Source organism: Coloeus monedula (assembly GCF_965178545.1).
Source record: "Coloeus monedula genome assembly, chromosome: 7".
Classification (NCBI taxonomy): domain Eukaryota; kingdom Metazoa; phylum Chordata; class Aves; order Passeriformes; family Corvidae; genus Coloeus; species Coloeus monedula.
Window position 1 is genome coordinate 195,500 of NC_138787.1, and position 68,577 is coordinate 264,076.

General features: G+C 51.9%; 2 protein-coding genes and 1 long non-coding RNA gene across 4 annotated transcripts in view; 1 reads left to right on the forward strand and 2 right to left on the reverse strand.

The window, feature by feature from the left end:
* Window positions 1-29,228: 29,228 nt before the first annotated feature.
* Window positions 29,229-32,303, reverse strand: LOC309574883. The gene is made up of 4 exons (XR_014226563.1): window positions 31,889-32,303; window positions 31,302-31,496; window positions 30,924-31,151; window positions 29,229-30,802 (listed from the first exon to the last, which is right to left on the reverse strand). It is a non-coding gene; the product is annotated as an uncharacterized lncRNA (long non-coding RNA).
* Window positions 32,304-40,307: 8,004 nt separating this feature from the next.
* POFUT2 (protein O-fucosyltransferase 2) lies at window positions 40,308-49,166 on the reverse strand. Of its 2 annotated transcripts, XM_082284638.1 has the most exons (11): window positions 48,807-49,166; window positions 48,644-48,719; window positions 48,218-48,536; window positions 47,325-47,575; window positions 46,137-46,281; window positions 45,694-45,804; window positions 43,477-43,543; window positions 41,896-42,021; window positions 41,176-41,356; window positions 40,805-40,928; window positions 40,308-40,523 (listed from the first exon to the last, which is right to left on the reverse strand). In XM_082284638.1, exons 1-11 carry the CDS (start codon window positions 49,143-49,145, stop codon window positions 40,370-40,372), a joined length of 1,893 nt encoding a protein of 630 aa, XP_082140764.1. In that variant the 5' UTR covers window positions 49,146-49,166; the 3' UTR covers window positions 40,308-40,369. The 2 variants fall into 2 exon arrangements, with proteins under 2 accessions (XP_082140764.1, XP_082140765.1); XM_082284639.1 differs by lacking the exon at window positions 48,807-49,166 and having other exon boundaries at window positions 40,322-40,523; window positions 48,651-48,714.
* A 277-nt stretch (window positions 49,167-49,443) lies between these two features.
* MCM3AP (minichromosome maintenance complex component 3 associated protein) overlaps window positions 49,444-68,577 on the forward strand; it is a gene marked incomplete at its 5' end in the record, with an annotated part of 20,741 nt that continues 1,607 nt past the window's right edge. The window contains 27 exons of the mRNA XM_082285070.1: window positions 49,444-50,215; window positions 50,299-50,522; window positions 51,157-51,235; window positions 52,473-52,620; window positions 53,381-53,577; window positions 54,542-54,681; window positions 55,067-55,264; window positions 55,479-55,747; window positions 55,935-56,097; window positions 56,677-56,837; window positions 57,298-57,542; window positions 58,356-58,546; window positions 59,187-59,287; window positions 60,120-60,251; window positions 60,913-61,026; window positions 61,177-61,329; window positions 61,733-61,930; window positions 62,231-62,299; window positions 63,023-63,157; window positions 63,558-63,711; window positions 64,133-64,391; window positions 64,720-64,817; window positions 65,615-66,005; window positions 66,124-66,381; window positions 66,866-66,995; window positions 67,614-67,808; window positions 68,443-68,577. The exon at window positions 68,443-68,577 is cut by the window's right edge and continues 16 nt beyond it. Coding sequence (XP_082141196.1) covers window positions 49,444-50,215; window positions 50,299-50,522; window positions 51,157-51,235; window positions 52,473-52,620; window positions 53,381-53,577; window positions 54,542-54,681; window positions 55,067-55,264; window positions 55,479-55,747; window positions 55,935-56,097; window positions 56,677-56,837; window positions 57,298-57,542; window positions 58,356-58,546; window positions 59,187-59,287; window positions 60,120-60,251; window positions 60,913-61,026; window positions 61,177-61,329; window positions 61,733-61,930; window positions 62,231-62,299; window positions 63,023-63,157; window positions 63,558-63,711; window positions 64,133-64,391; window positions 64,720-64,817; window positions 65,615-66,005; window positions 66,124-66,381; window positions 66,866-66,995; window positions 67,614-67,808; window positions 68,443-68,577 — 5,309 coding nt within the window. The remainder of the gene's footprint in view (window positions 50,216-50,298; window positions 50,523-51,156; window positions 51,236-52,472; window positions 52,621-53,380; window positions 53,578-54,541; window positions 54,682-55,066; window positions 55,265-55,478; window positions 55,748-55,934; window positions 56,098-56,676; window positions 56,838-57,297; window positions 57,543-58,355; window positions 58,547-59,186; window positions 59,288-60,119; window positions 60,252-60,912; window positions 61,027-61,176; window positions 61,330-61,732; window positions 61,931-62,230; window positions 62,300-63,022; window positions 63,158-63,557; window positions 63,712-64,132; window positions 64,392-64,719; window positions 64,818-65,614; window positions 66,006-66,123; window positions 66,382-66,865; window positions 66,996-67,613; window positions 67,809-68,442) is intronic.

The following is a 68,577-nucleotide window of genomic DNA, read 5'->3' on the forward strand; positions in this document are numbered from 1 at the left end:
CCAGTTGCATTTTGTATTGGAATTTTACCTGCTCCCACCTGCGTTCTCCTGCTGGCAGTGCCAGCAGCCCACGTGCTGCCTCTCCTGAGAGCAAGTTCCTGCCTGTTTCCTCTCCCAGCCTCAGCTCTTGCTTCCCTCTGGCAGAGGCAGCTTTAGGTGCAATATCCTGATGTTTCTGCGAGTGGGTTTTGGAATAAACCTACACACGGGATGTTCATGGGTTGCTGCTATGGATTCTGTGAAAGGTGATCAGGAAAAGCAAGTTCAGAGTTACTCAGGGGATTCTCTGATTCCTGCCCATCTCACGGAGCTGCTCAGGGTGAAACTACTACTCCCATGCTTTTTATTTTGCTCCTCTTAGTGCTGGTTTTTCCCCAGGTAAGTCAGTGCTGGAGCAGCCCTTGTGGGTTTATCTGTGATGAGCAGTGGTTGTGTCTGCACACGGAGATAGCAGATTCCAGCTGTAGTGTGCAAACGTCGGTGCTTTGTGCCTTAGTGCACAGCCACATTTGTCAGCTGACAGGGCTGATGCGATGAGAAAACCTCGCACTCTCCAATAACCTGAGCACAGGCACTTCCTGCGTTGTTACATTTAACCAAAGCTCTGATAAAAAATACTACATTAATTTTTCTAATGGAGACCAGATTCCGCATGATCATAATTTACGTTTTTGGATAGTCTTTGATTGACTCTGGTGGGAAGGGAGGTGAATCAGTATCTTGTACTTTAGGGAAAGATCTAGGGGAGAATTGAATTGTACTTCCTTGGAATTCACATCACCCGCCCTTAGTCGGAGATGTTGATCTTGAGAACAACAAGCAGAGAACAGCCCAGGAAGGGCTGAACGTGACAAAACAGTGCAGAGCATACAGAAATCCTCTTTGCTGTGTTCATCATTCTGTCTTCATCTTGGATTGTTTCCACCCTTCTCCTCCACCTGGAAGTCACAAGCATCCTGCAGTGGCAGGTACTCTGGGTTCTTCAGCCAGGAGTAGTCTAAGAACAGCTTTTGCTGGGAGCGGCTCTGACCTTGCTGAAATCACTGCTGAAACCTCCCCTGACTCTTGCAGTGCCAGAATTTCAGGGTGCCAGTGGTGAGGCAGGGACTGAGCCTGGTTCATTGTCCCCAGAGCTCGGGTAGTACAGGACAGTCAGGCCAGTAAAGCCCCTGCTCAGGGCTGGGAACGAGATCCTGGCCGGCTTTCCCTCTCTGCCCCTCTCTGCAGTCCTGCTGGGCTATGTCATGCTACTATGTTACAGCATTGTTCCATGTCTTTTTTTTTTTTTTTTTTTTGGAAGTAATGCCGGATATTGGCAGTCAGGGGCGATGGAGTGAGGTGAGCAGTGACCGGTGGACAGAATGAGTTGTTACGGCCTCGGTCTCAATGTTTGGAGCAGCTCTAAGCATCCGTTGTTGTTTGTGTGTTTTAGGTGGTCCACTTGCAGGATGTCCTGGCCCTGGATGCTGGAGGGTGCAAGCCTAAGGTATAGGTGTGGTGTACTTCAGTCGGAGCAGGGAGGCTGTGGTTTCACAGTCTCTCAGCATGTTTTGTGTGTTTTTGCTTTGCTTCTCTGCAGGTGCTGCTGCCGCCCTGGGCATGCCAAGGGCCAGAGGCGAGCAGGTGAGTTGGCATTTAGGTGGGGTGGCTGATAGGCCAGCGGTCTATGGCAGCGTGCTGAGCGTGTCCCTTTTCATTGTGCAGGTTTGTCCTGGCCACCTCCAGAGTCAGATCAGGATTTGAGGTGAGCCGGGGCAGTGGTGTGGAGTAGCCCGGGGATGCTCTTCTGGAGGGCAACAGTGACGTTTTCTGTTTTGTTGTCTTAGGTACCGTGAGCAGGTGTGGAGCTGAAGTTTGGAGAGAGCAGGTAAGCGCTGAGCCTCGGCAGTTTCGAGGGAGGGGGCCTTGCGGAAGGGGTCTCTTTTGGCGTGTGTTGTCAGAGGCTGAATTTTCTCCTTGTTCTCCATCTTTCACAGCTGCCAAAGCGGACCGTGGGGAACGTGTTGACATCTGAGGTGCTGATGCATTTTTTCTGCCAAGGATGGATTTTGTCCGTTTGTCTTCAGAAAGCTAAGTGTTGGGAGCGGTGGTTGGGAGAAGGGAAAGGCCTTTGGAGTTCCAGGAGGCAATTGGAAGTTAGCTTAGAGGAGAGGGCTGTTGTGGGAGGGTCCCTTGGAAGTAAAGGGAGAGGGTTTCTCCTCAGCATCACCCGAGCCTTTGCTGGGCAGGGCAGTTCCCACCCATCTCTGTCATCGGCCTTTGAGTCTCGACATCATCGTGGATCTTTTTGCCCGAGGAGCTCGCCTTCGGGTCTGGCACGATCGCCACGGTCTCCATTTCACCTACTCGCTGGCGTAGCCGCCCGCGGGCATCTTGGCCACTTGCTGGATGGTCAAAGGTAAGGGATCAAAGCTCGGGTTGTTGAGGAATGGGTCAAGGGGTCAAAGGTCAGGGGGTAAAAGGTCAAGGCTTGGGCTCAGGATTAGAGGTTCCAGCATGATTTTCCGTGGTGGTTCCCAGTGTGGGGACACGGGGTGTGGGGTCAGTGGCGCCGGGGGCGGGCAGGAGCCCTGTGGGCAGTGGCCGGCAGCGGCGGGGACGCCTCCGTACGGTCGCGCCCCTCCAGTGCCAGCAGAAGCCCCCCTGCGCCGTGCGGTGCCCGGCCCCACTCCTTGCCCTCCCCGCCGCTGCCTTCCCGCACTCCCACCGCACCCCCTGCTCCCCTCAAGCCCAGGGAAATGCAGGAAAACACAAAATCATCGAGGTGGAACAGTCACCAGAGCTGCCCGAGCCATCCCCCCGCCTGAAGGCGGCAGCTGCCCAGAGCCAGGGGCACCCAGCAGGATGCAGCTCCTCTTTCCCAGGAGCTGGAGGCAGGGTTTCCCAGGCAGGGGGAGCAGGGAGAATTTCAGCTCCCAGCAGCTCTCTGTGAGTGCTGGATGGACTCTGGGCTGAGCCAGGTGGGAGGTGTGGGTGGTGTTCATGTCCCCAGGAGCTGCTCAAATCCACCTTAAACTCCTGGAATGGTCTGTGCTGGCAAGAACCTTACAGACCATCCTGTTCAGCCCCTTGCCATGGTCAGGGACACCTTCCTGGGGTGTCTGTGCCAGAGTGGTGGAATGGGCAGGACTTTCTCCCTGAGCCCAGTCCCGGGCAAGATTGGGGTTCCCATGGGAAGAAGCCTGTGAGCTGCATTTCCGGAGCTGGGAGCCTCCATGCCCGGGAGTGTTTCCAGTACTGCTCTTTGGCTTTTTCCATAACTGGGCATGATGGTTCTCCCCAGAGCAAGGTGGTTTTCCCTGGATTGTTGGGGTTACACACTGGCTGTTTGACAGCTCTGTTGTCTCTTTGTCCTGAATGGAAGAGTGAGGAATGGGGGATGCTCCCGACTGTCCCAGGGATGTGGGAACAGCCCAGTTCCAGTGAGGAATGTGACGCCCAGCTCGTGGCGTGTGCCCTGAGATGGTCTTTGCTGTTGTTTTGTCCTTAGAGCCTGTTGGAGTGCTGGCCTGGATTTGGGAGGAGCCAAGTAGCCTGGAGCAGTGAGGTTTTTCCTGTCAGAAATCCATGCTGGGGATGTTTTCCCTGGCTGTCCCAAGGGGAAGGAACAGCTCTGGAGTTTTTGCAGCCACAGGCTGGGGATGCATCCCCTGAAAACCAGTTCAGGATCGTTCATCTGACTCTGTCCCTGACCTGTGGCTTCCAGGGAGCCTTCTGGTCTTCTGGATATTCCCAGGAGAGGATATTCCACCACCTGACTTTTAAGCCAGGAATTCCAAACCCAGTAAGTCGGTCACATTCTATGGGAGCTGCCCCAATGGTGGGATGGCAGAGGGCACACCCCACGCTGCTGTTTGGGACATTCCTGACTGGAACGGGAGCCAGCTGGGCATTTTGGAGCACTGAGGCTACCAGGGCAGCCTTGAGTGGCATTCCCAGGCAATGCTGAGGCATCCCATGCCTGTGGCAACACATGCCTGATGTGGAGCAGAGAGAGGAAGGGAGAAATTCTGAGTTGATGGGAGGAATGGAATTGGGCTTTCCAGAATGGAATTGGTATAGGTGCTGATGGTATCATGGAATCATGGGGTGGCTTGGAAGGGACACAAAGACCCTCTGGGCTCTGTTATCCCATCCCGTGGCAAAGAACACGTCCAAAACTGCCTCCTCACCCCCATGGAATGGCAGTGGGTGTTGGGAGCTCTGGCTGGAGCACCTGGAGACCAGGTAAGAATAGCAGTGGCATTGTTTTGGCTGCTGCTGGATGTGGTTTTCTCTTGTCAAGATGTTCCTCTGATTGATATTTTCACAGTAGCTTGCTAGGCCTCATTTGAGGATAATTCCAAGAATTTGGAAGTCGTTGGAAAAGAATGAGGAAAAAAGGTGAACCTGATCCATTTCTAGTAATTCTGAACTTCTCTTGCAGCACCGTTCCAGGGGAAAGCTGGTGAAAGGATAAAGATGCAGAGGAACAAGTGTTGTAAACCCCCTTGCCTCCCTGACAAAGCAAACCTTTCTGCAATCCCAGTAAATCTCTTGGAGAAACTGTGGGATCATAAGGTTTCCTAGGAAAGGAAAACTAAGGACAGAGATGAGGAAAGAGGCTTCCAATTAACAATGATTTGATGGAGGTAGGAATGATTCTTGTATGTTTGATGCACCCCTTTTTATTCCTGGGATAATTTTAAATGATTTCTTTAAAAAATCATTTCGATTTGGGAATTCAGATTAGAGAGGAAACGATGCAAAATAAATGCAGGGAGAGATCACAGAATCATCCTGGAATGGCGGAATAATTTGGGTGGGAAGGGACCTTAAGGATCACCTCATTCCATCCCCAGGGTGCTCCAAGCTGCGGCCAGCCTGGCCTTGAACACTTCCAGGGATGGGGCAGCCACGATTTCCCTGGGTTTACGGGCACAAGAGGAAATTTCCAGCAGGAACTGAGGGGTTTCCCTTGCTCTGCCTGGCCCTAGCAGGGCTTTGGGAGGCAGAGGCTGTGGGAACAGGAGCTTTGTCCACTGCCTTGGAGGAGTCTCTGATGTCCCAAAACCCAGCAGAGCAAGTGGTTGTGGTTTAACATCCCGTTCAAAGGAGATGCCAGGCCAGGAACGGGAATGGACTGCAGAGCAGGGATGGTGCCCAGCAGAGGGGTGAGTGTCCAGGGGGTCCCAGCAGTCCATCCCTGCTGCCCAGGTTTGGGATGAGCAGGCTGGTGAGTGTCCCTGTGCTTGCTCTGCAGGATGAGGAAGCCAGGCCTGCTGAGGAGGAAGATGAGGAGGTGTGGGAGGATGGAGACAGCGGCCACCAAAGGCTGGGGAAGGCACAGATCCAGGTAGGAGACGTTGCCTTGCGAGGAGAGGGACTTGTCTGTCCCGTTGGAATTTGGGGCGTGAGGCCAGTGGAACAAAGGCTTTGATTCCATTTTCTTGCTCGGGTTTTCACGTGCCTTAAGAGAGCTTTGTGAAAATGTCATTATCCCTGATTGAGTCTCTGAAAAACAGGGATTGAAGCTTTCAGAAGGGGCCCAACCCTGCCTGCATGTATCCAAGTGCAGCCCCCACTCCCTGTTTTTGTGTACAGCTGGGATGAGACCTCAGCTGCTGTTACTTGCCAGCTCACAAGTTGTGTAGCTCAGAGCCTCAGCCATGAAGGGCCAGGCTGTGTTTAAAACAGCCCAAGGTGCCAGAGAGCTGGAGTCATTTCCTAGCAGGTAACTTGACTTGGAAGCTGCATTCTAAAATTTGTCCGCATTTAATTGATGTCCCACATGGAGACACCTAAAGAAGCAGAGGTGGGGTGTTCCTAAGAAAAGAGCATCTAAATTCTTTGGTGGTAGAGGGCTTAAAGTCTGAGTGAGGTGCCTTTAGGACACTTCCATTCCAGTATCTGAATAGAATTTAAATGAAGTAGCCAAAGCCTGACAAGCTTGTATGAACTCCAAAGCCTCTGCAAGTGGTTTACAGCCAGGGAAGGAGATAAGAGTCTGGAGTCTCTTCCCCAAAACCTGGCTCCTGGTTTCTTTGGCCAGGCATAGGAAGAATTGTGTATTCCCTGGGGCTGTCCTTATGGGGAGAGGTTTACTTATGTGCCCTGGGTTTATTCAGTGCATCTTCAAAGTGATGGAAACTGATTGCATTGAAATGCCAGGGGTGCCAAATGTTTTCCCCAGGCAGAGCTCGGAGCCAGCCCAGTGGGAAGGGGTTTAGTGGCCATTTTCCCGCTCCCTCGGGGCAGCAGCACTGGAGCACTCGCAGCCACCCGTGCCCGAGGTGCCGAGTACTGGCAGGAGGCAAAGCCAGGGACTGGGCAGGAGGAGCTTGCAGTGCTCCTGGAATCGCAGAGCTGGAGCTGTGGGTTAGAACTGCCAGGAGCTGCTGCCTCACTCAAACCTTGTTTAAAGCTCAGCATCCCTCCTGCTCCCTTGGAATGATTGTTGCTTCTGTTGTTGCTCTTTCCCGATCCATTATGATTATTATTGTAAATTCCCACTCCATTTCTTCCATAGCCCTTTGCTTCCCAGAGGTGGTGCTTTAGGCAAGCCCCTCCAGCCTGGGAAGGGGCTTTTGGCTCCAGACTCAGTCCCAGTCCCCATGAGCAGCTGGAGCTGTGCTGTCCCCAGCAGGTGCCTTTCCTTCCTTCCCTGCTGCACTTTGGCTTTTTGAGGGCTCTCTAGGGGGCTGAGGGAGAAGTTCTTTGTCATTCCAGGGCAGCATAAGCCCGGATCCCACTCAAAGCAGGAGGAATCATTCCATCCTTGGTTTTGGATACACCTTTGGTGTTCTCTCTCTTTTGCTGACACTGTGTGGTGAAGCAGCAGCTCCCTGGAATAACTTTTATTTGTAAAACAGTGAATTCCCTGCTGGAATCCCAGTCCCAGCCCCCCAGATCAAGGTGCAGTTTAAGGCCTTACACCCTGACCAGGACAAGTTCCTGTCCTTAGACATGGAAAACAGGGGAAAACTCAGACTGGATTGGAGCCAGCATCCAGAATGGGGAGAGTGAGGCAGCGTGCTTGGCCCAGGCTGGGGCTGGTACAGGGGGTGTTCCCCATAGGATGACACCCGTTTGGAGCAGATGCTTCTCTTCCTTTGTCCAAAGTCCAATGGCAAAGGAGTGAAGAACCCACAAGTGGGGCCTGGAAGGAAAACAGTTCTGTTAAAATTAGGCAAAGAATACACTAAGAAAAAATGGACATCCTTTTTAGGTATGAAAGTAAGTAGGGGAAAAATGTTGAAAAAGAGCTCTTTTATTTGGTGCCACCTCTCATTTTTTTATGGATAAAACCTTCTAGTGAGCAATCAGAACAGGAGTGGGAAAGCCAGGAGCCTTTGACTTCCACAGTGGACTTAATTGCCATGCTTAATTTCAACAATTTCTTCTCTCTCTCAGGCCAGGAAAACCCACTTAACTTGTCCCATCTTTGCCAAAAGCTTTGGTGTTTGAGCAGCCAAACCCAATGGGCTCTGGCCCCACCAGCCTGTACTGGAGGGCCCCTGGTCCTGCCCATGGTGTGGGATGAATCCCCAATTGTCCCCAGAGGGGGCTGCCCTGGTCCCTGCAGTGCCCAGCACCTGAGACACAGAGAGAGCCCTGTCCAAAGGGGCTCCTTGTCAGGAATGTGGCAGCAGCCCCAGGAGCAGGCTGGAGGTGAGAACTGGGGCTGTGTTTGAGACTGACCAGGTCAGCTCAGTGTTTACCTGTGGGGGGAGTTTGGCCCCCCATGCTGAGTTGAAGCTGGATCAGGGTGACAGATGCTGCATTTTGGGCACCCTGAGAGTTTCTCTCCCCCTTGGAGATTTCCTGCGGGGATGGGGCAGAGCAGGGAGCAGAATTAACCCTGCACCTCCCGTGGGCACTGCTGGCCTTTGTCTCTCTGCTGTGCCATCAGCCTGTGGGAATTTGCTGCTGCCGCTGCCACCCCACCTGGGGGCTGCGTGCTCCTGGCAGCCCTTCCCAGCCCCACACCCGAGCTCCAGCGCTGCCTCCAGGCTGTGTTGGGAGAGTTTGCTGGGAATGTGCCTCATCCCTGGGAGTATCCTTTCCTTCCAGAGTGGCTGGATGGAGCTTCTGGGCTTGTCAGCTTCAGAGTTTGCTTGCAAAAGTCACTGCAGGGAAGAATGACAAGGAGGTTTGTCAGAGTGCTGCTGTCAGACCCCACCTGCCAGTCTGTGCTTTGGCTTGGAGGTTGTTGTGTATTGGCCCTGCAGGGAATGAATGTCCCCTTCCCACCTCAGCCCAGCAGATCCCAAGGGCTCTTCCTGGAGTACTTACTCTTTGCTTCCCTTTGGGATAACTTAATCTGCACCCTTCCAGGAGCAATTCCTTGGCTTCTCCTGGAGAAAACCCCAGGGCAGAGGCAGTGTGCAAAGGAGCCCAGAGCTGTGCTTGGAGCAGGGAGTGCTGAGAGCTGCGTGTGCCTTTGCTGCCCCAGGCTGGCAGTATCCCCATGGAACAGACTGGGCAAATGGCATTAGAGGGAGCACAGTCCCTTCCTGGAAGAGGTTTTCTCCTGTGCAGATCAGGCACGGGGCAGGAAGGGAACTTTGGAGATCAGCTGCTTTCCCCCAGAAAGCATCACTCACACCAGCATGGATGACATGACCTGTGCCCACTGCTCACCATGCACCCGGCCAGAATCAAGAGCAAAGGTGGGTTTGGGTGTGAGCACTTGAAATAACTTTGAAAGAGAAGCAATCACCTTTTGCTGCTTTTTTCTTTCTTGCAGATGCTGGGATTGCCTCTGGGCACATGGGCTGAGCTCTCCCTGCAGGGAACTGTCAGGCCTTAACAGCTGTGAGGTTGTGTTCTTCTCAGTGGGGAACTGGAAATAATTATTAATTAATTGCAGAAATGTTTTCTGAACCTTTCCCCTTTCCTGGTAGATCTTCTCTCTCTGCCTCTGAATTTACAGCTGTTCCCTGGTGTCATTGGCCCTGCCTGAATTCCTTGCAGCTCCTCACTGGGAAAACCTGGGATGACTTTGAGGGGACAGAGGAGACATTTTCAGCTGAAAACCTGGGGTGACTGAGAGGGGACACAAGAATTGTTTGTGTAGGAAAATGGGAGGTGATGTCAAGCAGAGCAAGGTGGCATTTTTGAGGGAAAAGCTGAGGTGATGTTTAGGGGAACGAATGCACATTTTTGGGGCAGAAAAGAGTTAATATTGTACAGGAAGGAAAAACTGGGGGGTAAAACTTGATGTAATCTGTAGGGGACAGAATGAATATTTTGGAGCAAAAATGAGGTACTCAGTAATAGACAAAGAAGGAAAATTTTGGAGGCCAAACTTGACAAAGTCTCAAGAGCAGAGAATGAACACTTGGAGGGAAAAAGGAGGTGATGAGTACTGAGCATGTGGGGAAAATTTGGGGGCTAAATCTGAGCTAATCTCTAGGGGAGAGCATGAACACACTGAGGTAACATGAGAGAATCAGTTGTGGGCAGATAGGGAAACTTGTGTAAAAATAATATTAAATAAGCTGTAGAAAGAACATTTTGAGGTAAAAATGAGGTAAGCAGTAGTAGACAGATGGAAAACTTTGGGGGTAAATCTTGATAGAAGCTACATGGTAGAAAGGAAATAAATATTGAAGGAAGAATGAGGGAATCAGTAGTGGACAGGTAGGGGAATTTTGGGGGGTCAAACTTGAAATGATCTAAAGGTTGAGAATGAATCTTTTTTGGTAAAAATGAGGTAATAAGTTGTGGACAGTTAAGGAAAATTTTGGGGGTTAAACTTGAGGTAATCTCTAGGGAGAGTGTGACCACTGACATGAACTGAGGCAATCACTGGGGCTAGGCAAGGAAATTTGGGGTGTAAAACTTGGGAAGATCTGTAGGGCAAAGAATGAACATATTGAGGAAGCAATGAGGTGATCAGTAGTCAAGATGAGGTAGAATGTGGGGGGCAAACCCTGAGGTAATTATGTAGGAACCATAAGTGGTTTTGAGAAAAAATCTGACCTAATTTGTAGGGGACAGAATGAACATTTTGGGGGTAAGACAGACATAACCTGCGTGGTTTGGGTTTTAAAATCTAGTCAGTGTACAGGGGACAAAATAGACATTTTGGTGATAAAATCCGAGTTCATCAGTAGAAGAAAGAACTCATGTTTTGAGGTAAAAAGGAGGTGATCAGAACTGGGCAGGTAGGGAAAACTGAGGGGGTAAAATGTGAGGTCATCTCTAGGAGAGAGCAGGAGCATCCTGAGGTAAACTGAGGGAATTGCTGTGGACAGGTGGGTAAATCTGGCAGGTAAAACTTGAGGGAATCTCCATGGTAGAAAATGAGTATTTGGAGGTAAAAATAAAGTACTCAGTCAGTGGTGGAGATGTGCAGAAAATGTTGGAGGTAAAATCTGAGGTGATCTGTAGCAGAGAGCATGCACTTGATGGGGTAAACTGAGGTAATCACTTATGGACAGGTAGGGAAGTTCAGAGGGGTAAAAATTGAAAGCATCTGTAGGGCAAAGAATGAAAAGATTGAGGTGGAAATGAGGAAAGAGGTAGTGGACAGGTGGGGAAAGTTTTGGGGGCAAATCTTGTGGTAATCTCCAGAGCAGAGAAAGAATGCTTCCTTGTAAAAAATGAGGAACTCAGAAGGAGGCAGATGGGGACATTTTGGGGGTAAAATCTCAGGTCATCTCAAGGTGAGGGAAGGACTATTTGGAGGTCAACTCAGCACTCACTGTGTCTTCCTTCCTTGGCAGCAGCTGGCAGGGAAGGGAGAAGAGGCCTCAGGCTGGAGAGGGGCAGGAGAAAGGCACTGTGGGCAAAGGCACCTCCCTGGCATCCCCAGGGCACCTGTGGGGAACACAGTGGACACTTGGGGAGCAAAGGGAGGTGATGGCATTGTCCCTTTGGGGGATGCTGGCATTTAGATCATTCCATCCATTTGCCTGCTGACATTTCCCAGCCCAGGGGCTTTGGCTGCCAGGGCAGCACAAAGATTGTTCCCTGGGTGGTGCGCAGATTTGGGGGTTGGCTTTGCTAGTTCAGATGAATTCTACCCAAAGCCCTGAATTCCCTGCTGAATTGCCACTGGCATAGCCTCCCAGCGCCTCCTGGAGCATGGATATTCCCATGCAGAGCTGCCTATTTAACACCAGCTGTGTCAGGACCCAGCAGAGCTTCCAGGGAAGCTCAGCAGGGTCAGGGCAAGGACAGCTTCATGTTCCATAGAATTTGCTGTTTGTAACCCTCATCCCCCAGCCCCCCCCCCCCCCCAATGTCCCTGGGGGCACCTGACAGAGTTCCCTGGAATTCAGCTGCCTGCACCCCCCGAGCTGGGGCTCCAGGTGATATTTGAAAGCAGGAACAGGCGCTGGCTGGACACGCTCCCAGCCCCTGCTGAGGCAGCCCCTGTGCCCACGGGAGGACTTCTCTCCCTGCAGGAGTTGATTTCATTCCAGAGCCTCAGGAGTGGCCTCTGCAAGTTCTTTTCCCTCAGGAAAGGGATGCACATCCCTGCCTTCAGGGCACCTGCAGTGGGAGCCACCTGGGAAAGCTTTCCATCAGTTGTGCAGTTCCAGCTGGCTCCCCAAAAACTCCCAACTCAATCCAAAGAGATTTCTCTGACTCTGACCTTTCATTTGAAGGCATCTCTGAGGGCATTGCTTGGCATTTCATTGCTGTGGGCGAAGCTTGCCTTGGCTTTAACACTGCTGAGGGATGATGGCCTCAGGCTGGAAGGGAAGGCATTTTGGGTGGCTGGGACATAGCTGGCAGGTGTGTGGGAGGTCAGCACTGGGAATTGCTGTCTGAGCCCCTCTGCAAACAGCCCATTCTGACATTGCCCAGTGCCAGCTGTTCCTTGGGGCATTTTTGGGGTGTCAGTGGGGTCTGTCGGGACTGAAGCATCTCTGGGTGCCTGTTCAGAGCAGCCCCTGGCCGAGGGGCCGCGGGCAGCCCTTTATCCATGTCCATCCCAGCGCTGCCCGGGCAGCCCAGTGCCCGTTCCAGGGATGTGTGTTTGGCACACTGCGTGCCACGGGCAGGACACTGCAGGCACAGCTCCTCTCTGCAAATCCAAAGCACAAGAGCTGCTGCTTCCCTTCCTGGGCCTTCTCCTTCCCCCCATTCCCTGCCAGCTGGGACACACGGAAGGAGCACCAAGGAACACTCCTGGCAGTGAGCAGGAGTTGCTGAGAGCTCTGTGCAGCTCTGGGCCACAAAAGCTGGCCCGGCCTCAGCAGCCCCTGGGATTTTGGGCTGTGAACACTCACCTGTGGGAAAGGCCCCTCTGCAGGCAGGAGCAGCCCTGACCCTCTCCAGAAGAGCTTTGGCCGTGGAGCAAGTGAACCCTCAGGACTTGCCTTGCTCATTTCTCCCTGGAAAGGGCCATGGAACAAGCACCTTTACAGCTGTTGGGTAAATCCTGGAAAGGGCAGGAAATCAGGGTTATGGGAAGAGTTCAGTGCTGTCACACAACTGCTCACCTGTGTTGTTGCATGATCAGGTGCTGGCCATGGAGCTCTGCCCTATGGCAATTACAGGGGCTGGTGTGGCAAGCAGCATTAGCATAAAAGAAAGAGTTGTATTTGCATAGGAATGACCTTGCTGGCACTTGGCATTCCTATCCCAGGCAGGACATTGCCAGGAGCTGAGATTGGCTTGGCTGGAGCAGGCTGCTGAGAGTGCCCAGGTGTGGGTTCAGTGGCCAGAGGAGCCATTCACATAAGGGTTCGACTTGGTGGTCCTTGTGTAGCCATTGCCACTCAAGATCTCCTGTGCTCTGGAAATAAAGAAGAAACATTTTTCCCTGGCCTTTTAAAGCCAGAGGTTTTTGCAGTGGAGCGTGCAAGCCGCAGAGAAAGCGGGGGGGAGGAAGGAGAGCATCAGGTCTCAAGCGGCAGTTGTGGGATGAGCGGCTCAAGCAGCAGCGAGCCCCGGCGAGGCCCCGGTCCCGCAGCGGGCGCAGTCAGAGCAGGAGCGGCAGCAGCGGCCTCGGCGCCAGCGGCCGGGCCGGGGGAGCGGCTCGTCCCGCTGCAGCCGCGCTGGTTGGGCGGGGCCGCGGCGGGCGGGAGGCCCCCGGGGGAGCGGCCCGGGGCAGGGGGAGGCGGGCGCTGCCGTGCGCAGGGGGAGCGGCGGCCTCGGCAGTGCCGGGGCTGGGGGAGCTCCGCGTCCCCGCGGGGGCTGCGGGCGGGGCCGGGCCGGGAGCGCCGGCGCTCCGGTTGCGCCAGGGGGCGCCCCACAGGGCGGGCGGCGCTGAGGGAGCGGCGGCCTCGGGGGGGGCCGGGGCGGGCACGGGCGGTCCCCGCGGCCCGGCCGCTTCCAGGCGCGATCCAGCGCCTGCTGCGGGGAAGCGCCGCCCTCCCGGCGGGCCCGGCACCGGCACGGCCCCGGCTCCCCACGGCCGCAGCGGGAGCGTAGCCGGAGCTCCGGCGGGAGCCCAGCCCCGCGCTGGCCGCAGCCGGAGCGGCAGCGCCGGGCTCGGCGCCAGCGCCAATCCCGGAGCGGCACTTGCCAGCCGCGGCGATCCCGATGCCTAATGCCATCCCCCATCCCACCTCAGTTCTCCGAGCCCGGCAGCCGCACCCCGCCCGCCGAGAGACAAGCGGCTCGGCCCGGGACCCCCAGCAGACACCGACAGGACCCAGCCCCGAATCCCAGGGCCCGGGTCCCGTTCCCACCTCAGCGCCTCGGGCTCGGCGCAGCGCCGGGAGCAGCCCCCGGTGCCGGGCTCCGCACAGCGCTCCGAACGACGGTCCCGCCACAGCCCGGGAGGAGCAGGATGAGCATCCACCGCACAAAGCGGAGCGGGCGCGGATCCGCCGGCATTTACGGGCGCGGGCGGGGCGGGGCGGGCCCGGCACAGGTGTGAAGGGCGGGGTCCGCACAGGTGCGCGGGGCCCCAGAGCGGCTGCGCGGGGCGGGGCCGAGGGGATTTAAGCCTCGGGAATCGGCGCCGCCGCCATTTGCTCCCTCGGCGCTCGGTGGGAACGGTTGTGGCCGACCGGGCTCTAGATCTCTGTATTTCCATATTTCTATGTCTCTGTAGTTCTTTTCCTTTATATTTGTGTTAGTTTGTCTTCTTCTAACCCTTCTCCGTTCTCCTCCCTCTGCCTCCCCTCCCCCACCCCCTACACCCCCCCCCACCCCCCCCCCTCTCCCCCCTAGCCCTCCCCTCCCTCCCCCCCCGGCCCGGTCCCCCCCATCCCCCCTCCCTGTCCCCCTACACACCCCAACCCTGCCCTACCCCTCCACCCTCTCTCCCCTTCTCCACCGTTCCTTCGCCCCCATCCCGGGTCCCCCCTGCCCCCTCACCCTGCTCCCCTTCCCCTCCCAGTTCCCCCCACCTGCCCTCAATCCTCCCCCTCCGTCTCCCACCTTTCCTTCCCCCTCCACCTCCCCGTGTTCCTCTTCCCTCGTTTCCCCTCTGCACCTTGACCCCCCACTTGTGCTCCGTCCTCGTCTTCCCCCCGCCTCCTTTCCTGTCCCCCCATCCCACCTCTCCCTGCACACCCCGAACCCCCCACCTGCGCTCCTTCTTTGACCCCCTCTGCTCCCTTATTCCCATCCTCTGTCCCGTCTTTCCCCCGCAGCCGCGGGGCTCGGGGCGCCGGAGAATAAAGCCCAGAGGGCCGGAGCCCGGCGCCCCTGCCCTCGCTGGAGCCCCACACGGGCCGGGCCCGCTCGGCGGGTCCCCCGTGCAGTACAAAAACAGCGCCGGGGCTCCGGCTTTCCACACATCACACTGGGGATCCCCTCCTCAGGAGGGGTTCCCGGGGGGGTGGTGGGTTTCGGGGAGGGTGGTGGGTTGGGGTGGGCCCCCTCCTCAGGAGGGGTTCCCGGGGGGGTGGTGGGTTTCGGGGAGGGGGGTGGGTTGGGGTGGGCCCCCTCCTTAGGAGGGGGTCCCGGGGGGGTGGGTGGGATGGGCCCCCTCCGGAGGAGGGGGTCCCGGGAGGGGGTCAGGGTGGGCCCCCTCCGGAGGAGGGGGTCCGGGGGAGGGGGGTGGGGCGGAGGGGGGACTTTCCCCCCCTCCAGTCCCCGCCCCCTCTCCCGGACCCCCTCCTCCGGACGGGGCTCACCCCAGCCCCCTCCCCGGGACCCCCTCCTCCGGACCGGGGCCCCGGGGGGAGGGAGGGGCTGTTGGTTTGGCCTGTGGTCTCTATGTCTGTTCATGCCACAGAGTGACGTGACCCCCCCCCTCTGCTTCCCCCCCCACCCCCCTCCCCGAGGCCCCGGTCCGGAGGAGGGGGTCCCGGGGAGGGGGCTGGGGTGAGCCCCGTCCGGAGGAGGGGGTCCGGGAGAGGGGGCGGGGACTGGAGGGGGGGAAAGTCCCCCCTCCGCCCCACCCCCCTCCCCCGGACCCCCTCCTCCGGAGGGGGCCCACCCTGACCCCCTCCCGGGACCCCCTCCTCCGGAGGGGGCCCATCCCACCCACCCCCCCGGGACCCCCTCCTAAGGAGGGGGCCCACCCCAACCCCAACCCACCCCCCTCCCCGAAACCCACCACCCCCCCGGGAACCCCTCCTGAGGAGGGGGCCCACCCCAACCCACCACCCTCCCCAAAACCCACCACCCCCCCCGGGAACCCCTCCTGAGGAGGGGATCCCCAGTGTGATGTGTGCAAAGCCGGAGCCCCGGCGCTGTTTTTGTACTGCACGGGGGACCCGCCGAGCGGGTCCCCCGTGCGAGGCTCCAGCGAGGGCAGGGGCGCCGGGCTCCGGCCCTCTGGGCTTTATTCTCCGGCGCCCCGAGCCCCGCGGCTGCGGGGGAAAGAGGGAACGGGGAGGGATGAGATGGGGTAGGGAGAGGAGTCGGGGTGGGTTGGGGAGAACGAGGGGGGAAGGGAAAGGTCGGGTGAGGGGGAGGGATGATGGTCAGAGGAGGAGGAAGAGAGGGGAGTCGGGTTGGGGAACGGGGTACGGAGAGGGGAGAAAGGAGGGGTGGGGGAGAAAGGAGGCGGGGGGGGTCGGGGATGCACAGGGGAGCAGGGAGAGAGGGTGGGGGGGCGCTGGGGAGAGGGCAGGCAGGGGGCTGGGAGAGACAGGGAGGGTGTGGGGGAGAGAGAAAGAAACTGGGGGGGGTAGGAAAGAGGTGATAAGCGGGGGAAGAAGGAGGAGGATAAGGGCAGGAGAAACAGGGGGAAGAAAGACGGGGAAGAAAGAGGGGGAGCGGGGGCCTCTCCCGGGCCACGCCGGGGGAGCCCGGCCCGGCCGCAGCCTCCCCGAGCTCTGAGGGAGCAAATGGCAGCAGGGGCGATTTCGGGGGCTTAAATCACCTCGGCCCCGCCCTGCGCAGCCGCCCTGGGACCCCGCGCACCTGTGCGGACCCCGCCCCGCGCACCTGAGCCGGGCCCGGCCCCGCCCCTGAAGCCGCCCCCGCCCCCGGCCCCGCTCGGCCCCGCCCCAGAGCCCCGGCCCCGCCCGGCCCCGGGGCCCGCCCTGCCCGGCACGGGGGCGGCTCCATCGCTCGGGGCCCCGCCCCTCTCTCCCGGGCCGGGCCCGCCCCGCGCACCGGGGCCGCACCGGGGCCGCTCTCGGGACCCTCCCCTCCGCTGACACACCCGGCCCCGCTCGCTCCCGCTCCTTGCCACGCTCGGCAGCCACCGAGGCCGCCGCCCTCTCGGCTCAGCCGGCACCGGGCGGCAGCAGCGCCGCCCAGCTCAGCCCGGGGGCAGGCACAGAGCACAGGGAAAAGCCGGCTCCGGGCGCTCTGCAGCTCCTGCAGCCCGAGCGTCTCGGCTCCTGCGGCCAGGCGCTTGCTGCTTTCCTTCCTACAGAAAAACGCCGGCTCCTTATTCTCAAAACCTGCGGATCTCTATTCCCAGCTTCTTATATTGCTGTATGCGACAGAGTAGACAGAGAGGGCTGGCTTATTTCCAAATGAATTTACATCTAAATCAGTAGCATTTGCCTATAGACGTAAAAGTGAAGAACTTAACAGGTTTTAGTATTCTGCACACAGCCCTCGCTGGGAGGAATGGTAAAAAGTTAAAAACAAATGAAATTTTAAAAGTAGAAAGTTAGAAACAAAGTTACAACGGCAGAAATTTAGAAACAAACAAAGAGGTAAAATACAAGAAACAAACAAATTTCTAAAGGGAGAAAGTTGAAAACAAACACAGTTAGAAACAAACAAAAAAAAATTAGAAACAAACAAAATTAGAAAGGTAGAAATTTAGAAACAAAGTCAGAAAGGCAAGTGTTGAGCCTTTGACAGGGTACCCCTCCTTCTCGGACCAGGGTGAAAGAGCAGAGGAGGCTGCTGTTCTGCTGAGTTCTTTATTTCACGGTCTCACAGCTGTCTTGAAGGCAGAGTTCGAACGGGGTTACATGATAAAGCCAAGCAGCAGCAGCAGGCAAAACCAGCTTCTTCTATATGCTCCATACACTCTATTTTTTCTTACAGAAGTGTGGATTCCATTTGTTCATTGACCAGTAAGATTAACACACGGTTCTAGTTTTCCTTAAACCCATCCCGGTCTAATTCTAACAGTCGTAAGCCTCACACAAGTGTCATCTGCCCTTGTTCCATAAGGAATCCCTCTACAGACAGGGAGTTGTCACCGGCCCCGTGCTCATGGGCTGCAGGGGACACCCGCACTGAGGAGGAAATGGAAATGGGAAAGAGGGAACTGCAACCTGATGGGACGCACCTCTGGCACCACATTTCCTCTTCTTCCTGCTGTCCTGGAAAACCCCAAGTAAATCCGGTCCCTCAGACCTTGCATCCCTGAACACCAGGAGAGCCGGTGCTTTACCCAGATCCCAGTGCCCTGCACGGCTGCGCTGACACGAGCACAGGCCGATCGCTCTGCCCAGCACCATCCCTCATTCTCCTCCCACGGCTCCCCAAGCGGCCCCAAAGCACCCCAGCGTGTCTGTGCCGGGGCCAGGGCCTGCCCCGAGCCCGACCAGAGGCTGTCACCCAGCCCTGCACCAGCTCCCACCCCCGGGTGAGCTGGGAATGCACTGAGAGCTCGGCTCCCCGGGCTCCCCAGCACCCAAACCAGTCCTCAGACACACAGAAATGCCCAACCTGCCCCTCTGGGCACAGCCAAACACCACAATTCCATCATCCCCAAGCAACTCTGGCACTTGCCTCTTCACCTCCGCCCATTTCCAGTAGCCGGGGCTAGGACCGGGCTGTCAGAAATAGCATTCCCTAGGCAGTTCATCCCAGCGCAGAGGAGAAGAGGAGCCTGTCCCTGACCCACACCATGGGCAGGACAAGGGGGGCCCTAGCTGGCTTTGCCTACTCCAACACCACAGCTCTTGGTCCCAAAGATGGGGCGAGTTCAGTGGTTTTTCCTGTCCTGAAAGAGAGCAGAAAAGGGAAGTTAATCCCACTGTGGAATCCAAGACTCCTGCATTTCCTGTTTCTGCTCTGATTGCTCACCGTGGAGTTTTAGCTATGGAAAAAAAAAGGAGAATGACACCATATCAAATAAAAAGTGCCCTTTTCCAGCATTTTTATTCCAGGCATTAAAAGGACGCTCATTTCTCTTCTAGCATTGTTTCCCTCATTTTAGGAGAACCGTTTTCATCCCAGGCCCCACTCGTCAGTTGTTCGATCCTCTGGCACTGGATTTGGACAAAAGAAGGGACGCACCTGGACTGCAGGAAGTCACTGAGAGAAACCCTTCCAAAACGTGACAGAGAAAAACAACAGGAGATGCAGGAAGACACATCCCTCATTTGCACGTCTGGAACGCTTTTCTAAAGACTTCTCTGCATCTGGATGCTCTTTGCTCTTGGCTTTCTTCACAGGAATGCATTTGCTGCTAAACACGTCTCAGACCCTTACCTGATCGGGATAAGGTGGGATGGAGATGAAGACTCCCACAGGGAATAGCCAGGGAGATGCAGGGCCTGGGAACATCAAGGACGGAGAAGAGAAGGAACAGGGATTGTTTTTCTTGTCTCGAGCCAGCAGTGCTGTGAGCTTGGAGAACACACGGCACCGCAGGGATCCACGGCAGGAGCGGGATAACTGCGGGATAAGGGGAATCTGCTCCCACTCCAGGGCTGTGCCAGGGAAGGAGGGGAATTTTTTAGTGCCTTCATTGCACACAAAAACCAAACCCAGCACCACCGAGCTGGACTTTCGTGAGCTGCAAAACAAAGCGGCCCCTGGCCTTTGGGGGAACACAACCTCACCGAGTCACGGAGCCAGGGGATGACACTTGGGAATGATCCTTGCTGCTGCCTGCAGGCAAATCGGATGAGGGAGCCACAGGAGCTGCGGGGTTTCCTGCTCTTCCTGCAACGCCATCAGGCCAGACCAGGAGACCTTTCCTGGAACAGATCTTCCCTGTAAAGGGAGCCACACCAAAGCTCAAGCCCTCATTTAGAGACCCTTGGAAAAGCAAAGGTGAGAGGGGATTACCTGGAGCCCCAGGGGACCGAGGCGAAGGTGATGAAGAAGCAGACAGCAAAGTGCTTCCACTGCTTCTCACTCCAGCAAAGGGAACATCCCTGGAATTTCATGGCCAGCGTCGCTCCCAAACCCCACAGGTGAACCCACACGTACTCCAGGACTGATCTCCTTCAAACTTCCAGCAGCACAGACTCACCGGGAGGAACTGCGATCCAAGGACACACATCAGCAACCGTCTTCCCGCTTGCCCCTCTCTCCACATTTTCCCTTTCCAGCGGGATGCAGGTGCCACCCCCCAGAGGCAGGAAAACTGCCTTGCAATCCAGTACAAAACCTGCCTGGAAAGCCCAGGATGCCCGGAGCCAGCAGCCGTTTCTCCTGGAGCTCCTGCTGACAGGCATTTGAAGCCTGCTGTGCCTCACAGCTGCTTTTCTGCCAAGGGCATTCCCATCTTTTCTTTTTTAGCCCAAATAAAGGTTTGCAAAGCTGAGTTTTGTGAGAAGTGCTTCATATTTGGATTATTCTTAACTTGGAGTTTCCCTTGGCACCAAAATCAAGGGGTAAACCCAACATGGCCTCAAAGGGCCATAAGATCCCAGATATCCAATCCCCAGTTCCCTCAGGATTGGTTCATTAAAGCTTTTCAGGGGTAATTTGGCAAACTTCAGGGTTTGGTGATTTCACCATCAAAGCAACATGAAACCTGTGCAAAAGGAACTTAACTAAAGCTGGCTAAAAGTGGTCCCTGCTGATGACTCATTAAAACACCCCCTTAAAAAGGAGCTAGGGCTGATTCCATACTCACAAACCCCCCTTGCCACGAGCGGCGCTCTCTGCCCGCCAAGGACACGGCACCGGGCAGGGACATTTCTCCCACTCCCCGGCAGAGACCTCCTCCTGCCACATCCAGGGAACCGCAGCCGCTCAGGGAACACCAACTTGGTCCTGGGCTGGGAACAGGACAGGGACAAGGAACACTTTGAAGTCATTCCCACCTCGGTGCTGTCCAGACCTGGCAGAAAGCGCTTCCCACACCTCTCCTGGAATTCTCTTCCCCGGCCCTTCCAGCTTCGGACGGCTTCTGTGGGAGCCTCAAGTTTCGGTGCAGCTCAGAAGCTGCACGCGCCTAAAGCATCCCCACGGGAACGCAAAGCTTCCCTCGGGCATTTCGTTTCTTTATCCCAAATACTCTCCCCACTCAGCCACAATCTAGAAAGAACAAAAGGGAAAAGAAGGAAGACCAATTAATTCTGACATAAGGAGTCTTGACTATCCCAACACACTGCCAGGTGAAAAAACATCCCTGCCCCTCTAACAAACCCCTCTGATACTGTCTCCATTCAGGATCAATTATTTAAACGTTGTATTAAGGAGCGTAAGAACACAACGCTTGGAATTCTCAAAAACAGCTCAGCTCTCGGCTACTCCAAGCACTTTCCCACCCGGGGAGCTGAGCTGTCCCAGATTTAAACGCCACGTTTGATCCAAATCCGACAGAAATCTGATCTTGTTTGGCTACTGAGCTTTCCCAAAAGCTCTGCAGTCAAGCCTAGAAATCCTCGCTGAAGCTTTGCCATGTCACATTGGGATTTACCCTTGGGAAAACCCCACTCTGAGCACTTGGGTTTCAAGAGGTTGCACCCGATGTTACAGACACAGAATTCCTGTGGCGTTTGGCATTTCCTGCACCTCCAAACACGTGAAAAGAATGAAGTGCAGAGTCCCAAGGCTCCATTATTGCCATTCTCCTCACATCCCTTTCCTCAGCTCCACGTGGCTTTGTGCCTCCTCGGAAGGGCTGGAAAGGAATTTGGGAACCCCCCCTCAGTTTCTTCGGTTTTCAGCTTTTTCTCTGAGGCGGCCCAAAAGGCAAACAGGAAAAAAAAAAAACCCAGAAGTGCACAAAATCCCAGCCCCTCCCAAGATGCAGCTCCTCACACCAAACCTTGGGAGAATCCCTGGTGCTTCCAACACCGCTGCAATCCCACCTGGAGCTGAGCTTCCGGGGTGCTCTGCCTAATCCACATGCAAGCCTGGATAGCCCAAAGCCTGCAAGAAAAGAGGAGGCAAAGTGAAGGGGAGAGGGGGGGAAAAATGGAATTTTGGGTTTTTCCCGTGTTTGCAACAGGATTGAAGGGCAGGATGGAGAGGTTTTGTGGAAAAGAAGTACCAAAGGCTGCTTCATTGCCAGCAATTAGCGCTGCTCAGGTTGAATCCAAGAGGACAAATGCACCAGGATCAAACAGGAGCGGCCGACAGGATGGGTTATGACACAGATCTGTGAAGCTGGAGCCTTCTTTCTTCTCCCGGGCTCTCCCAGAAATTCTCCATGGCTGGACGTGCTCCCGCTCTCCCCGCTGGGATAGCCCGGGTGACTGGTGAGCCTAAAACAAGAAAGTGATGCAGTGATCCAAGTGTTTTTCCTGAGGAAATGACATATTCTCTGGACCTGGGATAACCCATATCCCATGGCCTTCTCCAGGAAGGGTCCCAGCTGGATATGGTCTCCCAGAAAGGATTCCATAGGGGCTCACCTTTTGCCTGGAGCTTGGCTGAAGTCCTCAGCAATGCCAGGGAATGTGGCCATTGGAGGCTTTGGGCAGATTTGGCTCATCTGCCTTTTTAGGCTTTGTTTCTTTCTCTCAGCCTTCCCACTGGATTGTGGCCTCCGAGGAATACGTAAAATCCCATTCCATTCCTGCTCTTTTGGACAATTTTTTGTACCGTCCCTGTACAAAACGAGGCCCCCTGTTCGGATGCTTTTCCCCACCGTTCCCTGGCACTTTTATCTGCCGGTGCATTCCCTGCGTTGCTTGGGCTCTTCCCAGCTCTCTGAGCTCCTTCACAAGGCAGGAGATCGATTTGGCCCAGGAACTAAACCCTCCCGAGGAATTGTCTGATGCCATCTCCACATTTGACACCTGATCCTTGTGCTCAAAGGATCCCTCTTTCTTCCCTTCAGCCAATTCCAAGGCTCGCTGCCCCCAGCTGCGATCAGGCCCCAGCCTGATCCCTGCAGTCTTCCCTGCCGGGATCCTGCTCAGGAATCCCTGGGCTACAAATGTAAGAATTCATTCTTCCCACCCCTGCCCACTTCAAATTCCAAAGGATTTGGTGTCTGCCTTACCCGGCTGGAGCCTGCTTCCAACTCTGTTCTTGCTGCTTCTGCTGCTTTCCGTTTCCCAGGAATTCCACCGATGGAGTGACAGCGTTTTCCACCTCCTCCAGGATTCCCTCTGTTGCGTTTGGATGCTGGAAGGATATCAAAACTTTATTCCTAGTGCTGGGCTCTGCATATGGCCGAGAAAATCCCGGCCTCCACACAGACCCAGATTCCAAACTTTTTGATACATTTTAGCAAACCGAGAAATTCACCCTCCCTGCTTCTTCTTAAGGGCATCCTTCTCTTCCCTTACCCGGTGCGCTCTCTCCCACTGGGGGTGGGTTTTCCCCTTCCCATGCCAATTAGTCCCTACTTCTAGGAGGTTTAGGTACCTTTCTTCCCTGGCAGGGATTTCTTAACACAGCTACCGAGGCTTTGGGAGTCTTCTTTATCTCCTACTTTCTGGAAAAACACCCTGTGATCCAGAAATGCCACAGTCCAGACGCCCAACTTCAACAAGACATCCTTTTTACCTAAGAACACTCACTCTCAACTCTTAGATCTTTTGAAGTTTTACCCCCGCAAAATTCCCCTATTTTTCCACCACTGAATTCCTCACTCCTGCTTCCAAGGATTTCTTGGGGCTTTTCTCAAGATTTACCCCCTCAACCTTCCCTACGTGCCCGCTGCTCATCACCTCATTTTTCCCTCCATGTGGTCGTTCTCCACCCCAGAGAGTTTGTCAAGTGTTGCCTCCAAAATGTTCCCCATCTGTCCACTACTGAGTGCCCCATTTTGCCTCCAAAATATTCCTTCTGTCCCCTCCAGATTGCATCCACTTTTACCCCCAACATTTTACTTCCTCTACAATATTGATCAAACCTTTTCCACCCCAAAAATGTGCATTCTCTCCCTTAAACAGCACCTCAGCTTTTCCCTCAAAAACGCCCCAGAGAGAAACTCAGATTCAGCCCCCAAACTCCCATTTGCCTACACAAACAGTTCTTGTGGCCCCTCTCAATTCCCCCAGGCTTTCAGCTCAAGGAAGAACTGGAAGCCTATTCCCTCATCTCCGCCCCTGTTTTGCTTTCCTGGAAAACCTTGTGATCCCACACTTTCTCCAAGAGATCTGCTGGGAGTACTGGAAGGTTTGCTCTCTCAGAGCGCCAGGGGGCTTTACAGCACTTGTTCCTCTGCATCTTTATCCTTTCATCAGCTTTCCCCCGGAACGGAGTTGTGGGAGAAGCTTGGAATTACCAGAAATGGATCAGGTTCACATTTTTGCCCCACCAGTTTTTATCTGGTTTCAGATTCCTGGAATTACCCTCAAATGTGCCCTAGAACACTGCTGTGAAAGGATCAATGAGAAGAACAGCCGGAAAGCAGAAAACCACCTCCAGCAGCAGCCACAATGATCCCATTTCTCTTCTTACCTGGTCCTGCCAGAGCTCCCAACAGCCATTCCCATTCCAAAACAAGAGCTATGGAAGACATTCCTGCTGTCCGTGAGGGTGAGGCGGCAGTTCTGGATGTTCTTCGCTGTGCAATCAGACAACAAACAGAGTGTAAATGATCCTGGTGGTCCCTTCCAAGCCAAACCAGCCCGTGATTCCATGCGTGGATCAGCACCTGTCCCAGCTCCATTCCAGAAACCTCCTCCCACTAACCCAGAACTTTCCTTTTTCTGCTCAACATCAGGGATTTGCTGCCGAGTGCCCCGGGCAGGGGAAGCCTCAGCATTCCCTGGGCTGCCTCAGCCTTCCCTGGGACGCCTCAGCCTTCCCTGGGACGCCTCAGCCTTCCCTGGGACCGCAGCATTCCCTGGGCTGCCTCAGCATCCCCTGCGCTGCTGTTCCACGCCCATCCCGTGGTCCAGCGCCGTTCCGGGCTGCAGTGCCGGGCTCTCCCCACGAGGCGGCAGCACCGGGAGCGAGCAGCCCCGGCCGGTCCCGCTGTCTCGGGGCAGCTGCGCCTTTAACCCGCCCTGAGCCGGCGGGGCCGTGAACACAGCGGGCACAAACCCCACCGCTGCCCTTTATTTCACCCTCAGAGGCACAGGATCGCAGCATTTCCTGGGCTGCAAGGGACCCACAGGGAGCATTGAGTCCAAATCCTGGCCCTGCACCCCAAGAATCCCACCCTGTGCCCGAGAGCCTTGTCCAGACCCAAACTCTGCCCCCAAGGTCCTGAAAACACAGCGGGGCTGGGAGAAGGATGACCACGGAGGATTTTTTTATACAGATCTCCTTGCACGATCGTTAAATAATATTATTAGACAGTCCAGGAACGCATCCCTGTGCCGGGACAGCCACCCCTGTGCCGGAACACTCATCCCTGGGCCGGAATACCGATCCCCCGCGGCCCCCACCGTCCGCTCGGGGCTGTCCCCGTTCCCCGCTCACCTCCGAGCCCGGAGCACCCGCCCCGGTGCCCCCGGCCCGGCAGCGCTGCTCCCCGGGCTCCCCGTCATTGCCGCTCCCGGCGAGGAAGGGCGGAAGTCCCCGGTACCGCACCGATGTGGCTATTCGACCTTCTCAAGATGGCGGCCGGAAGGACCCCCCCCCCCCCCCCCCCCGGTCCGTCTATTCGACTGCCTGAATGCTCCCGCCTGCCCCAGGCGCCGCTGACCCCACAGTCGCTGTCCGCGTAGCGGGAAACGCCTCAGAAAATTGCGCGCAAGCGCTGGGCTGGCGTCGGCGTCGGCGTCGCGTTCAGGCAGCCGAATAGACGCAGCTTGGGGGGGCCTTCCCTGCCGCCATATTGAGAAGGTCAGAAAACAGTGCACACGACCGCCATCTTTAGTGTGGCAGTGACGACACTTCCGCCCTTCGCCGCCATCTTGGGTGCTGGCAGAAGCCACTTCCGGTCGAGCCGCCATCTTTAGTGTGGTACACTTAGGGCCCCCGCCGCCCCTCACAAGGGCTTCTGTCTAGTCGGCTGCCTGAATCCGGCCCGGACTCCGACGCCGGCCCCGCGCTTTCCGCGCGATTTTCCGCCGTGCTTCCCGGTGCGAGGACACGGCTGGCGGGGTCAGCCGCGCCGGAGGCGGGCGACGGCTCCGCGACCAGCGCGGCAGGCATCGGCAGGGACACCTCTCGCAGGGGGCCTACTGCGTCCGCCATCTTGAGTGTGGCGGAAGTGTAAACCACCCTCTGCAAGGTCCTGGCAGATAATAAAATAATAAAATAAAATAAATACTGTCATATTCTAATTAAAACGTCACTTAACGCCGTCCCGAGAGCGCGGAACTGCGCCTTCCTTTCCGAGCCGCCTCCTTGAGAGCGACACGCGGGCGGCTCGATTCCGACCGTGCCCGCCCGGTGCCTCCCGCCCGGGTCGCGCTGCGACCGCGCCTCTGCTGCCCGGCAAAACCGGCCCCGCCGGGCCGCCCCCCGCGCTGTCATTCCCCGCGGTCACCGCCCCGCACGGCGCCCGCTCCTTTCCATAGCTGTGGCCCCGCTCATGCACGGCCGTGACCCTTGGCGCTGCGAACCGCCCTTCGCCCCTCCCCTCCGCTGACAGACCCGGCCCCGCTCGCTCCCGCTCCTTGCCACGCTCGGCAGCCACCGAGGCCGCCGCCCTCTCGGCTCAGCCGGCACCGGGCGGCAGCAGCGCCGCCCAGCTCAGCCCGGGGGCAGGCACAGAGCACAGGGAAAAGCCGGCTCCGGGCGCTCTGCAGCTCCTGCAGCCCGAGCGTCTCGGCTCCTGCGGCCAGGCGCTTGCTGCTTTCCTTCCTACAGAAAAACGCCGGCTCCTTATTCTCAAAACCTGCGGATCTCTATTCCCAGCTTCTTATATTGCTGTATGCGACAGAGTAGACAGAGAGGGCTGGCTCATTTCAAAATGAATTTACATCTAAATCAGTAGCATTTGCCTATAGACGTAAAAGTGAAGAACTTAACAGGTTTTAGTATTCTGCACACAGCCCTCGCTGGGAGGAATGGTAAAAAGTTAAAAACAAATGAAATTTTAAAAGTAGAAAGTTAGAAACAAAGTTACAACGGCAGAAATTTAGAAACAAACAAAGAGGTAAAATACAAGAAACAAACAAATTTCTAAAGGGAGAAAGTTGAAAACAAACAAAGTTAGAAACAAACAAACAAAAAAATTAGAAACAAACAAAATTAGAAAGGTAGAAATTTAGAAACAAAGTCAGAAAGGCAAGTGTTGAGCCTTTGACAGGGTACCCCTCCTTCTCGGACCAGGGTGAAAGAGCAGAGGAGGCTGCTGTTCTGCTGAGTTCTTTATTTCACGGTCTCACAGCTGTCTTGAAGGCAGAGTTCGAATGGGGTTACATGATAAAGCCAAGCAGCAGCAGCAGGCAAAAACAGCTTCTTCTATATGCTCCATACACTCTATTTTTTCTTATAGAAGTGTGGATTCTATTTGTTCATTGACCAGTAAGATTAACACACGATTCTAGTTTTCCTTAAACCCATCCCGGTCTAATTCTAACAGTCGTAAGCCTCACACAAGTGTCATCTGCCCTTGTTCCATAAGGAATCTCTCTACAGACAGGGAGTTGTCACCGGCCCCGTGCTCATGGGCTGCAGGGGACACCCGCACTGAGGAGGAAATGGAAATGGGAAAGAGGGAACTGCAACCTGATGGGACGCACCTCTGGCACCACATTTCCTCTTCTTCCTGCTGTCCTGGAAAACCCCAAGTAAATCCGGTCCCTCAGACCTTGCATCCCTGAACACCAGGAGAGCCGGTGCTTTACCCAGATCCCAGTGCCCTGCACGGCTGCGCTGACACGAGCACAGGCCGATCGCTCCGCCCAGCACCATCCCTCATTTTCTTCCCATTGCTCCCCAAGCGGCCCCAAACCACCCCAGCGTGTCTGTGCCGGGGCCAGGGCCTGCCCCGAGCCCGACCAGAGGCTGTCACCCAGCCCTGCACCAGCTCCCACCACTGGGAGAGCTGGGAATGCACTGAGAGCTCGGCTCCCCGGGCTCCCCAGCACCCAAACCAGTCCTCAGACACACAGAAATGCCCAACCTGCCCCTCTGGGCACAGCCAAACACCACAATTCCATCATCCCCAAGCAACTCTGGCACTTGCCTCTTCACCTCGGCCCATTTCCAGTAGCCGGGGCTAGGACCGGGCTGTCAGAAATAGCATTCCCTAGGCAGTTCATCCCAGCGCAGAGGAGAAGAGGAGCCTGTCCCTGACCCACACCATGGGCAGGACAAGGGGGGCCCTAGCTGGCTTTGCCTACTCCAGCACCAAAGCTCTTGGTCCCAAAGATGGGGCGAGTTCAGTGGTTTTTCCTGTCCTGAAAGAGAGCAGAAAAGGGAAGTCAATCCCACTGTGGAATCCAAGACTCCTGCATTTCCTATTTCTGCTCTGATTGCTCACCGTGCAGTTTTATCCGTGGAAAAAAAAAGGAGAATGACACCATATCAAATAAAAAGTGCCCTTTTCCAGCATTTTTATTCCAGGCATTAAAAGGATGCTCATTTCTCTTCTAGCATTGTTTCCCTCATTTTAGGAGAACCGTTTTCATCCCAGGCCCCACTCGTCAGTTGTTCGATCCTCTGGCACTGGATTTGGACAAAAGAAGGGACGCACCTGGACTGCAGGAAATCACTGAGAGAAGCCCTTCCAAAACGTGACAGAGAAAAACAACAGGAGATGCAGGAAGACACATCCCTCATTTGCACGTCTGCAAAGCTTTTCTAAAGACTTCTCTGCATCTGGATGCTCTTTGCTCTTGGCTTTCTTCACAGGAATGCATTTGCTGCTAAACACGTCTCAGACCCTTACCTGATCGGGATAAGGTGGGATGGAGATGAAGACTCCCACAGGGAAGAGCCAGGGAGATGCAGGGCCTGGGAACATCAAGGACGGAGAAGAGAAGGAACAGGGATTGTTTCTCTTGTTTAGAGCCAGCAGTGCTGTGAGCTTGGAGAACACACGGCACCGCAGGGATCCAGGGCAGGAGCGGGATAACTGCGGGATAAGGGGAATCTGCTCCCACTCCAGGGCTGTGCCAGGGAAGGAGGGGAATTTTTTAGTGCCTTCATTGCACACAAAAACCAAACCCAGCACCACTGAGCTGGACTTTCGTGAGCTGCAAAACAAAGCGGCCCCTGGCCTTTGGGGGAACACAACCTCACCGAGTCACGGAGCCAGGGGATGACACTTGGGAATGATCCTTGCTGCTGCCTGCAGGCAAATCAGATGAGGGAGCCACAGGAGCTGCGGGGTTTCCTGCTCTTCCTGCAATGCCATCGGTCCAGACCAGGAGACCTTTCCTGGAACAGATCTTCCCTGTAAAGGGAGCTACACCAAAGCTCAAGCCCTCATTTAGAGACCCTTGGAAAAGCAAAGGTGAGAGGGGATTACCTGGAGCCCCAGGGGACCGAGGCGAAGGCGATGAAGAAGCAGACAGCAAAGTGCTTCCACTGCTTCTCACTCCAGCAAAGGGAACATCCCTGGAATTTCATGTCCGGCGTCGCTCCCAAACCCCACAGGTGAACCCACACATACTCCAGGACTGATCTCCTTCAAACTTCCAGCAGCACAGACTCACCGGGAGGAACTGCGATCCAAGGACACACAGCAGCCACCGTCTTCCCGCTTGCCCCTCTCTCCACATTTTCCCTTTCCAGCGGGATGCAGGTGCCACCCCCCAGAGGCAGGAAAACTGCCTTGCAATCCAGTACAAAACCTGCCTGGAAAGCCCAGGATGCCCGGAGCCAGCAGCCGTTTCTCCTGGAGCTCCTGCTGACAGGCATTTGAAGCCTGCTGTGCCTCACAGCTGCTTTTCTGCCAAGGGCATTCCCATCTTTTCTTTTTTAGCCCAAATAAAGGTTTGCAAAGCTGAGTTTTGTGAGAAGTGCTTCATATTTGGATTATTCTTAACTTGGAGTTTCCCTTGGCACCAAAATCAAGGGGTAAACCCAACATGGCCTCAAAGGGCCATAAGATCCCAGATATCCAATCCCCAGTTCCCTCAGGATTGGTTCATTAAAGCTTTTCAGGGGTAATTTGGCAAACTTCAGGGTTTGGTGATTTCACCATCAAAGCAACATGAAACCTGTGCAAAAGGAACTTAACTAAAGCTGGCTAAAAGTGGTCCCTGCTGATGACTCATTAAAACACCCCCTTAAAAAGGAGCTAGGGCTGATTCCATACTCACAAACGCCCCTTGCCACGAGCGGCGCTCTCTGCCCGCCAAGGACACGGCACCGGGCAGGGACATTTCTCCCACTCCCCGGCAGAGACCTCCTCCTGCCACATCCAGGGAACCGCAGCCGCTCAGGGAACACCAACTTGGTCCTGGGCTGGGAACAGGACAGGGACAAGGAACACTTTGAAGTCATTCCCACCTCGGTGCTGTCCAGACCTGGCAGAAAGCGCTTCCCACACCTCTCCTGGAATTCTCTTCCCCGGCCCTTCCAGCTTCGGACGGCTTCTGTGGGAGCCTCAAGTTTCGGTGCAGCTCAGAAGCTGCACGCGCCTAAAGCATCCCCACGGGAACGCAAAGCTTCCCTCGGGCATTTCGTTTCTTTATCCCAAATACTCTCCCCACTCAGCCACAACCTAGAAAGAACAAAAGGGAAAAGAAGGAAGACCAATTAATTCTGACATAAGGAGTCTTGACTATCCCAACACACTGCCAGGTGAAAAAACATCCCTGCCCCTCTAACAAACCCCTCTGATACTGTCTCCATTCAGGATCAATTATTTAAACGTTGTATTAAGGAGCGTAAGAACACAACGCTTGGAATTCTCAAAAACAGCTCAGCTCTCGGCTGCTCCAAGCACTTTCCCACCCGGGGAGCTGAGCTGTCCCAGATTTAAACGCCACGTTTGATCCAAATCCGACAGAAATCTGATCTTGTTTGGCTACTGAGCTTTCCCAAAAGCTCTGCAGTCAAGCCTGGAAATCCTCGCTGAAGCTTTGCCATGTCACATTGGGATTTACCCTTGGGAAAACCCCACTCTGAGCACTTGGGTTTCAAGAGGTTGCACCCGATGTTACAGACACAGAATTCCTGTGGCGTTTGGCATTTCCTGCACCTCCAAACACGTGAAAAGAATGAAGTGCAGAGTCCCAAGGCTCCATTATTGCCATTCTCCTCACATCCCTTTCCTCAGCTCCACGTGGCTTTGTGCCTCCTCGGAAGGGCTGGAAAGGAATTTCTTCGGTTTTCAGCTTTTTCTCTGAGGTGGCCCAAAAGGCAAACAGGAAAAAAAACCCCCAGAAGTGCACAAAATCCCAGCCCCTCCCAAGATGCAGCTCCTCACACCAAACCTTGGGAGAATCCCTGGTGCTTCCAACACCGCTGCAATCCCACCTGGAGCTGAGCTTACAGGGTGCTCTGCCTAATCCACATGCAAGCCTGGATAGCCCAAAGCCTGCAAGAAAAGAGGAGGCAAAGTGAAGGGGAGAGGGGGGGAAAAACGGAAATTTGGGTTTTTCCCGTGTTTGCAACAGGATTGAAGGGCAGGATGGAGAGGTTTTGTGGAAAAGAAGTACCAAAGGCTGCTTCATTGCCAGCAATTAGCGCTGCTCAGGTTGAATCCAAGAGGACAAATGCACCAGGATCAAACAGGAGCGGCCGACAGGATGGGTTATGACACAGATCTGTGAAGCTGGAGCCTTCTTTCTTCTCCCGGGCTCTCCCAGAAATTCTCCATGGCTGGACGTGCTCCCACTCTCCCCGCTGGGGAGGGTGGACTTGGATAGCCCGGGTGACTGGTGAGCCTAAAACAAGAAAGTGATGCAGTGATCCAAGTGTTTTTCCTGAGGAAATGACATATTCTCTGGACCTGGGATAACCCATATCCCATGGCCTTCTCCAGGAAGGGTCCCAGCTGGATATGGTCTCCCAGAAAGGATTCCATAGGGGCTCACCTTTTGCCTGGAGCTTGGCTGAAGTCCTCAGCAACGCCAGGGAATGTGGCCATTGGAGGCTTTGGGCAGATTTGGCTCATTTGCCTTTTTAGGCTTTGCTTCCTTCTCTCAGCCTTCCCACTCGATTGTGGCCTCCGAGGAATACGTAAAATCCCATTCCATTCCCGCTCTTTTGGACAATTTTTTACACCGTCCCTGTACAAAACGAGGCCCCCTGTTCGGATGCTTTTCCCCACCGTTCCCCGGCACTTTTATCTGCCGGTGCATTCCCTGCGTTGGTCGGGCTCTTCCCAGCTCTCTGAGCTCCTTCACAAGGCAGGAGATCGATTTGGCCCAGGAACTAAACCCTCCCGAGGAATTGTCTGATGCCATCTCCGCATTTGACACCTGATCCTTGTGCTCAAAGGATCCCTCTTTCTTCCCTTCAGCCAATTCCAAGGCTCGCTGCCCCCAGCTGCGATCAGGCCCCAGCCTGATCCCTGCAGTCTTCCCTGCCAGGATCCCGCTCAGGAATCCATGGGCTACAAATGTAAGAATTCATTCTTCCCACCCCTGCCCAGTTCCAAAGGATTTGGTGTCTGCCTTACCCGGCTGGAGCCTGCTTCCAACTCTGTTCTTGCTGCTTCTGCTGCTTTCCAGTTCCCAGGAATTCCACCGACGGAGCGACAGCGTTTTCCAGCTCCGCCAGGATTCCCTCTGTTGCGTTTGGGTGCTGGAAGGATATCAAAACCAGGCTCTCTGGGGCTTTACTATCAGGAAATTACATCCCCGGATTTGTTCATTTCCAAATATTATCTCTTCCCAACAAAGCACTGGGCATCCAAGGAATACAGAAAGTGATAGGCTGACCACTGCTTACTCCTCTGGAATGTCAGAGCTTGGAAAAAAAGGGCACTTGAGGCTTTTCCTCGTGCTGCCCGTGAGGTGTATTTTACTTGAGAGCCCCTTCCCGTGTCTTTCCCTGTATCCACCAAAAAATCCACCCCTTCATTCCCCAGCTGCTTGCTTCCTCCCTCTTTTCCTGTATCCAACGGAATTTTAACAGGTCAATAGTCCCCTCTGCAAGAGCACCTTTCATTCCAAACCTAAGAACAAACGAATCACTTCCCTTCCACCGTCCTTATTAGGATTCCACTGAGAGCAGTGGATGGAAAATGATCCTCTCCTGGTCCCTGCTGGATTCCCGGAGCAGGGATCCTTTCCCTCTTTCCCCCCACCACGGTGCCCTCCTCCCCCTCCCGCCCCACCCCACACCCTTTTCAAGCTTTGTTCCACAGCTTTTGCCTCCAGGCCTCAGATCCTTTCGTTCTCCACGAGCTCCCAGCAGCTCCACAGCCTTCCCTCTCCCATCCCGACCATTTCTCCGGGAATGGAGCTCCGCATTTCAATTGCCTTCTCTTTTCTCTGACAATTCCCACCAATCCAGAAGACCTAAAGCTGACACAAGGAACACTCGGTGCCCACAAATCCAAACCCAGACCCGGCCATCCCCAAACCAGCAACTCCCGGACAATTTGCGTTCATTCCAACCTAACACTGAGGACTCACCCAACCCTTCAAAATTCCCAAGAAATATCCTGTTGCCTTCACAGCTCCCAGGGGATTCTGCTTCGTGCTCACACGAAGGATTTGGGACTTCCCTGAAAAAACCCGTGCAGGGCACGCTGGAATCCCCGATCCCGTGAATCCGGGGAGCGTTAAAAGCTCGGTCCAGCCTGGGCCCCTGGAAATTTTTGCCAAATATCCCCCAAGTCCTCGGGATAACAGAACTCTCTGGTACTGCATTTTTGGCGTTGTAAAGCCTGGAATTCCTTTATTCCTAGTGCTGGGCTCTGCATATGGCCGAGAAAATCCCGGCCTCCACACAGACCCAGATTCCAAACTTTTGGATACATTTCAGCAAGCCGAGAAATTCACCTTCCCTACTTCTTCTTAAGGGCATCCTTCTCTTCCCTTACCCGGCGTGCTCTCTCCCACTGGGGGTGGGTTTTCCCCTTCCCATGCTAATTAGTCCCTACTTCTAGGAGGTTTAGGTACCTTTCTTCCCTGGGACGGATTTCTTAACACAGCTACCGAGGCTTTGGGAGTCTCCTTTATCTTCTACTTTCTGGATCCATAAATGCCACAATCCAGGTGCCCAACTTCAACAAGACATCCTTTTTACCTAAAAACACACACTCTCAACTCTTAGATCTTTTAAAGTTTTACCCCCGCAAAATTCCCCTATTTTTCCACCACTGAATTCCTCACTCCTGCTTCCAAGGATTTCTTGAATACCACAGGGCTTTTCTCAAGATTTACCCCCACGACCTTCCCTACGTGCCCACTGCTCATCACCTCATTTTTCCCTCAATGTGGTCGTTCTCCACCCCAGAGAGTTTGTCAAGTGTTGCCTCCAAAATGTTCCCCATCTCTCCACTACTCAGTTCCCCATTTTGCCTCCAAAATATTCAATCTGTCCCCTCCAGATTGCATCCACTTTTACCCCCAACGTTTTACTTCCTCTACAATATTGATTCAACCTTTTCCACCCCAAAAATGTGCATTCTCTCCCTTAAACAGCACCTCAGCTTTTCCCTCAAAAATGCCCCAGAGAGAAACTCAGATTCAGCCCCCAAACTCCCATTTGCCTACACAAACAGTTCTTGTGGCCCCTCTCAATTCCCCCAGGCTTTCAGCTCAAGGAAGAACTGGAAGCCTATTCCCTCATCTCCACCCTTGTTTTGCTTTCCTGGAAAACCTTGTGATCCCACACTTTCTCCCAGAGATCTGCTGGGAGTACTGGAAGGTTTGCTCTCTCAGAGCGCCAGGGGGCTTTACAGCACTTGTTCCTCTGCATCTTTACCCTTTCATCAGCTTTCCCCTGGAACGGTGTTGTGGGAGAAGCTTGGAACTACCAGAAATGGATCACGTTCACATTTTTTCCCCACCAGTTTTTATCTGGTTTCAAATTCCTGGAATTACCCTCAAATGTGCCCTAGAACACTGCTGTGAAAGGATCAATGAGAAGAACAGCCGGAAAGCAGAAAACCACCTCCAGCAGCAGCCACAATGATCCCATTTCTCTTCTTACCTGGTCCTGCCAGAGCTCCCAACAGCCATTCCCATTCCGAAACAAGAGCTATGGAAGACATTCCTGCTGTCCGTGAGGGTGAGGCGGCAGTTCTGGATGTTCTTCGCTGTGCAATCAGACAACAAACAGAGTGTAAATGATCCTGGTGGTCCCTTCCAAGCCAAACCAGCCCGTGATTCCATGCGTGGATCAGCACCTGTCCCAGCTCCATTCCAGAAACCTCCTCCCACTAACCCAGAACTTTCCTTTTTCTGCTCAACATCAGGGGTTTGCTGCCGAGTGCCCCGGGCAGGGGACGCCTCAGCCTTCCCTGGGACCGCAGCATTCCCTGCGCTGCCTCAGCATCCCCTGCGCTGCTGTTCCACGCCCATCCCGTGTCCAGCGCCGTTCCGGGCTGCAGTGCCGGGCTCTCCCCACGAGGCGGCAGCACCGGGAGCGAGCAGCCCCGGCCGGTCCCGCTGTCTCGGGGCAGCTGCGCCTTTAACCCGCCCTGAGCCGGCGGGGCCGTGAACACAGCGGGCACAAACCCCACCGCTCCCCTTTATTTCACCCTCAGAGGCACAGGATCGCAGCATTTCCTGGGCTGCAAGGGACCCACAGGGAGCATCGAGTCCAAATCCTGGCCCTGCACCCCAAGAATCCCACCCTGTGCCCGAGAGCCTTGTCCAGACCCAAACTCTGACCCCAAGATCCTGAAAACACAGCGGGGCTGGGAGAAGGATGACCATGGAGGATTTTTTTATACAGATCTCCTTGCACGATCGTTAAATAATATTATTAGACAGTCCATGAACGCATCCCTGTGCCGGGACAGCCACCCCTGTGCCGGAACACTCATCCCTGGGCCGGAATACCGATCCCCCGCGGCCCCCACCGTCCGCTCGGGGCTGTCCCCGTTCCCCGCTCACCTCCGAGCCCGGAGCACCCGCCCCGGTGCCCCCGGCCCGGCCGCGCTGCTCCCCGGGCTCCCCGCCATCGCCGCTCCTGGCGAAGAAGGGCGGAAGTCACCGGTACCGCACCGATGTGGCTATTCGACCTTCTCAAGATGGCGGCCGGAAGGACCCCCCCCCCCCCGGTCCGTCTATTCGGCTGCCTGAATGCTCCCGCCTGCCCCAGGCGCCGCTGACCCCACAGTCGGTGTCCGCATAGCGGGAAACGCCTCAGAAAATTGCCCGCAAGCGCTGGGCTGGCGTCGGCGTCGGCGTCGCGTTCAGGCAGCCGAATAGACGCAGCTTGGGGGGGCCTTCCCTGCCGCCATATTGAGAAGGTCAGAAAACAGTGCACACGACCGCCATCTTTAGTGTGGCAGTGACGACACTTCCGCCCTTCGCCGCCATCTTGGGTGCTGGCAGAAGCCACTTCCGGTCGGGCCGCCATCTTTAGTGTGGTACACTTAGGGCCCCCGCCGCCCCTCACAAGGGCTTCTGTCTAGTCGGCTGCCTGAATCCGGCCCCAACTCCGACGCCGGCCCCGCGCTTTCCGCGCGATTTTCCGCGGTGCTTCCCGGCGCGAGGACACGGCTGGCGGGGTCAGCCGCGCCGGAGGCGGGCGACGGCTCCGCGACCGGCGGCAGGCATCGGCAGGGACACCTCTCTCAGGGGGCCTAGTGCGTCCGCCATCTTGAGTGTGGCGGAAGTGTAAACCACCCTCTGCAAGGTCCTGGCAGATAATAAAATAATAAAATAAAATAAAGACTGTCATACTCTAATAAAAACGTCACTTAACGCCGTCCCGAGAGCGCGGAACTGCGCCTTCCTTTCCGAGCCGCCTCCTTGAGAGCGACACGCGGGCGGCTCGATTCCGACCGTGCCCGCCCGGTGCCTCCCGCCCGGGTCGCGCTGCGACCGCGCCTCTGCTGCCCGGCAAAACCGGCCCCGCCGGGCCGCCCCCCGCGCTGTCATTCCCCGCGGTCACCGCCCCGCACGGCGCCCGCTCCTTTCCATAGCTGTGGCCCCGCTCATGCACGGCCGTGACCCTTGGCGCTGCGAACCGCCCTTCGCCCCTCCCCTCCGCTGACAGACCCGGCCCCGCTCGCTCCCGCTCCTTGCCACGCTCGGCAGCCACCGAGGCCGCCGCCCTCTCGGCTCAGCCGGCACCGGGCGGCAGCAGCGCCGCCCAGCTCAGCCCGGGGGCAGGCACAGAGCACAGGGAAAAGCCGGCTCCGGGCGCTCTGCAGCTCCTGCAGCCCGAGCGTCTCGGCTCCTGCGGCCAGGCGCTTGCTGCTTTCCTTCCTACAGAAAAACGCCGGCTCCTTATTCTCAAAACTTGCTGATCTCTATTCCCAGCTTCTTATATTCCTGTATGCGACAGAGTAGAGAGAGAGGGCTGGCCCATTTCAAAATGAATTTACATCTAAATCAGTAGCATTTGTCTATAGATATAAAAACAAAGAACTTGACAGGTTTGGGGATTCCACACTGTCATACACACATCCCTCCCAGTGGATTTTCTGGCAGTTTTGGGCCCCTCTGGGGGAGGACACCCAGCATTGGCCCCCCCTCATTCCCCACTCACCTGCTCCTCCACTGCATCGTGGCTCTCCTAGCGACATTGGGGAGCCCAAATGACATTCAGAGCCCCCGAGTCTCCGCTCCTTCCCCCAGCCTTTTTTCCTCACCCCCAAAGAATGCACAAAACGAGACAAACTGCCCTGTACGGCAGCACGGCCCTTTAATAAAGCCATTTCCATGCATACATCCCCCAAAAAGGGGCTTGGCTGGAAACACGAGGAAGATGAGCAGAGGGATGGGGAAAGAGAGGGATGGGCAGCAGGACGGGGCTCCTAAGAGAAGGGTACCGTGAGGGAGAGGGACTGAGCAGCCGATGCAGACAGGGACAGGCAAAAGCACAGCGAGAGGGACAAAGAAATACAGTCAGACTGCAGCACAAAGGAAAAAGGAGAGCAAGAAAGAAGGAAAGATGCGGGCGGCGAGGGAGACAGAGAGAGACAGAACAGGGAGAGGGATTGAGCAGAATTTATTAAATAAAGGTCAGTATGGATTTCTTAAAAGAACACCAGGACATCCCTATCATGGAACTCTGCTGTCTGCTTCAACTTCACAGCTGTCGGGGAACATTTCTCCCCCCCCTCCTCTCTGCGGTGTTTATTAAATAAAGATTGAGTATTTATTTCTTAAAAGAAAAACAAGAGAGAGTGAAGCAGTGAAAGGGAATGGCATGGGGAGCACACAGGACAAGAAAGCAACACAAAAGACATGCTGGCCAGAGAGAAGAAAAGAGGTGGAAAGTTGGATGGAAGGGTGAAAGAAAATCAGGAACAAACACCAGGACTTTAATTAGAGAGGGTGGCTGACGAAGCTGCCAGTAAAGCAGCGGCTCGAACAGAAGCTGCTGCTGTCACAGCTCGGCCCGGCACTCACTAATTAACATCTGTCTCCGGGCAGAGCCATGAACCCCCTGCTGAAACAGGAGGGGAAAGCTCTGGAACCAGAGGATATTCCCAAGGATGCTGCATTTCAAGCACATTCTCAGCAAACACACCCAACTCAGCACAGAGGCACCACTGGAGCTCTTGCTTGGGGCTGGGACAACTGGGGACAGGAATGCCCACAAACCCTTGGCACAGCCAAACACCACAACTCCACCATCCCCAGGGAACTTGGGCAGTCTCCTCTTCACCTCTGCCCTTTTCCAGCAGCCACGGCTAGGACTGGGCTGTCAGAAATGGCATTCCCTAGGCAGTTCATCGCAGCAGAGAAGGAAAGAGCTCCTGGGAACATGAGCACGACCCACCTGGCTCAGCCCAGAGTCCATCCAGCACTCACCGAGAGCTGCTGGGAGCTGAAATCCTCCCGGCCCCTCCTGCCGGGGAAAGCCTGCCTCCGGCTCCGGCTGCCCCCAGCTCCCACCTCCCGGGGAAAGCCTGCCTCCGGCTCCGGCTGCCCCCAGCTCCCACCTCCCGGCAAACAGCAGCTCCATCCTTGGTGGCTGCTCCCGGCTGCGGGCAGCCGCCGCCCTTCGGGCAAGCCGATGGCTCGGGCAGCTCCGGTGCCCGCTCTTCCTCGATGCTTTTGCGTTTTCCTGCAGCTCCCCGGGCTGGGCAGGAGCACAGGGAGGCGGTGGAGGGGGTGAGGAGCCCGGCCCGGTTGGCTTCTTATGTGTGTGTCAGTGAGCCAGGGCTGGGACAAGGACTGATGCTGGAGCTGTTGCCCTTTGGAGCCATTTTAAAGGTATGATCCTAGAACGTTTTGGAGGCTATTTCCCAAATTCCATTTGTAGCTGGACCTCACTGGAAAGCCCAGTCCAGCAACCCCATACCCCAGCTGAAGGGACTTTCAATAATGACGAGGGGGCGCTGCATGGGGACAAACCCAGAGAGAACACTGGGGGATGCTGGAGCAACTCCAACAAAGAGCTGAAATCCTAATGGACAGTGTCGGAGCGGTACCAGCCCGGAGAACACCTTCCTGGCCTACCCAGCAGTAGCTAGCAACAGCACTGCAAGAAGGGTATTCTGCTTTCTTCCTATCACACCCTTGGTGCCTGCAGAACATGGGCTCACGCTGTTGCTCCTCTGACTTTTATCCACGGCGCTTCCAAAAGCTGTGCCAACTGCTGCCGCCATCCCTGATGGGTTAGGTAATGCCACAGCAGCAGGGCTGACTTACAAGATGAAGCCTGGGCACTGTGTTGGTGGCACCATCAGTATTATTTAGCTAAAAATAGATGACAAAGATGCAAATGTAACAAAATTAAAATAAAAGGGAACACGCTGGAGAAGGGAAGGAGGAAAGAAAAAACAGCACCTGCAGAGGTCAAAAGCAGGAACACTCTATCAGTGTGTTTTTTTTCATTGCTAACATCTTGATTTTTTAGATTTTTTTCTTTGCATTTGGTTTCATTTCCAAGAGTTGTCTAAGAAATAATGTTATTAAATCTGCTTGTTTCTATTGGCACACTGTGAGAATTTGTTACTGCTCTGTATGTGTGGCTTTGGCCATGCTTGTGGAGATGTAAAATCAGCACTTGGATTGCTCTGGACACATAATGGGAAATGTGTCAGAAGAAGGCACCTGTGGGCAAAGTGCTGTTGTCTCGTAGATCTGCAGCAGTGCTGAGTTTGGCAGAGTGGTTGAAGGGTTTAGCCACCCTCACTGTGGGGAAGGCTGATGGGCTCCCAAGTACAGGGCTGTGGTGATGGTGCTGCCTTCCGCATGTCTTTCCTTTGTGAAAGAAACCAGTGGAAAAGCGATGCCCTGGAGCAATTGGGACCCTCCTGAGAGGGCCACCAGCCCTGCTACACTTCCAGCAGCGTGCTGAGAACACCCAGCCACCCCTCCTCTCCCAGCCCTGGCCAGTGCTGCGGGACGCAGACGAGGGAACTGCCTCGGGAATATGGAATCTTGGCCCTGCTCCACCAGGCACCAACCTGTTTCTCTGCTGGGCAATGTGTCTTCACATGAAGAATGAGTGCCCAAGGGATGGGCATTGCAGGCTCCTCCCTAGGAGTGCGAGCAGCCCCCACCTGCTTTAATCCTGGTGGCAGCTTGGTTCCTCTGTGGGTAGACTGGTGCTCCCAGGGCGAGCACTCCCCATGACATGGCCAGGTGCCCCAGCCCTTCAGGTAAAAAATGACCACAGACCAGTAGAGGGAACCACAGCCAGCTAAGAAATGCTCCAGCAGGTGAGGCTGGTTTGAACAGCTGCATCCTGGACATTGCTTTGCCGCCTCTCATCACCCACCTCTGCAGCCAAGAGGCCCCTGTGGTCTGTAGCAACCCACTTGGTGCCTGTGGGACCACTCAGGGAAGGCAGCCAGAGCAGAACATACCAAGGACCTGGGTGGGGCAGCCAGGTAAAAATGCTGTGAGGTCCAGAGACAGTACAGCCACCCCACAACACACCCACGATGGAAGGGGAACGGGAGCTGAGCGTGCAGGACTGGGTCGTAGTTTGTTCCAAGGTAGGTAATTCCCCACGATTTTTCCTTATTATGGAGCTCTCACAGTATCGAAACCTTTGTAGTTCTCTGTGTTTAATATACAATTTTCCAGTGAGTTGGCTGCTCACAGTTTTTCTCTGTTTCACCACAAAATCGGTTGTAAGTTGTTTTTGGATCAAATCCCAAGATCTCCCTTTCCTCGTGGATTCGGAAGGAAAACGTTGAAACTGAGGTGCCTATAAAATACCTGTGAAAAAAAACCAAAAAGGGTTTGTGAGGGGGGGCAAACTTTTAAAATGCAAGTAATTTGACTTCAGTCCAATGAACTTCACCGTTCAGTGAAATGATATGATAATGAAATTACCATATATATACTCACACAATATAACCATCATGCATCTGCTATACACATCTCAATTGTATAATGTCTTACACAATTTGTGAACAACCATAGCTGGGCCAAAAATCATATTCAGTTTTGTGACAGTGACATTAAGATTTGGCTGAAATAAAAGTCAGGTTTGCTACCTTGCATGTGCGCAAATCCACTGGTCAATCACGGCCAAGCCCCCATCCTTATAGAGTTCCAGCTCCTCCCAAGAGGGTTCAAACCTCACCATCTCAGGCAGCAGTTTCTTGAGCAGTTCAATCTCTTAAAAAAGGAAGGATACAAATTTATCTCTACATTAGGAAGAGCAACTCGCTGCTGTCACAGGATGTGTTTGTTCAAGGGAACGCTGGGTGAACAGTTACAAAGCAAGTGACACCAAAATCTACCAACAAATTTTACAATGTGGTTGCCAAAATTCACAGCATTGCAGGCAGGGAGGGGAGCCAGCGGTAATTGCTGCACTTATTGTCAAGGGTTACCAATCCTGAAGTGACTGTGATCTGCCTACCTTCCTCAACAGCATCAGTGGCTACAAAAACCTTTTCAAGTTTAAGAGTCTCCAAGAGGCTGCGGATTTTCTTTACTGCTGCTCGCAGGGAAGGCACATCTTCTCTGTGACCCCAAATGAAGTCTCTCCTTCTGAGATGAACCCCAAGGTATGGGCCACCTAGAGCTGTGCCCGTCTTAACCTATGAGAGAAAGATCAGTAAACGTTAAAACTTGAGAGCATCACTATTCACACTGAAGAGCAAGAATGCATCATCTCTGGATAAGGCATGGAATCACTCTGGTTGCAGACAGTAATTTTTAAGTATGGACTGGAAGTAGTTTGGGACACTTGTTGCAACATTTAGATCTTGGGTGGCCTGCTTCATAGAAGAGAAACTGGAGTGCCAAATCTTTGTAAGCAAAAATTCCTCTCCTTGATCAAATAAATCCTCAACTGGCAGTTGGCAGCTGAACCTTACACACACACATGGTACTGAGTACAAGAAGAAATTCAAGTTTCCTTTACTGAAATGAGGACAACAGAGATCTGGCCCTCAGAACCAGACAGGCACATCTCAACACTCTGCTAACTCGTGTCACTCAGGGAGAAGGAGGTGCACCAGGAACATGAGTGTCCACCTCGACACGAGCAGAAGAGTTACACTCACGTGTGCCTTCCAACACGAGCTGCAGCACACAGCCAGGAGTGCACAAATGAAATATTTGTTACAGATTTTACCTTCATCTGTGTCCAGTCCTCCTTGTACTGAGTCCTGTCTGCCTCATCCGTGGACTGAAGGTATTTCCTCCTGAACTCGTCTCCCACCACACGGAGGTGTTTAGCAAACACCATGCTCCGACGGGTCTGTCGGAATAAGAGCGGACACCGAGTCAGAAAAAGGAGAGCTAAAAGCCAGTAGGTGGAGACAGTTTCACACACACACAGCACTTCCAGGATGCAGTTACTTCTGGGACATCTATGCAGTACTATAAGCAATGATTTCTAACCTTTTATCCAAGCTTTAACTGTTTAATTCTAATTACCACCACATTTATAGCCAGCATACTCACCTGCCCCTGCAATACACAGGTGTAGGGAGGACACTGCAGTTATTTACACAACAGAACACATAATACACCAAGTTAAAGACCCTAGCAATGTACCTCACTTTTGGAAACAAAAGCTGGGCAAACACTTTAGTGTGTGAAACACCTGTAAGAACAAAACCTGCTTTAAAAATATTAGGCATGCGGCCACAGACATGCCTATCAAATTCAGTGGAAAAGTGATGAAAAGGGAATTATTTCCTTAACTTGTGAATAATAATCTCCAGGATTCTGGGATGCAGTTACCACTGCAACAGTCACAAGTGGCCTTTTTACTAACATGCAAAAGAACGAAGGAAATCCCAATTTCTCCCTTTTTGTCTGCAAAGAAACAGAGAAGGGGGAGATGCTTCTCAGAGGGGCATGGAAAAAAGAGAAGAGGCCCTGGGCCCAAGCTGCAGTGAGTAAACTCCTGTTTGGACATCAGGCAAAACCACTGGGGCAATGTTTAAAGTGCCACTGCTAAGAAATGTGTGTTATGGATCCATGTGGATTTTGTGTCTGCTTTTACAGGACAGGTCAGACTCAAAAAATGGTATCTGGGGTGCATTTCTTTCTTTGAGAGGTCACTCTCAATGAACAATTCATGGCAAGCAAACTACTGTTTGGTCCCTTTCTGAAAACATGCCCTATCCCAAGCAAATAGCCAGATGCTTACAAGACCGAGGTCTGTGTAATTTGTTTTGTAACATCACGAGAGTCAATTTGTCTTAGGAATTTTAATTATATCAAGCACTCTGTATCATGCTCCATTTTCCTGTGTCTGAACCCTAACACTTTCTTAAAATTTTTAAGACAGGAATTATTTTACCATAGACCTTTGCCTTGAAACCCACGAAATTTTGCCTTTGAAGCCAAAGGGGGAGGGATTTGGGAGCACTTTTGGGAATTCTTTTGAAAAGACTAATCTTGAGGTTGACTAGATAAGAAACTGCTCCCATCTGACCATAGATGTGTTGTATAGGGGAGATCCTTTTTTAATCACCATGCCCTGCAGCACTGGGCCTTTAGGCACAAGACAGCAGGACAAATTCCTGTGTTACATTAACCCACAGCGGCCTGAAAACCATCTTTAGCACACACTGCTGAAACATAAGACACAAGTTACTTTCAAGACAAGAAACCCGAGGAAAAACTGAAGCACACATTGGTTACTGAATTTTTTAGCAGAGCCAAGTAAAAAGTCTAGAGAAGCTATCTGGAGAATACTCACATTCCAATAATCTTTCCCTCCGTAGTGGTCATGAAGAAGGTTTTCAGCTCTGTCTAACATCACTGACCTATTGAAAATTGTAAAACTGAGTGCAGTTCCCTTAGGAATAGAATTTACATTATGAAGGTTCTTTACACATTTGCTAGGATAAAGCACAGACTATGATCTGTTTGCAAAGGGAGCATGGGGGACGAGGGACAGGCTCCTATGAGGCAAATTCTAGTTCTCTACAAGGCAAATTGTGACCCACAGCCTGCTGGGAGAGAAGGGAACCATGCCACTCCACAGCCCTGCTCTCCTCCTTAACAAATGGTACTGATACTGAAGTTAAACACCGACAAGCATTAACCACCCCCCACACAGTCCTTACAACAGTTGCTACAGGAGAAATAGGACTTCTGACAGGGAGAGTGATCCAAAGGGGAGAAGTGACCTGTGAGATAATGCTCAGCCTCAGAGCACACGAGAGCCTCTTGGAGGAAGCAGAAGATCATGAGAACAAAACCAGAGAAGGTGCTTTCCATGTAGAATAAGATGTCTCACAGTAAAACAACATGTCAAAGAACACAGAGACACTACAAAAATGTGTGGTAGTAGACAGCAGCTTGGGCTTCTCATAAAGACAGTTCAGGATTGTGTACTGGAAATGTAACTGCACTATTCAAGTTCTAACAAGCAGAAGAGATTTTGAGAGTTTTGAGTATTCAAGAGCGTAAGAGATGCAGATTTAGTTTGTGAGCATACTGATGATAAGCAAACACACAGAGAAATGCTTCTGCTGGAAGGGATCAAAGTCATTATCTGGACCTTCTTCTACTAAAATGAGAGGAAGAAAATAACCAATCAATCAGCTTTGGATTATCACTGCTGATAATCAGCTGGACACTTGCACAGAAGGCTCCAAATCACCTGGAAAACAGACTAGACTGTGCTGGTGAAGAAGCAGCACTGGACCTAACAGGAAGCTTGGAGATGAATGAGGCTGCTAATCTAAATGCACAGACATTTCCTAGAAGGGACCACACTTGAAGAGTAAAAACCCAATCCTAGGACCATATAACTGGTTGTCCAGCCAGAAGGGCAATATGGGAGATCAGAGCTCTGAACTCTGGACAATCAGAGTAGTTTGAAGACACTGGTGATAAGTGCAGACACATGAAGATAAGGGAAATCTCACTGACATTGCCTAACAAGATTTCCTGACAGCCTTCATTAAAGGCTTTTAGGAAAACTTGGCACAGAAAAGAAGAATCTTGCGTAGACTAAAAAAAAAAAAAAAAGGTTTAGAGACAGGGATAAATGTATGGTTCTCATTGCAGAGGGAGGTAACAAGTGGAAGGAATCTTCATATTCCTAAACAACCTACAGAAGGGCATGAAATCAGGTGACACAGCTTAACAATCATTTAAAATTGCTCAGGGCAGCTAAGACCAGCTATGAAGAATTAGAGAAGTCTGATCACTGGCCAATGAAGTGGCAGATGAAATCTAATATAAAAGAGAGTGTAGTAAAAAAACCCCAACAACTGGCTTCATCTAATAACTAAAGGTCTTGATGGTCAGGAATGAGGACAGTCTGATGCAAACAGCAAGGCAACACTCAGAGGTCAAAATAAGGAACCTGTGTCTCAGGAAGTAGCAGAAAAAGAAGAGAGCACTTAACAGAGCGTGTCATTTGTACTGCAACGTGACAGAAGTTTACCCACACTCAGTGTGCAGGATGCAGCTGAACTGCAAAGGTTCAGAGATTGGCACTGGTGACAACCAAAGGCAGGGAATGGCTTTCACATGGACTCTTGGAGCCAGGACTCTTCCCACTGCAGAGGAGACAACTGAAGGAGAACATGCTAGAGACATAAAATCATATGTGGTGTGGAGGAAAATATGTAACAGCTGATGGCTCAGCATCTCTTCCACTGCATGATCTAGAGGATGCACCTTGGAAGCAGGAGTTAAAAAAGCTGCCTGAGAGGGAATATAAAGGAGCTCAAGGCTATTTGCTCTTAGGTTTTAGCACTGCAACCTTTAACCTAATTTACAGTTAAGTGTTTCTTGCAGGGTAAATCCCTTTTGTAATGATTTTAACAGAGTACACTAACTCAGTGATGAAGTATCTCAACAGTGGGATACAGCCTTCAAGTTCCCCCCGCTCTTCCCACCTGGCAATGGGGTTGTACAACCATAATACAACAATAAATACTAATAGAAGGCAACTCACTGTGCTGAAGTGTTCTTCAGAAGGATGGGAGCCACAATAGAGGCAGATCCTTGGACAGACAAGCAAGAGGCATTTAGGCCTCGTGTTTCCTCATAACCCCAGAACCAGCCCCTAAAAGGGAACACAAAGTATGAGCCTGTGAACCAATCCTTTAAGTTAATGTCATATATAGAACAAAACATCCTAAAAAACTACATACAATGTAAATAAGCCAGCCCCCTCCTTTATGCTGCTTTTCAATGGAGCAACAGCTTTCTAGAATTAGATCTTCTCATACCAATACAATATTCTATTATTGATGAGCTTTTTAAAAACAAAGTGAACCCCAAGCACCCAGCAATTCACAGACAATACTGCAACAACCACACAAGTCTGTTCTGTTAGAGCAGGCAAGTGTCTCTCTGAATACAACTGAAAAGACCAGAGGAACTGCTAGATGTTACCTGTAGTAGCCATGTTTGTCGTTGGAGTACATCAGCTGATCAATGCATGGCCTTTCATCTATTTTTTCTTCCCATGTTCCTTCTTTCCATCCTTCTGCATAGCCTTGTAGCACATAAATCTGTTCAATAAAAGGCCCACCTGACTCTGGGCAGAAGGCAAAGCAAAGAACTTGTGAGCATGAAAACACACACCATAAAGGTATGAACAAGCATCAGCTGCAGTTAAAAATCTGCTAAAAATGCTAATATTACACTACTCTCTCTCTTCCCAGTTTTGCCTATAAAAAAAGAAAGGAAGTTCTGTATGAGCCAGAAGAGCTAAAAGGGTCAGGCAATGTGACCACCTGCTATCCCACCCAGCTCTGTGTGATTTAATATGCCAAACACAATGGAATCACTGTCAGCTGGGTAAAACACACCATGAAGCACTGAGGTTTTCAATCCCACAGGCAGCTGCCACAGGAGGAGCTCCTCCAACAAAAATGCCAAGTACAAGCCCTTCTTCCCCTAAATTTCAGGATCTCTAAATGCATTTTCCTGGAAGGCAGACAACAGCTATCCCTTCAGAGCTCTTTACAGAGGTCTGACATTTGGTGGCCTTTATTTCCTTTGCTGAACAAGCCTGTGACACTGCTGCAGATTTGAACATTTGCTGATTAGCTCAACGTGGCATTAAATCCTAAAGGAAGCAACTCTACTTTCTTAAGGAAAGCCTTTCTCTTTGGCACAAAAAGCAAGGGGTAAGTATTTCAAGTAAATGCAGCATCGATGATGAAAAAGTTCAGGGAAGAACCTGCTGTACAACTTTTACTGTCCAACCACCACATCCACAAAAAGGTAGCTTGTCTGTATTTCAACGAGCTGCCTCTCTCCTTATGGGCTTGTCCTTATGGTCAAAATCACGCAGAAATACCTGTGAATTTATGCACAGGCATTAACTGTCCGTCTTTGGGGGTCCCAGGAAGTCGAGGGAACAGCAGTGCTACATCAAACAAGCTGCCAAGAAATTGAGTTATTCCATCCTAGTGGTTGTGTAGCTCAGCAAGACTCCTTCCCATCCCTCCTCTCACCACCTCTAAGATTTTTTTTTTTCCACATAAAAGGATAAAAGCCCCTATAAGGACAAACCTGTTAAGAAGCCATATCAAATACTTAGTTAACTGTAGATTGTGAGATCCTGCACCCCACCTGCAAGGAACTGCTCATATTCGATGACAGGGATGTTCCTGTTGAGGCTTGGGATATCGAAGAACTCGGACCAAGGGATCCGGACCTGGAGGATGTCAGGGCTCTGCCAGTGATAAAGACGCCCCCAGGGAGGCAGAACCAACACCCAGTTTTCACTTTTCCGCAGGGTCTTCAGAAGGGAAGCAATGCGAATGTAGACATCTCTGCGAAGGTTGAACCCTTCAGGGGGGTTTACATCGTACAAAAGGTATCTGGGGAGAACAAAGGAACGGATGATTATGTCCTCACATTATTTCTGGGAGGACATTGAGGCTTTTACATGTTTTTCTTTTTTACCCTATGATCCTGTGATGAAACTGTTGGGAAGGAAGCTGTTCCTCTTCTTGAGTTTATGGTACTCGGAAGGGGAAGAAGTATGGGAAGTCAGAGTAGTGTGTGCTGCAGGGGCTGGAGGGGCCACTGGGGTCTCCTGGCGAGGTACAACATGCCAGGAGCCTTTCCTGCAGAGGGTCAAGGGTGAAGTGTTCCTCTCATCCTGAAGATAACATGGGGTGTGTGGTGAAAATGGTGAAACTACTGGCATGTCACCCAGGCTAACTCTCGTAAGCTGGACACAACAGCAGGTAGACAAGCTCCAGAGGAGAGGGGGAAAAGGGTGCAGCTAGGAGCTGGATGATCCCTGGAGGGTCCCTTCCAACTCAGGATATTCTACAGACGAAAGCCCTCGGACAGCTGCGATGACACCTTCCAAACACGACCCAAAAAAGCACCAGCAGGCGAAGGAGGCCCTTTACCAGCTGATGGCCGAGACACGGCGGGTCGCCTGTGCAAGGGGACATCCCGGCGGGCAGGAGCAGCCCGGGGCCGGCCGCGGCGGGTCCCCCGCAGCTCACCTGGTGCGCGGGGCGGCGGCGGCGGCGGGCAGCGAGGAGGCGGCGTGGCCGGCGCGGAGGGCGGCGGGCGGCGGCTCGGAGGCGGCGGCGGGCGGCGGCGGGAAGGCGGCGGCGGCCAGGCCGAGCAGCAGCAGCGGCAGCGCCGAGGGGCAGCGGCCGCCGGGCCCCTGCGCCGCCATCCCCACGCCACGTCCGGGGCGGCGCCGGCGGAGCCCCGGCCTCTCTCGGTCTGTCAGAAGAGGCCGGCGGTGAGGGGCCGCAGGCGGGAGCCCGTGAGACGGTTCAGCTCTTCCAGGATTTGCGCTTCCTTCTGGTACATCTGCGGGAGCAGCGGCGGTCAGCGCCGGGCAAGCCCCTGCTCCTGTTACCAGGGCCTCTAGTCCACCCCGTGCCGGACCCCGCACACCCTCCCCAGCCCCGGCGCACCCCACACCTGCTGCCACTCGGGTTTCGTGTCGTGCCGGTAGCCGAGCAGGTGGCACAATCCGTGGGCTGCCGTCACCTGCACGGGGGGCGAGAGCACAACACGCGTGTTACCGACCGAGCCCCGCGCCCGCCCCGCCGCCCGCCACACCCGAGCGGGGCTCACCGTCAGGACATCGTCAAAGTCCTCCCCGGTTTCGCGGCACTGCTGGTGGATGTATTCCACCCCCAGGAAGATGTCCCCCAGGTTGTACTCGTCACGGCAGCGCGGCCGCGGCAGCTCCCCCGCCGCCACTTGGTGGAACGGGAAAGAGAGGACGTCGGTAGGCTCCGGGCACTGTCGGTAGGCGCCGTTGAGACGCTGCATCAACGCGTTGCCGGCGCAGACCAGCCCCACGTCGAAGCGGGAGGCGCCCAGGGCGGCGCGCAGGGCGCACACGGCGCGGCGCAGCGCGGCCCGGCGCACGGGCACGGCGGACTGCGCGTTCCGCAGCGCCACGCTCATCACGGCGCCGCCGCCCGCCAGGACCCCGCCCACCCAACGAGGCCCCGCCCCCGGGGCCCCGCCCCCAACACCGGCGCCCACCAATGGAGGCCCCAGCCGCAGGAGAGACCCCGCCCATCACCTGGAAGCCACGCCCGCAGCGCAGGTCCCACCTCTCTCCCCGCCCCTACGGTCCTGCCGCCGCCGTAGCCCCGCCCACTTCCCCACTGGACTCCGCCCCATGGCTGGGACCTCTCCCTCCCGCGCATGCGGATCCCGCTCCTCCCGGCGGTCCGAGGCCGCTGCCGTGGCTGCAGCGATGTCGGCGCGGGGACCGTTCCGCGGCCCGCCCTCCTTCCCGCCGCCGCTGCGCTTCGGGCAGCCCGCCGTGTTCGGCCAGGGCGGCGGCCCCGCCGGCCTCCCCTTCGCGCCCGCCGCCACCTTCGCGCCGCCCTACGCGCTGGGCCAGGCGCCGGCCCCGGCGGGAAACGCGGGATTCAGCTTCAGGCCGCCCACCAGCCTGGGCGGCTTCCCGACCTCCGTCGAAGCGTTGGGTGGCGGCGGCGGCGGTGCCTTCGCAGCTCCCGAGTTCCGCTTCAAGGCGCCCGAGAGCGCCGCCGCCTTCAAACCGGTGTCCGGCGGCGAGACGGAGAAGGGCCCGGCTGCTCCCGCTGCCTTTGCTTTCTCGTCGCCCTTCGGCTTCGCATCTGAGACGGGCCCCGAGGCGGCGGTGGCGCGGGAGCCTTTCTCGTTCTCGCGTCCCGCCGCCGCTTTGGGGCGGCCGGAGGAGAGAGGCCCGCGGGCGCTGCCGGAGGATCCGGGGGAGGCGCCGTCCAAGGGGCTGAAGCGGAAGGAGGAGCGGGAGCGCTCGCCGCGGCGGGCGGCGGCGGGCGGGCGGGCGGCAGCGCCGCCGGAGAAGCGGGCGGTGGTGCTGAGCCGGCCCCGCGGCGGGATCCTGTTCGGCCGCACGCTGGAGGATCTGCTGCGCAGCCAGGCCCGCGAGCAGCGGGAGCGCGGGGACGGCCCCGAGGCTGAGCGGGGACCCGCCGAGGAGCCGCCGCCGGCCGAGGCCCGGGAGCCCGCCCGCGAAGGTGGGCGGGGGTCTGGTGGGGCAGCCCGGCCGCCCGGGTTTCTCCGTGGTTGCTGACTGCTGTCATGTTCCTTCTCGTCACAGATGCGGCCCCCGCCGCCCCTGCTCGCCGGAGCCGCGGCAGCGAGAGCACGGAGGGTCTGGGGGGCCTGCCTGCCGCCGAGCTGACGGCCATCCAGTGCAAGAACATCCCTGACTACCTCAACGACAGGACCATACTGGAAAAACACTTTGGCCAGTTCGTAAAAGTTCGTCGGATCATGACCAGGCGTAATAAAAAAATGGCTGTTCTCCACTTTTTTGATCACGTGAGTATCAGAAGTGGCATTACTCTTGGGTGTGTTCAGCCTGGAGAAGTCTCCAGGGATCCCTTAGAGCCCCTTCCAGTGTCTAAAGGGGGGGCTTACAGTAAAGAGAGAAAGCAGCTTTTTACAGGGACCGATTGGGAGAGGGCAAAGGGAAACAGTATAAACTAAAAGAGGAGTTAGGAAGAAATTGTTTGAAGGTGATGAGGCCCTGGCACAGGTTGCCCAGAGAAGCTGGGGCTCCCCCATCTCTGGAAGTGTTCAAGGCCAGGTTGGACGGGGCTTGGAGCAGCCTGGGATAGTGGAAGGTGTCCCTGCCCATGGCAGGGGGATGTAGCTGGATGGTCTTTCTGGTCCCTTCCAGCCCAAACCAGTCTCTGATCCCATGAAGAAAGATTTAAATCTGAGTGCTTGGGGTGGGTCCAGCACTGATGAAAACTACACTCCTGATTGTAGAAAAGCAGTATTTTTTGTGGAGACCAGTTCAGCTGATTGCATGTAGGTCTTAAGTGATGTTAAAATACAGCAACCAGAATTTTTTGGGAATCGGTAAATGTTTCTCTGGCAAAAACTGCACTGTGGGTTTCAGTGTTGTGATGCCAATAGGTTTCCGTGCTCTGCTTTTGTTTTCTTTCAGGCCTCTGCAGTTCTTGCCAGAAAAAAAGCGAAAGAATTGCACAAAGACATAGTAACATTTTGGCAAAAGAAGAAAACAAGTAAGTCTGTGTTTCCAGACTACGGGGTGTTGTATAAATAGTGTGCCAGCTGCTCTTTTTTATCCCTGTTGTGCTGAGAATGATACCTAAATTATTTCCGTAGTAGGAGATATCACGGTTGAATCCTTAAAGCAGTCACACAACAGCAATATGGTGATGTTCAACTTTGTGCTTCTGTCCAGAAGTAGGATGTTCTTTGGAGATGTAGGAAAACCCAGTCTGAAATGCCTTGCTGCTGCCTCAGATCATGGACTGGGATGTGAGCTTCCAGCTTTCGGGAAAAGGTTCTGAGAACCAACCTAAGGAAAGTGTCCTGAGAACCTCTGCAGTGTCTGCTGACGTTGCTGTTCTGCGTATCAACAGTTAGACACTGTTTGAACCAAAAAAGAGAACAACCTACAGAGTTTAGATTCCAGATTCCTGGATTCCAGACTGTGCTTGGGATTAGGGCAAGAGGAGATTGTTCACTACCCAGGGCAATACTTATAATGTCAAGTGCTTCCCGTTTTTTAGCTCCATGAGTGCAGTGTGTCTGCCTGTGAGATCCTAGCCTGGGGGTGCACTTCAGCTGCCAGCAGATGAATATTTCACCTCAGCTTTGACCAGCTACAGCCTTGCCTTCCAGAAAACAAACAGCTGCAGAGTTGTCTCCCCGAGAATTAACATCTTGAAGCAGCAGCTCTAGGGCTGCCTCTTTGCCTGTGTCATTTTATCGTGGTGTTATGTCTGTGGCAGCACGTGTGGCAGCATTCTGAAATAACTATGCTGGGAGGGTTTAAGAAATCCAGTTGATGGAAAAGTTGTTGTTGGGAGAAGAAGTTCTCCCTTCCTGCAAGTGTTAACTCATGCTGACCTGAGTCTTAAGATTGGGTATGTGAAATAAATATTTTCAGTAAGAGCACTGGGAATTGTGATTTATGCAGGTGAAGTGGATTCATATCCCATACCTGAGAGAACTTTGATTCAGTTGAGGATCAGACTTCATTTACTGATAATTACTGTTACTGCTAAGTGATATTTTCTTGAAAAAAACTTACTCTTTATAGAGCAATGATCTTGATAGCAAGTGCTGGAAACTTGATACAGGTCCTAGTGCAAGCTGTTGTGGAGGTTTTACATGCATGTACAAGACTTGGAGTCTTAGTTTTCACCACCAACCCCAAGAAAGAGGTCAAGAAAGAGCTGTTGCTTAAATTGCTTGGCAGGTACTTGGTTTCATGTTTACGTGTCATTTCAGGTCCAGCAAAAAGAGAATTTTCATCCAAGGAGAAGAAAGCAGGTGAAGATGATGGAAGGCAAAGCAGTGAAGAGCAAAGCTATCAGCATTCCCCTCTTAGAAAACCTTTAATAAGATCCTCTGCCAGCAGTGTCATGCCTGGGAGAAGGTATGTCCTCTCCTCTGGGAATCCACCTGGCAGGAAAAGCTTGGAGAAGAATGGTGATCACTGTGTGCCAAATAGTCATGCCCTCTTCAGGGAGGGTGCTTACCTTCTTTTCTGGTTTGTCTGAATTAGAAGCACACAGCTCTCACACCTTGTCAGAAGGATACTCTTAGTGGCTTATTAGGGTCTTCTACTTTGGATTTTGTTCATGAAAGCATGCGTGAGGCATGAGGGAAGTGAACAAACACTGCAGAGCCCAGCTGGGACTGAGCAGTAATGACACTGTCTGTGGTCGTGATTCAATGAGCTTCTCAAGCAATCAGTTTCCTTTGGAGGCAATTAGAGTTCTGTGGAATGACAGTCTCCTTTTTGGAGTAGTTTGGATCATTGTCTCATTTCAAGTGAACAGTCTTCCTGGTTTGTGGCAGTCACAGAAGTGGCAAGGTTGATCTTTGTCATACCTCAATGGTGTGTCTAGTCTGACAAAAGTCATTTGATATGTATACATAATTATAAAATTAGTCATATGTTGAGAATGAGTCAATGTTCCTTGATTTAAAAATTATGTTTGTATCTGGGGCCTGTAAAATTTTTTTATAATCTCTGTTGCTATAGAAAGCATGTTGGTTTTATCTCTGCACCAGCAAGCTGGTTCCTAGCTTAAAAGTACAAACTGCTGTGCCATAGTGATGCAAAATGCTACAAGAGCCGTCCATTTCTGTCCCCTCTAAGACCCTTTCAGTAATACCTTTTCTGGTTTTAGTTCTCCAGCAAAGAAGCCTGGCCTTCGAAAGGCGCTGCAGTTTGAAGCCGAGCTGTTTGATTCCAGTTCTGAAGGGCAGAGCTCAGAGGGCTTGGGAGCTTCACTGTTGTCCCTCAGTAATCTGGTGGGATTGGTGGCTGAGACACCTGAAGAGAGATACAGGCTCTTGGACCAGAGGGACAAAATCATGCGACAAGGTAATTAACTCAAGTTAATGAGTGTAACATCTGCTTCTCTGCTGGAAAGAAGTAAGTGTTCGGGTTTTGTGGCAAAGCTGTTAAAACACTTAAACACTCTTAAAGGAGCGTTTAATGTGGAACAGTCTGTAAAATACTCTCCTGGTATATTACTTTTTGTATTTTTTCTTGTAAGACACACAAATCTGTTTTACTTATTGCACATGCAATTTCTTGTGTAGAGGGAAGGGCAGAATGTTCATCTTCTGTGAAGAGGGCATGTAGGGAGATCTGCACCTTTACAGATTCTTTAAAGAAAGTTACCCAAAGCCTTATGAATGAATGAACTGCATTTCATAGAACCACAGAATTGTTTGAGTTGGAAGGGACCTTAAAGCCCATCCACTCCCACCCTCTGCCATGGGCAGGGACACCCTCCAGTATCCCAGGTTGCTCCAAGCCCCGTCCAACCTGGCCTTGGACACTTGCAGGAGTGGGGCAGCCACAGCTTCTCTGAGCAACCTGTGCCAGTCCCTCTAGTATCTGTCCAAATTCAAACTATTGTACAGGTGAGAATTATTTCCGAAAATGTCCTTTTGTTTCACAGTGCTCGTTGTAATGCCTTCCAAGCTGTCCTTGCAGTTTCAAAACTGATCCTACTTCTAATTTAAGAACTTATTTTTAATATTGACAGACTTCTTGTCCACTTAATGCAGAATTTTGAAATTGCTGGGTATCTTTTAAAAGCTTCAGTCTTTTCAGCAAAACTCTCAAAATGTGCAATCCCTGGACAGGCCTCAGAGCGGGGAGAACCCCGTCCTTGTTCATTTCTGACTGTATCAAGGTTTGGGTACAGCCGTACATGCTCAGGGATGTTTTGGCACATCAGTGTAATAGCTTATCGTGAAGCAAAAAAACCAAAACCCAAGAGATGCTTTGTGTTTGTTCAACTCTTTCTTTCTTTATTTCTTTCTTTTTTTTGTAGCTCGAATAAAAAGGACTGATCTTGGCAAAGCAAAAACTGTTGTTGGCACTTGCCCAGACATGTGTCCTGAAAAGGAGCGTTACATGAGGGAGACAAGAAACCAGCTCAGCATCTTTGAATTGCTTCTAGGATCTGACAAGGTATGAGATTCCCAGGATATCAGTATGCCTGATGCTCATTGGAGCTGTCAGTATTGTTTAGCTGATTACAGGGTTAATTCTGGTGCAGAAATTCTGTAGGCTGTTTCATTATTACCTTCCAATTCCCCATTGGAAAACAAGAATTGCTTTTTCACTCTGTCATGTCTTTTATGTAGTTAATTAGAACTATAGTTTCAAAGCTATAATTACATTATTATATGTAATTATTTGTAACCATATATCATCTTGAAGGTTATGAGTTGGAGACTAAGTCAATGCTTCAGTATGCTCCTTACTGAAGTTAAAGGCATAGGTGGGATGAAATCTACTGCTGCAAAGTCGTACATACTTCTCGGATTTTGATTCTTTTTCTCACCTCTTGCAGGTGGATCATGCAGCAGCAATCAAGGAATATAGCAGGTCTTCAGCAGATCAGGAGGAACCTTTGCCCCATGAACTGAGACCCTCTGAGGTGCTGAGCATGACCATGGACTATTTAGTGACAAACATTATGGATCAAGGAGAAGGAAACTACAGAGAATGGTATGACTTCGTCTGGAACAGAACGCGTGGAATAAGAAAGGTAAGCACTGTGGATGGAGATGTTTGGTGATAAAAAGCAAAAGATCCCATCATGCTGTAAAAAAGGGAAGCAAAAAGCAATAGTTGTTGAAACGTTTTGAATTGCAGAGTGACTCAAAGCACAGTGAAATGGGTTTTCCAGAGGTACTGCCAGGTGACTGTGCTCTTCCACTAGTTTAAAAAGACATGTAATGAACTCTTTATCATTCTGTTAGGACATAACCCAGCAACACCTCTGCAACCCGCTGATGGTGTCTTTGATTGAGAAGTGCACTCGCTTTCACATCCACTGTGCTCACCACTTGTGTGAAGAGCCCATGTCCTCCTTTGATGCCAAAATCAACAATGAGAACATGACTAAATGCCTGCAGAGCTTGAAGGAGATGTATCAGGACTTGGCTAACAAGGGGATTTACTGCAAGAGTGAAGCAGAGTTCCGAGGTTATAATGTCTTGCTGAATCTCAACAAGGGTGATATTCTCAGGTGGGAACAAGACATCACTTGTTTTCTCTCTTTGCCTCTGGGAAGAATTGAGTTTAGAATTAAATCCAGACAAATTGTAATGCTCCTGATTTTAATTCTGTGCTGTTAAATTTTAATTTCTGTGCTGTTGAATTGTGATTGTTCAATATTGAAGCAAAAGGTTTGTCGCTGTCTTTTGTTCCCACAGAGAAGTTCAGCAGTTTCATCCAGAGGTTAGAAACTCGCCTGAAGTTAGATTTGCAGTTCAAGCTTTTGCTGCATTAAACAGCAACAATTTTGTGAGGTTTTTCAAGCTTGTGCAAGCAGCTTCCTATCTGAATGCCTGCCTCTTACACTGTTATTTCAACCAGGTGAGGAAAAGACAGATGGATATTTTTTAAAGTGTTAATGAGTAAGACAGTCTGGGATTTGGGGGAAAATCAGCAGAAAACTTAGTAGATATTGAGCCTTAAAAATAATATTGTTACTGCTTCTTCAGAAGTGTTAAAAATTTATCAGGAGCTTTCTGCTGTGATATGAAAGGCAAATACGGAAATGCTTTTTTTTTTCTTGTAATTGTGTACAAATACGTTTCCCTGAAAAATAATTGGGAAGCAGAGAATACATGTTTCCCTGAAAAATAATTGGGAAGTCCTGAGAATCTTGCAAAGCAAATATGAGCCTGTTGTTTCAGAAGCCATTGCAAGGTGTTTTTTCTGTGCAAGAATCACAAAGGGATATGCTCGGAACAAATATCATGAAAGAGGAACAGAAACTAGAAAGCAAGCGCATAGAATTTAGAAAGAAAGTTAAATCGAAATAATTGTTTGTGTGTATACTTGATGACAAAGTACTGGTGGATTTAAACACGATTTTCATGTTTATTGTACACTTTATAGTACATTTTGGGCTCTTTCCTAGTAGTTACGTGACCTTTTCTTTTCCCCCAGATTCGTAAGGATGGTCTCAAATCCCTCAATATTGCCTACACTGTGAGCACCCAGAGAAGTACAGTGTTCCCCTTGGACCACCTGGTCCGCATGCTGCTGTTCAAAGACTGTGAGGAGGCAACTGATTTTATAAGTTACTATGGGCTGAGTGTATCAGATGGGTAAGTGTGAGGAAAATGATGCCTGGGAGGGTTAGCCTGATGCCATGCAAAGGGGTAATGTGGGGGAGCTGCTCCTGAAGGTTGGATCCAGAGAAAGAACAGGCCAAGAACAAGGGATGGGGTCTCTGTAGGAAAGAAGGATACAGTTCTGCTTCTTGGGAAACTGGCATTGTAGTGATGCCTGTAGGGTGGCATGAAGCTGAACGGTGCAAACCGGCTGCTAGAGGATGTTGGAGAACAGCAGTTCACAGATGTTTGCCATGGAAATCCATACATTGTAAGGAATGTTCATCCAAACTTGGAACGTCGAGGAACTGGAGAAGGAAAAATCCCCTTGAGGATGCCAGTTAGTGGTCTATTCCTGTCAGCATTCAGAAACAATACGTTTCAGAAGTGAAAGCCCGTAGGTTACTGGAGCTTTGAGGATGTACTCCTGGTTGTTACTTTCACTTTCCCGCAGGGGTTACGTGGAGCTGAATCGCTCGGCTTTCCTGGAGCCAGATGGATTACCCAAACCACGTAAATCCCCGTTTGTCAGCCAGAAGCTCACTGTCTCTGTTGGGGAGGTTGTGAATGGGGGGCCCTTGCCCCCAGTGCCCCACCATGTACCCGTGTCCAGCTTCAACGGGCAGAACAAGTACATTGGTGGAAGCACCTCTGTGGATCAGGCTGGCAGTAGCCAAAAACCCAGCGGGGAAGCACCAGGTGAGAGCAAACCTCATTTAGGTTTTTTAGCTACTGCTCAGAACACACTGCTGAGTCAGTTCTGTGAGCAGGTTTAATGTACGGAGCAGGAACTGTTCTTGGCTCAGACATTGAAATGGCATGGAAATTTAGATGTAATGAAAGGATTACAATTTAAGTCATAAGAGAGTCACAGAATGGTTTGAGTTGGAAGGGACCTTAAAGCTCATCTACTTCCAGCACCCTTGACATGGCAGAGGCACCTTCCACTAGACCAGGTTGCTCAGGTGTATTTATGTATCTGTAAAAGCCAAGAACAACCTGATTATTAAAATGTATTTCCCAATTCAGGAAATACACTATTGATCCAAATTTTGCCAACATAAGTGAAATAACAAATGTTTGACTACTTCAGAAAGCCAACTTCCCTTTGCAGTTTGCATGTTTTTATTTGCAGCTGTTTGTTGCACTGTGTGTATAAACATGTCAGTTTTCAGGTTAGCTGAATGTGTGCTTTTCTGTCCTTGCTGGAAGTACAGATAGTGCGTGTAGGTGCCAGATGTGCCTGCCTTAAAACAGTTGCTTTTTTGGAAATATATGTGCTTGCTATTGGGGATAATGTGCAATTAAATTTTTGATTGTTTTGTATAAAACATTTATAAATATAAAATAGTTTCTATGATATATTTTTAACTTTAAGGCAACATGCTGCTGTTACAGATTTATTTTGTGACCTCCCGAGTTTTTTCACACAAGCCAGCTTTTTGAAGAAAAGATCTGCTTCTGTTTGTGACTGATCTGGTTTCCTGAATTTTTCTCCTCTCCCCTCTCAAGAAGGAAGAGTGGAAAGCAGAGGTGTGGATTTAGATGCTACAGCAGTAAGAGTACAGCCCCCAGCTCATCTTCTGCCCTCACTGTTGCCTCGTCAGCTGGTGCCAGTCCTGCCTCCTGCACAGCCCATTTCCCAGCCTGCTGCACAGCCTGAGCCTCCCCCTTCAAAGCCTCAGCCTGGCTACTCGGACATGGTAGGGAAATATTTGGGAAAGATCTGTGAAATATAATAAAGGTAACCAAGTTCTAAGGGTATTTCATTTTTCTGGAATGTGCATGTATGTCAGATGAGACATGACCAAGTTTCTTCTTGTGGGTATGTGACCATGAATGCTGGGTCTTGAATGTGTACCCCATGTACCTGTGCTGTTTTTCTCCCTCCCACACAAGTTTTTGTGTGCTGATGCTGAACCAGTCTCGGTGTCTCATTGCTTTGTACAGTACAGTTGCCATATTCTACCTAGATAATGGTAAATGTCAGTGAAGGTTAGACCTGATCATTTGGAATTAAATCAGCTAGAATGGAAGTCTAAAGTAAAAAAATAGGAGTCTCTCTCCTTAGTTATGATTTCCTAAATTGACTTGCCCGTATTTAGTACAAAAATCTGCTTTTGTTTCTGGGCTGTTACTAACCTTTTAGATAGTCTAAATAGTCTGAAGTTTGCAGGCTGTTGTGTTGGGTCAAGTTGGCTCAGTTTGTAAGCAGAAATACAGATGATGCTGTGAATTACAGTCAATTAAGCAAGGCTGGAGAGCCTTACTCCCAGTTTACTCCCAGTTCCATCCTGAGAAGGACTGCACCTTGGTTCAGCTGCTTCCTCTGCTGTCTTGCAGGACATCGTCGAAGTGGTGGACGGGCTGGTGCATGACGTCCTCAAAGGAGAGTGCAGAGAAGTGGGCAGAGCAGGAGCAGCTTATGTGGCTGCTGCCATCTGGTAAAGAGCATTTATTGCTGGTTCTCCTGGAGTCTGTCACCACAGCTGCCCCTTGCCGTAGCAGCACCGTGTGTGAAGATGGTAAAACTAAGCACTGCCAGGTCTGTGGTGGAGACCATGTTACTGATGCAGTGGAAGGGAAAGCAGACCTTCCTTCAGATGTCTGTCACATCCCAGCTCTAGCCTAAGGGGAGGCTGACCCAAACTTCTGGAAGCTTTGTCTGGCAAGAAACCTCTGTCATGGAAGGGAAGGTGCCCAAAGGGGGACAAGAGGAGCAAGTCCAGATCTGGCTCCTTCTCTGATTCTCATAAACATTTCCTCTCCAGGGCAGTTGGTAGAGTCGTAGATGTGGGATGTGACCCAAACAATTGTTGTTCCACCAGTGTTTGATAATTGCTGAATGGGGACAGCTGGCCCAGACTGACTAAAGTCCATTCCATGTGATGTCATGGTCAGCAGTAAAACTGGGTTAGAGGAAGAAGTTGGGAGATCTGTGGCTTTCAGGGTGGACATTAGCTGAATACCCTCTGGGCACTGCTCTTCCTGTGCGAAGCGATGACTGGGCTACATTTATTTTGCTTGATGGGGGAGTGGGGGTGTTCCCTTTCTGCATTACAGTTTATTTATTTCCATCCATGAGTTTTCCTTTTTTCTTCCTACTTTCTTCCCTGTCCCAGTGTGGGGAGGGGAGTGAGCCAGCATCAGTGTGGGTGCTTGGCTAATGGCTGGAATCAGCCCACCACAAAGAGCAAGGTGTGGCTGAGAAAAGCATAGACTTGGGGCTTTGCATGAAAACCTGGCTTTGAGAAGAGATTTGCTGTTTCTGCACAGCGCCTCAGAGGCCACCGTGGAGGAACTCGTGACTGAAGTGATGGGGGAGATCCTCAGAGAAGTGGCTGGAAACGTGGTCAGTGTGGAAAGGCAGCGTGTCCAGGAGGAACAGCGCAGAGTGGAGGAGGAGAGGTGAGGCACGGCTTTTGCTGTGGGGCAGGGTGGGCTGGGTACACCCTGGACAACATAAGGACAGCAGGTGCCAACCTGAGTCCTTGTGCCTCTGCTCAAGCCCCGTGTCTTTCTGCCACAGGAGCAGAACAGTCTCACCTCAAACTCCCCTGGGACTGTGGAGGCAGGGTTCCCCTCTGCATTCTCAGGTGATCTGCTAGTTAGCATTTTGGCAGCCTCAGAGCCATTGTGAAAATGGTGGGTGGGAATTTTAGGAACTGTTATTTATCCAGAGCTTCCAGAAAGGGACATGCATCCTGGCCCTGCTGCATGCAGGAACTTTTCCTTCTGAGCGAGCTACTTGTTTGTAGCTTATTGGGGTAAGAATAAATAGAATCCTAGAATGGTTTGGTTTGGAAAGGACCATAAAGATCATGTAGTTCCATCCTAGCCATGGGCAGGGATGCCACTTACTAGACCAGGTTGCTTAAGGAACCCCATGGTCATCCGTGGTTTTGAGGGAAACCTGGCTCCATGCAAAGTTGTATATTTAGAAACCAGATACTGGGATATCAATTTTAGGTGAATTAGCTGACGCTGCGTGTGGTGCTTGTGTAGCTAAGCAGCAGGTTTGCCAGTGTAAATTTTTTCACTTGTGTAAATCTTTTCTCTGTCCTTCCAGGCAAAAGCAGGAAAGAGAAGAGTTAATAAAGCAGTTGAGCCAGTTGGTGGGTATGGAATTAATGGAAGAAGTAATAAAGGAATGTGTTAAAGAAGCTTCAACCAATGAGTTAAGGTGTGTACAATGTGCTGCATGCTGGTGTTTGCTTTCCCAAAGGTTTCCTAAATGTGATGGACTTCCCTGTTTGCATCTCAGCCAATTGAATTGGCATTTGCTGGAGGTCTTCACCTCAGCAGAATCTTGGTTTGTTTTATTTGGAACCAGATGTGCCTCAGAAAGAGACCGGCAAGCCCGGATTGCCCGGTGTTCAGAAGAAGTGTGTGGCCACTTCATGGAGCTCTTTCTGGAGGATGAGATTTTCCAGATTGCCAAGGAAACCCTTCAGGAGCTCCAGTGTTTCTGCAAGTACTTAAAACGGTGAGTCACCACCCTGGGACTAGCTGCTTCTCTTGGGAGCACTGGCATGGAGCAGTTAACAGAGATGGAACTACAGCTGTCTGGTTGTGTTCTATTTGAGACCTTACCTCCATGGTAAGGGTAGACCTTACAGTCTTAGTACCAGCATCTGCTAAATTACTGTATGTGGGCAGGGAACCACACCTTGTTGTAGTCAGGTAATGAGCTTGGTAGAGATTCCAGCTTCATTCTGCCTAGAAACTTGTAATAGTTTATCCTTGTATTCTTTCTGTTGATCAGTGGTTTTCCTGGACACCTGCTCAGTGTGTTGTGGTTGTTGTGGTGTCCATTGTACAAATACCTGATGACAAAGGTCTGCAGAAGAGTTCGTGAATGTGACCTATTTATCTGTTCTCTTCCAAAGGTGGAGGGAAGCAGTGGCAGCTCGGACGAAGTTGAAACGTCAGATGAGGGCATTTCCAGCTGCTCCCTGTGGCTTGGATTCCAAACATCAGCTGAAAGCACTGTCCCCCAGTGCAGAGTGGCCTATAGCCATGGAGAACTTGTGCAAGAGATTTGTAAACCTGGGGAATGGAGGAAAGTTGGGAATCTCTTGCATGAGGTAAGTAAGGATACTTCCAGTGGCATCAGTTGGCAATCTGGTTGATTTTAGGAAGATAAGTTACCAAAAATTCTTCCATTGTGAATGTTGGTGGGTTTGCAGAACTGTTTGTTCTTAAATAGCCCCCAAAAGACTTTCTCCACAAATGCCATGACCAAGACTGAAAATCCAAATAAATTCTTCTATTAACAGCAACTTTCTGAAGCCTCTGTAATACTTCCCGGGCCTCAGTGTTTCTTATATTTGTTTAAAGTACCTGTTTTACACCAAAAAATACAGCCAAGAATATTTTGTTTTCAGATTGAACTGGCTGAGAAACAAGACAGTGCATGAAATTAAAGTTCAGCACTTCTACCAGCAGTTGGTAAGGTAGGCTGGGGTTTGGTTCTTGTTTTCTTAAGAAGCAAGCTGCAACAGACGTGCCAGGGATAGCAGAAATGGCCAAAAGGTATGGCTAACCATGCCTGAATGTCCACTTGCAGCCTTGCTCCCGGGAGTATTTTGGAATAAAGGGAACAGGAAAGTCATAGAACCATAGGACAGTTTGGGTTGAAAAGGACCTTAAAGATCATTTTGTTCAACCCCCCACCATGGGCAAGGACACCTTCCACTAAATTAGTGGAAGTGTTGGGCCAGATGATCCTCCCTGGTGTAATTTTAAGGATCTGATGGGTACTATGGGGTGTGATTCTGTACCTGGGTGGGATGGGGTCTCGGATGGGCTATGGGGGGAGAGGAGTAAGTGACCTATCAGTGACCTGGCTTGTGGCAGGAAAATACTGATTGAGATGTTTGAAGTGCAGCAGGAGGTCTGGCTTCCCATGGCTTCTCATGCTCTCCAGTGGCCTGGGCATGTGTTGGATCAGTGTGGAAGTAAAGCAGTACACATGTGCTCCTGAAATTCCCAGAGTAAGGCTCATGTATCAGATTTAGCAGCTGCAGTTCCTGAAGGATGAGCAACAGATCTAAAGAATTAACTGAACAGTCGCTACTTGCAGTATTGTAACTTGTTCAGTGCAAGGCAGACATTCCTCAGGTGGGAAGGAGCCCTGGGGTGGATCTTTTCACCATTTTTTTTTGTCTCTCTTTAAGTGATTTAGCTTGGACTCCCCTGGATCTCGTCTCGTTAATCACAGAACATATTCCAGTTCAACAAGAACACGTTTTTTGGAAGGCACTCTTGGTTTTGCCCAGTGATGAGGAATATTCCAAGGATGATCCCAATAGGTAGGTTGAAGAGTTGACTGCTGGGTCCCTTTCTCAAACTTCTTTTATTTAGGTAGAAGAAGATCAGTAGTACACAGTCCTTGATGTAATTTTGCCTGTACCATGTCAAATTTCCAGCTTGTTTTTTTTCCTCCAGAGCACTCTAAACAATATAGCTGTAATTTATTACAGTGATCTGTATTTTCTAACGTTGTTTAATTCCTTTTGCTCATACTGAAAACAAAACCTTGATAGATTATAACTTCATGAAAATTTATAGCTATTTGTTAGGGCTATTTATCATAACCTAAATATATAAAATTATGATAGACTGTGGTATCTTAGAGGTGCTGATAGTAAAACCCTAAAAATGCCAGTTTTGACAACAAAACCCCCCAAAGCCCTCCTTTTTGTTTGCTAGGATACTGATGGATTGGTTGAAAGCCAAGTTTATGGGAGACAAAATCTGTGAGAAAAATGCTTCACATACAGACGACAAAATTCAAACACTGACGTTATTTAGTTCTCATGTCATGCAGGGCAGCAGAAGCATTCAAGTCAGTGTGTGCATAAAGGTAGGTGAGAACAATTTCATGATACCTAAGAGGCCATAAGAGTAGGGTGGGCTCTTTTCCAGTGGATATTGTGTCCTGTCAGATGGACGGAGATGATACTGGGAGGGATAGGGTTGTTGAAAAGGTCTGAAAAAAGATGGATTTTTTTTTCTTTGGTTTCAATCAGCTGAGAAATACCTGCAGTAGCAGAACCTGAATCATCAATTCCTGGTCCCAGAGCAGGTGCTGAAGGGCACTCTCTGCTCAGCTCATCTATCAGACACATCCATGTTGCCCTGACAACAGCTTGTCATCTTAGGCTGTGTAGAGCTCCTGGAAAAGGATATGAAAGCTGAATGGCAGTGACAATAAACTGCAGATTTTGGTGTGAAAATAGCTTTGTTTAGCTACTTCACTGTTGGCATCTTTGTTGCCTGTCTAGGTGGCACATGGTGCGCTCTCTGACTCAGAGCTTGATATGGCTGAGACACAGAAGGACTTGCTTGGGACCGGTGGCCTTGTTCTTCTCCTGCCCCCCCGAGTTAGGAGTGAAGACGTTGCAGAAGATGATGTTTACTGGCTTTCAGCTTTGCTGCAGCTGAAACAGCTGCTTCAGGCCAAACCTTTCCACCCCATAGTTCCCTTGGTGGTTCTAGTCCCCAGTCAGGAAGAGGAGGCCATGGAGAAAGAAGTAGAAGATGGTACGTAATTATTTTTGTGTCTTGAAAGTATGAATGTTTAGGGCTGCCCCAAGTAGAAGTGTTGTGGCTGGTGCAGCCTCTCATTACATCATCCAGTAAAGGGAGAAGCTGTGAAGTACAGCACTTCCCAGAGCTTCCCTAAAAATCTTGAGGCCTTAAGAGCTCACCAGTTTTGGCTTCCAGTTTTCCTTCACACACAGTATTTGATCCTGAGAGCCTGTGGGAGAGATGGAGGGGAGCAGCTATGCAGTGAATGCAATGCAGAGCACGTGGTCCAAGGACTTGCGTTCTTTCTCTGTGGACATGATGAGTTTTCTTACTTTTCAAGGTTTGATGCTCCAGGACTTGATTTCAGCCCAGCTTATTTCAGACTACACCATTGTAGAGCTCCCAGGCTCTGTCAATGACTTAGAAGGCACCAGAAAGGTAGGAACAGCAAGATGCAGGAATTACTTTCCATTATTTGTGACTTTTGTATTTTCACTGACCAGAGATCAGTGCCATTTGCTACAAAAAACCCCAATTTAATGTAATACTGAAAACTGCACTGAGACCAAAATTCATGGATTACCTAAACCCACTCTTGTCAGCCCTGCCTGTCTTACTGCTCAACAGAGTAGTGCTGATGGTGGGTAAACCTTTTTATCCTTAAGCTCTTAGACCTAAAATGCAGAGGACCCTTTGTAGCTCTTCTGGCTGCTGTGAGATTACCCAGAGTTACCCCATCTTGGTGGATGGGACTGAGATGCCTCTATCCTCTCGTGTTCTGTACACAAAGAAGATTGTACAGATCTCTCCCTGACAAGCCCAGAGTGATGCTCCCCCACAAACCTTCACAACTTAGGTCTGCACTTCAAGGACTGCCATGATCAGACATGGTATAGTCACCCTGCGCTGATTTCTGTGAATCTGTCCAATTTTTCTTGGATAAGTTTTCAACAACCCCAGCATCCTGCAGCAGGGAATTCCACTGCATACCTATACCTCATGTGAACAGCCTCTTTTTTGTCTGTTCCTGAGCCTGCTGTGTGGAAATTCAGTTTGTGGCCACCTAGCTGGAGAATTACTGTTGCAAATATTGGTATGATGATACCTGATTTATTGGCCTTTTGCTGCATATTCTCTTGGAGAGTGTTATTCAAACTTAGGGTTGCAGGATTGAATCCTTTGTGTCCCGATCATTGCAGAGCAGTTTCCAACCCTCCCTCTTTTGTGTGTCGTAGGTCTCTGCAGCTGTGGGCTGGCTGGTATCCCAGTGTCCTGCCTCCCTTGAGCTCTGCAGCCAGACCCTTCAAGAGTACATTGAGGATGGGATTGATGGAGAATTTGGCAAGCGTTTCTACCACGACTGGAAGGAGAGGCGTTTAGCTGGGCTGCCACCCCAGGAGCCTGGGGTCATCATAGAGCTCTACAACAGCGTGCTGCAGTTCCTGTCAGATGTGGCATCCTCAGAGCACCTTTGTGACTTGTCTTGGCCTGTCACAGAGTTTTCAGAAGCTGGGGGTAACAAGGTGTTGCCCCACCTGCAGTGGAACATGCCAGATCACCTGGCCTGGCTGAAGAAGGCTGTGCTGTCCTTCCAGATCCCATACCTAGATCTGCCTCCTTTACGTGGTAGGTACTTCACACTCCAGTATCTTCTTGGCAGCACGTTGTTCTCCAAGATGTGCCTGTGCAGTGTAGGTTCTGTCACAAATTCTTGCAACTTAATTTGGGCTTTTTTGTTCCACAGCTCCCTGGCGTCCTGTTTGCCACATGATTTTTCAGTATGTCTCACAGATTGCAAGTTCTTCCCACACTCAACCACTGATCCAGTCTCAGGTGGAGAATCTGCTGAGCAAAACTTACCAAAACTGGAAAACCAGAACAACTGGCAACTCTGATGAAGATGGACCTTCTGTTGATGAGATTCCTTGGGATTATATCTTGGCAGTCTGTATTGATCATAAACTGAGAGACTGGAAACCACCCAAACTGCCTATTGCTCCAGGTATCGTGTCCTCCTGCAGCATGGATGATGCTTCTTTTGTGATGGTATTTAATATGTTGCCAGCGGTGCCTTTACATACAGCAGCACGTGATGTGTAGCAGGGAGGCAGCTGTGGTCTTGCTGTGTTCTGCACGTGTCTTCTCTCTGGAGTGTGTATTTAGTATTGGTTGTGGCTTGACTTGATCCTGTGACTGCAAACGTGGCTCTGGTCAAAGTCTTTCAGCCCTGCCCTCCCAGTGGGAGAGGGTTTGCATTAAGCAAAGGCCAAGAGTTACCCCTCAGAAGCCATGTGAGCATGGAGGGCAAGCTGCCACAGTTAATTATCACTTTCATTGATTAATGAAGTTTGTCCCAGACTGTGTTTGAAACCTGTTTGAAAGTGAACAATCGCTTTTCTCCCAAGTTGGCCTTTTAATACTGAGCTTCTCTTCTGAAGGAGAGAACCTGTGCATATGATAAACGTTGGGCTTGGGTTTATTCACAGAAGCAGTAAGTAAAGACGGTCAGATTCGTGTGTACTTCTTCAAGGAGCATTTAAAGAACTACACTGTGCCTTTCTCGTGGGATCAAGCCAGGCTGAGGACACAGGAGGAGATCCGGCAAGGCCACGAGAGGTGAGGGAGCCTGCACGGTGCTGAAAACCAGCACTTGGCATCTTCCCAGAACCTGCTTGCGTACATCTCCCCTAAAATGATGTACAAGCTGAAACAGGGTAGTAAGCAGATTTTATTTGTACAGGGTTACTCAGCTCTCAGAGAAAGGATTGCTTGGGGAGTGCTGAAAGTGTCTAAGTGGAGAAATTAACTTCTGCCAAAAATACCTGCTGCTGAGGCTTTGGAGTTGTGCAAAGCATGGAGGGAAAATAGTGTGAGTCTGAGAAAATGCGAGATAGGTTGAGGGGGAAGGATGCCTTAGAGCTGTGTGGCAATAAAGTATTTGAGATGTCAAATCTAGCTCACTTCCCTAGCCACTCTTTTCCCTCTTGTAAGTTTAGCTGCAGCTCTGCTTTGTAGTGAGTGATGTTTGGGGTGAATCCTGTGCTCTTGTCAGATTAGTTCCTCTCTAATCCCATGCACAGGTGGTGGTGTGTTGGACCCTGGCACACGGGCATTATTTCTCCAAATGATCACTTCTCACTCCCTGCTATTTCCAAGCTTCAAGCTAATAGGGAAAAACCAACACATACCAATTCATGTGGTTTTGCTTGTTGTTTTTTTTCCTGCGCCCTTCAGGTCAAACCTAAAATCTCCCAAGTCTTTTAAGAAACCCTACGGCATCTCCATGGTGCCGGGTCCATATGGCTCCGGCATGAGCATGCTGCCAGGTCAGAAAGTGAGCATTCCCAGCACAGATGAATTCAGAGACACATCCTTGGCCCAGGAGTGTCCGTTGGCACAGTTGAAACGGGAAAAAATAGAAAACAAGAGGTAAGTTCCCAGAGCAGCATCTTTTCCTTGCAGCTCCAGCCCAGGGTTGTAAACAATTTGTAACTTGTATGGAATAGGAAGTTAAACTGTGCTAGAAAAGAGCCCAGACTGTCTCGAGTTCCATCTGATTTCATCTAGCACAAAAGTGCAGTTCCCTATTACCTCCTCTGTGTGTCATGGGAACAGTCCAGGATGGTAGAAGTTCTTGGAGCTGTTGGCAGTGTTTGGAAACTCTATGGTCAGTCACACCACCAGAACTGAAGCAGTACAGTGTGTACAGTGGTCTGTGTGTCCCCCAGTGTCACAAATGTCTACAAAGTCCTCTCTGGGATGTCAGGTCATAGCAATGCAGATCACAAAGGTGAAGTACTAAAGCTTTTGAGGTTAGTCCAAGAGGTTTTTGTCTCTTCTGCCTTCCCATAAGTTGAGTCTCTTCAGTCTGTGTGGCTCCTTTCTGTACCGCATTCTTCTGTGATGGATTTCGATAGTTGCAGTGGGGTGCATCAGACTGTTTGAATATGGCTGTGGAGATCAGATGCTTCTGAACCCAAAACACCCCTCTAAGTGTAACACATCGGTTACAGGGACAAATCCAGGCTGCCATCTGACTGGTGCTCTTGCCCTTCCCATCCAGGTTTGAAGAACAGCTGCAGCGATACCTAGCTGAGGACATGGAGCCCCTTGGGGATCTCTTGGGTCTTCCTCTCTACCTCCCCCAGTCTCTGCTCTCCACCCCAGCTGCCACCTGCCCCTTGGTGAAGACTCCCAT

What these genes read in the sequence shown, in the direction of transcription:
- POFUT2 (XM_082284638.1), bottom strand. Translation starts at nt 49,145, where the DNA reads ATGAGCGTGGCGCTGCGGAACGCGCAGTCCGCCGTGCCCGTGCGCCGG. An exon ending in GACAAACATGGCTACTACAG is followed by an intron (nt 45,805 to 46,136) that starts GTAACATCTAGC and finishes GTTCCCTTTTAG; the next exon opens with GGGCTGGTTCTGGGGTTATG. An exon ending in AGGACTGGACACAGATGAAG is followed by an intron (nt 41,357 to 41,895) that starts GTAAAATCTGTA and finishes TTTCTCTCATAG; the next exon opens with GTTAAGACGGGCACAGCTCT.